Below are 60,948 nucleotides of genomic sequence, written 5' to 3' on the forward strand. Positions count from 1 at the left end.
ACTTATTTCCATATTTAACATGTTTCTCTCTCTTTAGGTCTGAGAGGGGCCACGCTCTTCACTCTGATTATTTTGCTGATCACTATCCTCATCTGTATCTCGTACACTTGTTTCGGCTGCTTCAAGCATCTGAGTCCAATGAATTACAAGGTGAGAGAATAATAATAATAATAATCTTTATTTATATAGCGCCATCAAATTCCGTAGCGCTTTACAGAGAACGTCCCCAATATCAATATCTAGTGATTCGGGTCAATTATCAGCACCAGCTTGTCAGAATACCAGAGAGTGTTATGTGCATAACCACGCCCCTTTCATAGACCACACCCCTTTGACCAATCAAGACATGACACTGCCCCTTTTAAATATTAATTAATTAATTAATTATAAATTCTTTTGATTGTTCTTATTTAAAAACAATTTATCTTTATTAATTGATTTGTAAAGCATTCCCCTATTTTTTTTTTTAACGACTTTTCCTGATCTTCTAACGAGTTTCCCCCCACGCACCGCCCCCCCCCCACCCCCCCCGATTTTCGAACAATTTTCCCCGATTTTCGGTAGGTGTGTTGGAGGCCCATATCTCCGAGAGGTCCTTCAGCTTGATGTTTTTCCTCCGGCTCCAGTTGTCTTGGTCCTCAAGAAGTGCCATCGTGTGGCTAAGCTGCTCATCTTTTTTGCCGAGCTTCTTACGGACCGCCTCTGCACACCCCACGAATTCTTCCTGGGCACATTCCAGGGCTTCAACCCTGTGTCCAAAATGGCGGACGCCCGCTTTAATCTTATTCAGCTCCTTCATCACTGGTTTCAGTGCTGAGGTGATAATGTCCTTGAGGACAGTCCTGGACATGCCTAGTACGTCCGTCTCCCCCATTACCCCCGAGTGCGTGTCCTCCTCGTCAGACTGATCTGCCACATCAGACTCTGGTGAGGCGGGCAGCGCCATCTTGGATCGCGGTGCCGTCGGTGAATGCGGGTCTGTTTTGTATCCGCGGGAGCCGGATTTGAGTCTAGCGGAGGTGAGCTCTGGTGGTTACTGCGGCTGCTGCCACCATACTGACCATGATCAGTGCTTACACCCCTGTAGCTGAGGAGTTCATCGGTGTCTGTGCACAAAGCTCTCGTTCTATGCTGCCATCTCGTGCAGTGGCAAGCTCCGCCCCCCGATTTTCAAACAAGTTTTTGAATGAGTTTCCCCCGATTTTGGAACTGGTTTCGACCGATTCCCCCCCCCCCCCCCCCGGATCTTCGAACGAGTTTTCCCCCTTCCCCCGGATCTTCGAACGAGTTTTCCCCCCTCCCCCGGATCTTCGAACGAGTTTTTCCCCCTCCCCCGGATCTTCAAACGAGTTTTTCCCCCTCCCCCGGATCTTCGAACGAGTTTTTCCCCCTCCCCCGGATCTTCGAACGAGGTTTTCCCCCCTCCCCCGGATCTTCGAACGAGTTTTCCCCCTGATTTGTAACCCGTTCCCAGGGGCGGCTATATTGAGTCATATTCTGTATTTCTTATGGTCTTACACATGTTATATCATATCTGATTTCTCTTCAGATACTTGAATCTTTTGGAGCGGACACAATAGCGGAGGGAGCCCCCTGGAAATCAACAGTAAGCTTATCTGTTATGTAAAATATCTTAAAGTCCCCCCAATATCTAGACTGGACGATCAAATCCCTCCAGTCAATTGTGCACTGCACTTAATCCGATATTTCTCATTGCAGATGTACGTCCCCAGCGTATTGATGACTCCGCCATCCGAGACCACCAAACTGGATAATGACCCCCAACCATCGTATGGAGCCATGGAGGAGACCGAGACACCAGACGAGGGCCGCCACGTAACATGGGACGTCCCAGAGTCCTAATCTATGCATATATCGCAGTCCCAGCGAAACAGCAGTGACCAAACAGAGCGGTGGATGGGAAGTAACACAATGATGGGAGTCATCCTTCTATAAGAGCTGCAATGATGCGAGTTTTGGACATTGCAAACAGAGCAGGCCCTCTAAAAGGGTTTGTCTCGTCCATGTGCTCTTTATGGCTCATGTACATCCTAAAATTTGCCCCTATATAGTAAAAGCACAAAGAAATGGGAATTGACTTTTCACCAGCAGAGGGCGACAATGTTTCCTGAGTGAGTCCTTAGTTTAAGAAGAATAACCCCTTTAAGTGCAACTACACTTCAAAATTCTAGAAATTTTTGTCCTTTTTTTTTTTTTTCTTTCACTTTTTTGATTCACAACCAGAAATGGTGGTCACTGAGGATACAAGGGATACGAAAATCACGGCACGCTGCGTAGTTTGATTTATAATGAAGGTAGTATTCAATAGAAGCACAGTCGTATGTCTCTGACATGGAGCACCAAATGGCGACACACATGTTCTGGGATATTACAGGGTCTTGGAACAAAGCAAGATGGCTAAACGTATGTTCTTGTAGAAATCTTATGCAAATGAGGAGGTCGGTGCACCATGGGTGTGGCCTCTAGATCCAGTGCACCGGACCTTGAGGCCACGCCCCCAGTGCACCATAATTCTCACTTACATATATATAAAAATCAAGATTTTCTTGTGCTGAAAACTCCCTCTCCAAGGTCATATGTAGTGTTTATGGGCACAGGGAGACTCTTAATAGGTGAAGCAATTAGGGTCTCCATAAGTGGAGCAACAATTTATCGACCTCCATATCCCCTAAAGCGCCGCAGCAGCCATAAGGGATCCTGATTTCATGTACCGATGCCAAAAACTTGTACATATACTACAGTCATATAGTAATATATGGATGTATATCGTTTTATAAATAAATGATTCGAAAAGAAAATTGTGTCATTGCCCGTGAACCATGAATGGCGCCGCGTCTCCTCAGTGGTCAGACTGTGTCACTGCAGCAATGACAGTGAATGGGGTTGTAGGTGCTGCTTCCAGATCCTACAGGGACCCCAAGCGATCGGACCTATACTAAGGGGGGGTCTACAGGATAGGGGCAGGTTGGTCTGTAGGTGGGTAATATTAATAATTCTTTATATAGCGCACACAGATTACGCTGCGCTGCACAGAACTTGTCATATCACTCCCTGTCCCCAATGGGGCTCACAATCTTATCACCCTACCAGTATGTTTTTTGGAGTGTGGGAGGAAACCGGAGGATCCAGAGGAAACCCACTCAAACACGGAGAGAACATACAAACTCTTTGCAGATGTTGACCCTGGGACTTGAACCCAGGACCCCAGCGCTGCAAGGCTGCAATGCTAACCACTGAGCCACCGTGAATATTATACCATCTGCACTCATACAGAGCAGCTGATCTTCATGGCGAGTAGATCCCCTCCAGGTAATAAAGCATATGGACACTCCCTTTAACTGATGCATCTAAGAATAAAAATTATTACGTCTAATTACAATCACACTTTATTTAAAGGGATGGAAAAATTTTAGACAATTCATCATAGACTACAACTATGCCCTACCGCTATGAATCATGGGAACAGTAATAATTACCAAACCGGACCGGGCGCTGCAAGACATATATGTGATGTTATTTGGCCTGTGACTCCCCATGATAAAGATGGATTAACCGTGAGATGACTGGATATTATAATAATTAGACATAACTCCTTGTATCCTCGGAATGGTGTCATATAATTCCCAGACGGATGTTATGATCCGGATGGTCTTCATTATTCATTATGGATATGGATATTTATTATTATACATTGCTCCCATAATGAATTGAGACCTCTATAATAAACAATAATATACGTTGTCCCTTTAATTGAGACCCCCATATATATTATTAATCATTATAGAGGGTCTCAATTTATTATTAGGACAATATATTAGTATATATTACAGTGGGCGCTATATAATAATAATTTTAGGGTGGGCAATATGTGGTTTATAATATCGATGATCAGGGAGTGTGATATATAATGATTACATTTGGGTCACTATATCATCAGTCTTTAGGGGGGAGGTCAAGATATATATATTTTTTAATTAGGGCTGAATCATTTTCTCAGTATAATAAATGAATGGGGGTTGTATCCAAATATTACAACTTATTTTGTCTCTATATCACAGGGGGAGATTTATCAGAAGTGCCTGAGAGCAAATTTGTTCTAGTTGTTCATGGCAACCAATTAGCTCAGCTTTTATTTTAAACCCTGCTGTGGGAAAACAAAGCTGAACTCTGATTGGTTGCAATGAGCAACTAGAACAGTTTTGCTCTCGGGCACTTCTGATAAATCTCCCCCGCAGTGTATATTTGAGATATTCATGGGGCGCGGTGTGGTCCATTGTAGTGTGAGGGTTATATATTATTTAGGAGCACAGCGGTCGTATTCAAAATACACTTTGATATTTTTAGTTGCACAGTGTGGAGATGTGCAGTATGGGGTGGTGAATATAGCAGTGATAAGTCACAGCTGGGAGAGTCCTCCGTGTACTTGATGGAGCAGATCATCACCTCTGAGTTACTAGATGATGTCTTTACCGGTGTCTGATCAGTAGTCACTGGGGCACATTTACTTACATGGTCCCGCAAAGTTCACGAATTGCGGAGTGTCCGAAGATTATTCACGCGATTCACTAAGATCGTGCGCCCGATATCCTGCATGTGTCGCTTTCCCGCTCAGGTCCCCGGAGTTCTCCTTCTTCCTGGTGCATGTAAGTGCATTGTCCGTGTATAATGCGCTGTGCGGGGAGTCACTAAGATCCTGCGCCCGATATCCTGCATGTGTCACTTCCCTGCTCAGGTCCCTGGAGTTCACCTTCTTCTTCCTGGTACATGTAAGTGCATTGTCCGTGTATAATGCGCTGTGCGGGGGGTCACTAAGATCGTGCGCCCGATATCCTGCATGTGTCGTTTCCCCGCTCAGGTCCTTGTAGTTCACCTTCTTCTTCCTGGTACATGTAAGTGCATTGTCCGTGTATAATGCGCTGTGCGGGGGGTCACTAAGATCGTGCGCCCGATATCCTGCATGTGTCGTTTCCCCGCTCAGGTCCTTGTAGTTCACCTTCTTCTTCCTGGTACATGTAAGTGCATTGTCCGTGTATAATGCGCTGTGCGGGGAGTCACTAAGATCGTGCCCCCGATATCCTGCATGTGTCGTTTCCCCGCTCAGGTCCCCGGAGTTCACCTTCTTCTTCCTGGTGCATGTAAGTGCATTGTCCGTGTATAATGCGCTGTGCGGGGAGTCACTAAGATCCTGCACCCGATATCCTGCATGTGTCGTTTCCCCGCTCAGGTCCCCGGAGTTCACCTTCTTCTTCCTGGAGCATGTAAGTGCATTGTCCTTGTATAATGCGCTGTGCGGGGAGTCACTAAGATCGTGCGCCCGATATCCTGCATGTGTTGCTTCCCCGCTCAGGTCCCCGGAGTTCACCTTCTTCTTCCTGGTGCATGTAAGTGCATTGTCCGTGTATAATGTGCTGTGCGGGGAGTCACTAAGGTCCTGCACCCGATATCCTGCATGTGTCGCTCCCCGCTCAGGTCCTTGGAGTTCTCCTTCTTCTTCCTGGTGCATGTAAGTGCATTGTCCCTGTATAATGCGCTGTGCGGGGAGTCACTAAGATCATGTGCCCGATATCCTGCATGTCTTGCTTCCCCGCTCAGGTCCCTGGAGTTCACCTTCTTCTTCCTGGTGCATGTAAGTGCATTGTCCGTGTATAATGCGCTGTGCGGGGAGTCACTAAGATCGTGCACCCAATATCCTGCATGTGTCACTTCCCCGCTCAGGTTCCCGGAGATCGCGGGCGACACAATCCCAGGGCAAACCCCTGTTAAATACCTGTCTTAGCGGCGCAAATCCCGAAAACCCTGAACAGTCCGACGAAAGTGAGATCCGCAACCCTTAGTAAATAAGCCCCACTGACTAGGTGGTTAAAGGCTAATTTGTAATCGTCATCAACTACACCTAAAACTATCAGAAAAATACCAGCGCTGCAACACAGGAACAAATCAAACAGAAAATTCAACACAATATTTTACATTTTGAAAAAATATTACAAAAAAAATAATCCAAATAGTCCTGGTTCTCAAGGGGTTAATAGAAACCTCTGGGTGACACCTTGCTGAAGCCGGCCCCTTATTCATCCAGTTTCTTACTCACCTGAAATGTTTTATTGGTATTAAATTCGTGACTTATGACTAAAAGAATCTTAATAATAAAATATGCATCGCCTGATGTCACTGGGGGGGGGAGGGAAATTAGGTGAAAAAAAAAAAAGCAGGAATTTCTGGCAGAAAAATGGGCATGAAAAAGTGTGATTTAAAGGGTCAGAACCACACACTGGTTACATACAGGGGTTGAAGCTCTGCACCAAATTTACTCAAAGTGGAATTTTCCAAAAGTGTTTTTTGGGGGTAATGGTCCACTTTGTATTTTGCTTTGGTGATTTTAGGGGTTAAATTATATTGCGGCACTGATATCACACTGCCAACTTGCAGTGGGGGTTGCAATCCATTAAAGAGTTAAATTTAGCCTGGCATAAAGGGCTGTTTGTTGGCTGCGTTGGATCAGTGGCCCAATATTATTTGACCCCTTAAGGGTGATGGCACGCGTGGCGTTTTGTAGTCCGTTTTTTAAGCATGAGTTTTGAATCCGTTTTTGACCGTTATTGTCCGTTTTCCCAATTATCCTAATAGATAAACAGGTTGTAAGCAGCCAAACGCTTGGTAAAAGGTCCAAAGCAGTCAAAAGCAGATGCGTTTTCAAAAACGGGTGCGCTTTGAAAACGGACTGAAACGCATGCTAAAAAACGGACTAAAAGCGCCACGTGTGCCATCACCCTAAAAACGCCAAAAGCATTCATTACCCACTTTGATACCAGCTTTCATACCCAGAACCACTGTGCCAGGCGAATCTGAACAATGATGGGGGACATCACCTTGTGTATGTTGTGCATTGTTGGATCAGTGGCCCAAAGTGACTTAACCCTTTACATTCACAAGTTTCTCCATAAGTTAAATAAGTGACCATGTTTTACGCCCAGAACCACTTTGAACGCTCATTCAAATTATTAAAATATCCGGTTTCCTGCTAAGATGCCAGTGTTTATGCCCGGAACCACCGAGTCAGGCTTAATTTAATACTGGGCATTCCCTTCGTATTTTGGCACGGTGGGAACGCTTGTTTAACCCTTTGTAAACAGCGGCTACTTCAATGAGAATTCCAGAGTGAAGTTTCCAGTACAGCCGGTGCGCACGCCCAGTGTGGTGTAACCTGAGCTTAGGTTTGTTTACCAGCTCCAGACCGGGCCAGGCCCAGACCCTGCCCTAGGCCGCAGCAGCTCCACCCCTGATACAACAGGTCTGTGCAGAGTTTTGTGAGTCACTGGCTGGCAGCAAGGTGCGGTCTCCCTCTTGTAAGAGGTCCTGCCTGTCCCCAGGACTCACTCGGAAGCAGGACGACTACGCGGAACCAACCTTTACCCCAACGCGTCCAAACTCAACGCCGGCAACATGTTCAAGTGCGGCATCGCCTATCCCCGCTGCAAATGGATCCTGCCTCTGCTGCTGCTCTGTGCCATCATCTTCGATATCATCGCTCTGGCCGGGAAGGGCTGGGTGGAGACCGAGTCTGGACGGGAGTACGCTTCTCTATGGGAGCGCTGCTTAGTTAACAACAATGCGTGCACTTCTCTTATGGACTACGGTGAGTCCTGGCCCCAGACACATGGGGTGCAGAAAATCTGCTGCGGATTACAGTAACTATTGTGCTCAATATGAATTTTCTTTTGTACTTCTGTAATTTTTCACAGTTGATTTTCTTCTCTTTCAATGCGAAAGGAGAGATCCGGATGAAAGTCTGCGGCAAATTCACACGTATTGCATGCAGATTGTCATGCGGATTTGTTGGACTCCTGAGATGCATATAATGTAGTTGTGAAACTACAACTCCCAGCGTGCACACCAGCTCACCAACGACCATAGATGGGATTAATGCATGCTGAGAGTTATAGTCTCACAATATCTGATGTAACAGACCCCTACCCTAAACGGTCAGGAGGATGAACTATATATTCACCAGTGAGATGGCTTCCGGTCAGTGTCCTATACCTTTATCCAGATGTAGCAGAGCTCTACATGTCAGTTTGCGTACCGCACATAGGTTCTCGTAGCATGACGGCTAATGTTATTTACTAATCCAGCTCTGCTACATCTGTTTTAGCTAAAGGCGCTCTCCTCACGGTCGGTCTGGTGGAGGCAATCCGTCTCAGGTTTACATTCTGTGCGGTGGCCCTTTTAGAGAGCAAAGATCAATGGTTTCTGGTATCAGCAGATTGTAAATACGGAACTGGAACCGATGACAACAAAACAGCCGGGGGCGTGCGATGTGCACAGATGACCTTGTAGCTTGAGGTTGGGACATGCTTTTTAGATATAGACGACTTAAGGTCAGTCTTAGACCATTTTCGGTACCGTATGTCAACAATATTTCAGTCTTAAAGGACATCAACCACCAGGATGAAGGATTGTAAACCAAGCACACTGATATACTGGTGTGTGCCCCCTCTGGCAGGATCTGCTCTTCTTTAAGATTCCTATGTTCTTGTTTTTAAGAAAAAAAATGCTTTAAAATTATGCAAATGACACCGAGGGGCTCCACAGTCCATTAACATCTATGGAGCCTGAAGCCCCTCAGACTGATTTGCATAATTTTAAAAAACCTTTTTTGAAAAAAACAAGGCATAAGAACCTAAAAGAAGAGCGGATCCTGCCAGAGGGGGCACACACCAGTATGCCAGTGTGCTTGGTTTACAATCCTACATCCTGGTGGTAGATTTCCTTTAAGGACTACTGACCATTATGAAATATGGTCCATGTTCATCAATAGGTGGCCCAACCAATTACTTTCTGTAGCGTGCTGTTAGGGATAGTTGATTTGTACGACCGTATTACACGTATATACATGGACGCTATTTAGGTCAAGTAAAAAAATGTTTCCATGACAATCACTTTACGTGACAGAAATTTATAAGAAAACATGTTGTCATCAAAATGTCTGAGTAGTGCGGCCTCAGGCTGGTGTACAGCACATTCATAGACATGTCGTATGGCTGCTGGTAGTGTAGTCTATGGGTCCCCGCACTATGGGCCTTTTTTACCTCATACATACATGTCCTTTATTTTAGGTTCTTTTGAGATATTTCTGGGTAAAACCAAAAATAGAAAGAGGCCTGAGCTCAGTTTACTGTGAACAGCTGCAAAAATACTTCATGATGGAAGAAACCTTTGTGGGGGACAGTAGAGCAGTTTTTTTGTCCTGGTCAGACGGCCATACTGGACCCAGACTGACTCTGTAATTTATAATCCAGTCATAACTCCGTGATTTTGGGCTTCCAGGTTCCTACACAGTATTGGGTTCATAAAATATGGCCGACATTTCACAGACGTGTCTTTTAACATTTGCCCCTGATGGTCATGATTTTTGTCAAATAATACAATGATATAGGCTCATTTACATCAAGCAAAGTATAGTGACATAGGCAGCCATGGTTGCTATGGTGATGATTCCCCCTCCATTAGCGGCGGCCATTTCTGTTTACACAGGGCAAAGTGGCACAGAAAATCCTGCCTAGGCCGGATTACGGCCATGTTTAGGTTGGTTGTACCATTGCTCCCCTTTCAAGCTAAGGAGAAGCTCCAGGGTCCTCCATGTAATCCCGTGGCCTCCTCCAGGTCACAGCCCTCTTACATTTTTGACATTCCTGGAGGCTGAGGATTTCTTCTTATGTCTGTCAGTGTGTCCAGGTCTCTTGTTAGGAACATAAATCTTCTAGAATGGACTGTAAAGAAAATTTTTTGGGTTCCTGCCCCCCAAGTTTATACATTTTCTTTCATATACCAAATCTGCTGCAGAAAATTAACTCGCCGACGATTATCAAATCTTCACCAAAAGTCCAGTGGTGCAACTAGTAGAGGTAGGGCCCCATAGCTAACTTCTGAATGGGGCCCACATACCTGGTAAAAAATATACAAACAGTGTATAAACACCATATACACAGGCACATTCACATTTAGAGCATATACACATCACAAATACACACATATCCCAGGTGCCGGGGGCCCCATGATACTGTGGGGCCCATAGCAGTTGCTATGGCTGCTTCCACTGTAGTTACGCCCCTGCACAAGTCAATGTGCAATTTAAAAAAAAATCTGTATTTGGGACTGAACACTTTGTGGGGACCTGGACTCCCAGCAGCATAGTCGCCTATCATAATGTCTGTCCCAGCTTAGAAGCCAAAGCTATGGCAATTCCTGGAGGGTGTCCCCGCTGCAAACAATCACTGTCCTGCACAGTTAGGCCCCTTCTACACTGGCGTTTTTCACGCGCGAGTTCTGCGCGTGCATTTGACGCTCAGAACTCGCATTGCACTCTGTCCCATTGTATTCAATGGGTCTTTCTCCATTTGCGTGGTTTTCAACGCGCGTGCTTGCGTTCGTTTGCACGCGCGTCAAAATCGCAGCATGCTCTATTTTTGCGAGTCACGCGCAATTTTCACGCACCATTCAAGTCTATGGAGATGCATCAAGAACGCATTGCACTCGCAATCATTGCAAGTGCAATGCGAGTGCAATGCGTTTTTAACGTAAGGGTTGCTAGGTGACCAGAATAACATTATTTCCCCTGCTCGCGAACGATCATTTAATTAATAAAACACAGTGAAGAACAGTGAAGAATAGAATAAAATCATTGTACACAGTGAACACAGTGACCACAGGATCATTTAAGATAAAAACACAGTGCAGAACACAGTGCAGAATAGATTACAGATGTTCGGCACATCTGCTTACTTGTCGGGAGATGCGCGCGGAGCGGTGCGAACAAAATAGCATGTGAAGAACAATATATATGTGTGAAGAAGACTTTGCAGATGTATGGAAACATCTGCAATGTGTTCTTTACACACATATATATTGTTCTTCACATGCTATTTTGTTCGCACCGCTCCGCGCGTATCTCCCGACAAGTAAGCAGATGTGCCGAACATCTGTAATCTATTCTGCACTGTGTTCTGCACTGTGTTTTTATCTTAAATGATCCTGTGGTCACTGTGTTCACTGTGTACAATGATTTTATTCTATTCTTCACTGTTCTTCACATCTGCTAAATTGTCGGGAGATAATATACGCGCGGAACAGTGAAGAATAGATCGCAGATGTTTGCAAATTATAAGAAGACATTATTTTTCAATTAAATAACACATTTTAATCCCAAACCATGGTCCCTTTGAAATATGCTCGAGTCTCCCATTGAATCGTGCGTCAAAAATGCGCCGAAAACGCAACAAAAACGCAAATTACTCTTTAGGAAAAATGGAACAAAAACGCAGCAAAAACGTCAGTTTTTCACGCATTGCACCCGCACGTGAAACGCAACGCTAGTGTGCAAGAGGCCTAAGGCCTCTTGCACACTAGCGTTGCGTTTCACGTCAGGGTGCAATGCGTGAAAAACTGACGTTTTGGCTGCGTTTTTGTTCCATTTTTCCTTGGAGTAATTTGCGTTTTTGCGTTTTTCACGCGCGTGTTGTTAGCGTTGTTTTTGCGTTTTCGGCGCATTTTTGACGCGCGTTTCAATGGGAGACTCGAGCAGTTTTCAAAGGGACCATGATTTGGGATTAAAATGTGTTATTTAATTGAAAAATAATGTCTTCTGATAATTTGCAAACATCTGCGATCTATTCTTCACTGTTCCGCGCGTATATTATCTCCCGACAATTTAGCAGATGTGAAGAACAGTGAAGAATAGAATAAAACCAGTGAACACAGTGAACACAGTGAACACAGGATCATTTAAGATAAAAACACAGTGCAGAACACAGTGCAGAATAGATTACAGATGTTCGGCACATCTGCTTACTTGTCGGGAGATACGCGCGGAGCGGTGCGAACAAAATAGCATGTGAAGAACAATATATATGTGTGTAAAGAACACATTGCAGATGTTTAAATACATCTGCAATGTGTTCTTCACACATATATAGTGTTCTTCACATGCTATTTTGTTCGCACCGCTCCGCGCGTATCTCCCGACAAGTAAGCAGATGTGCCGAACATCTGTAATCTATTCTGCACTGTGTTCTGCACTGTGTTTTTATCTTAAATGATCCTGTGTTCACTGTGTTCACTGGTTTTATTCTATTCTTCACTGTTCTTCATTGTGTTTTTTTAATTAAATGATCGTTCGCGAGCAGGGGAAATACTGTTATACTGGTCACCTAGCAACCCTTACGTTTAAAACGCATTGCACTCGCATTGCACTTGCAATGTTTGCGAGTGCAATGCGTTTTTGATACGTCCCCATAGACTTGAATGGGGCGTGAAAAATGCGCGTGAATCGCAAAAATAGAGCATGCTGCGATTTTGACGCGCGTGCAAACGAACGCAAGCACGCGCGTTGAAAACCACGCAAATGGAGAAAGACCCATTGAATACAATGGGACAGAGTGCAATGCGAGTTCTGCGCGTCAAATGCACGCGCAGAACTCGCGCGTGAAAAACGCCAGTGTAGAAGGGGCCTAAGTGACTGCGTTCCTAAAAATTTACATTCCATACATGGCAGAAGTCATGCTACATGGCTCAGCCATATAAAGCCAGTGACACACTGTAACGCAGGCATCAGCACAATAAGCAGGTGATTCACGCCGCAGCCACCCACATGTAATGTCCCAGTTCCACCATGTCATTAGGGTGGAGACCAAGCCTGCTGCAGGGCTGGGTGTAGCGTGGAGATTTTATCAACGTCTTGTAAAAATCTTGGTAGTCAATCTGGTTTTCCTTCACCTCAAACATTTTTGTATAATAGGTCTATAGGGTCCAGGTTATATCTAGTATTGCAAAACAGCCTAGTCAATTGAATTGCACTAAGAGGCAGTACCCAACTCAACCTGAAGACTGGAGTGGTGTTGTTTTGTAAGTGAACAGCCATTATTTTCCATGATTTGAACAGCCCCTTTAAATTGAAATTGACAACTAGGTGTGGAGTTCATATAGATCTTCCTGAAGCATAAACAGGCAATGTAAATAGTCACAGAAAGTGTCACAGTATAAGGGGCACAACTGTAAATAATAATAATAATTCTTTATATAGCGCACACAGATTACTCAATGCTGCACAGAGCATGACAAATTGGTCCCTGTCCCTATGGGTTTCACAATCTAAACAACCTACCAGTATGTTTTGGAGTGTGGGAGGAAACTGGAGGACCCGGAGGAAACCCACGCAGACATGGAGAGAACATACAAACTCTTTGCAGATGTTGACCTGGGTGGGACTTGAACCCAGGACTCCAGTGTTGGTCAATTTATTCATATATTTTCTGGAAGAATAACAGAGGATCAGCACAATTTAGAGTAGAATTGTATGAAAATGATGTTTGTATGCAAATGCAATCATTATTTTTTACAGAATTTTCCGGACATGATTCGGCTTTCTCTCGCAGTCTGCTTATTGACGAGCAAGCTGCTCGTATGTTCTGATAAAGGGTCAATAACCTTTCAATAAATTTGGCAGAAATCAACATTACAGGTGAAACCAACTTCCCAGCAGGACAGATAGAAATCCATTGAGGTTTCAGATTGCATGGAAGTTCTATGGAGAGGGGAGGGGGGTGAGTCACAGCAGATGATGATCCTCAGAAGTAAAACTCATTTCATTAAAGATTGGTGACAGTTCTGATACGCTTCATGTCAATTTATCAGTTTTCATGTCCTCTTTTTTTTTTTCCAGCCTGGGGTAAAGCGACTGCTGCTCTAATGATCATCGGCATCATCATCCTCATCCTCTGCTTCATCCTCTCCTTTGTCGGCCTGTGTGTACCTCGTCTGTCTCTGCTCAGAGTCATCGGGGCTCTTCTCTTTTTGGCTGGTAAGTTTAGTCCATTCTTCTATACATACATGTAATATTCTTGTGTTGCGTTGGGCACTATTGGGCTGATTTGAGATGTCTGGGTCCTGGGGACCCTGACATATACTCATCCATTATCACTACTCACTGGGGCACATTTACTTACCCGGTCCCGTCGCGATCCCCGATCTGGACTGTCCGACGAAGATTAAGTCCGGCGCAATTAACCAAGATCGTGCGCCCGATATCCTGCATGTGTCGCTTCCCTGCTGAGGTCTGCCGGACTTCACCTTCTTCTTCCTGGTGCATGTAAGTGCTGATCTTGCGACACAATTTGAATTTTAAATCACGCGCTTAGTCCTAATCAGTTGGGTTGTCCGATGGCTACGCCCCCTGATTTGGGTCACTTGAAAGCACCAAAATCCGTGTGCCAAAAACCCCTGTTAAATGTGGCGCAAATCAGAAATAGTCGGAAAACCCGACGGAAATGCGGTGTGCGGACCCTTAGTAGATGTGCCCCAATATCTCCTTGTTGACCCACTGTTTCATACTATATCCAGTCCGGTACCATAGTCCCGGGGGAGGCAGTGGTCACAGAGTCATTGGTGAGCCTAGACGACTATCCTGCTGTAAGTCAAAGTCGCCATAAAATGTACAGTCCAGGAAATTCGGTAGAAACACAAATCGAGTTTGTTGGACTGAATTTGTCTTATGGTATGTCCTTCAAGATTGTAGATGCCCGCACTGCCTTAGGGAGTCCATAAGGTGCACAGATTTTGCATTAACCCGTATACCTCTGGCAGTATGGACTATTATCTTCAGCCCATTTAATCGATCTGGATACTGACGCTTCTGCTCTTCTCAGTTGCCCTGCAGGTGTGCGCTCTGGTCATCTACCCCGTGAGGTTCACCTCCGACGTGGCTACCAATTTGGAGAGCTACCTGTACAGCTGGACCTATGGCTTCGGTTGGGGCAGTACCATCATCATGTTCGGCTGTGGAATCTTCTTCTGCTGTCTCCCCAACTTTGAGGATGAACTCCTGGGCAACGTCAAGACCAAATACTTCTATACATCCTCCTAAACTTCAAGACTTTTCTCTTGTTTTCTGGAACCTTTGGAAAGAGACTGTGTCAGATTTTTGAGCGATCGGGTTTATAAATTTGTACATTTGACCAGACAAAAACGTCATCGCCCGATGAGATGTGTATATTTTTTTCTACCGCTAATATTTGTACTTGACTAGAATTTTCTATTGGCTTTGTCATGTTGCTTATAAGATCTCATCTTTAGTTTAGCATTTAGAGGTCCCGTCCAACATCACGTGCAAAAAATGTAACCAATTTTTTGGATCTACTCCACTAAACTGGTTACATTTTTGGCAGATTTAGGACCCAGACAATGGGGAGTCTGCTGCACTACCAAAGGGAGGATCCCCTGATTTTGTTGCTACTTTATCCAGTTGACATTAGCGCTAGATATCGGAGGTGGTTTATGACCAAGTGTAGGCCACAATCTGGTGGGGTCTTTGCACATCAATGCAGTTGAGCGAGGTTTAAGGGGACAGAACCATGGACCAAGTTTGGTGGACTAACTTTTATACAACTGCATAGATGAGTGTTTGGGTGACACCTACCCCCCACACTTGGCTCAGCTGTTCCCTTTAAGAACCTGAGATCTGGGCATGTTGAAATCCAACACCATCATCTCAACACCAGCTGTCAGGAAACCTCATTAGATGGTCCACAGGGTTGTCCGACGTTAATGTATTTGTCCGGCTTTAGTGTCCACCTCTTGGGTATCGTATGATATTGTGATATTTTGTTGGGTGCTTTGGTATTGGCAAGATGCTTAACATAATAAAAATTGACACCTTATTCATTTGTGAGGTTTAATGTAGCAAATAAACCAGGATCCCTTTTAACGAGGGCCTTTCATCACATTCACCCCATTATGGGTTCTGTTCCACCGATTCCGGCACAGTTGGAATTTTTTCTCTAGCTCCTACCATTCCTGAGTAAATGGTGCCATTAAGTATGGCATCCAAAATGCTAATTTGGCTCTCTACTGTCAGGTGGGATGTATGAACTTGCTTAGAACCGCCCACTTGACAGTAGAGAGTCAAAAACTAACAACTGTGATTGTTCTGGAATGGTGGGGGCTAGAGAAAAAATTCCAACTGTGCCGGAATCAGTGGGACAACCCCTAAATACAGATGTACCGTATAGCATTGGTTAAAGGTCCTCCTTAAATGGGTTTTCTGGCTTGGGGAGCAGTGAAAAGGCTTAGTAGAGACATAAGGACTTCATCTCACTAGATATTAGACCTAACTGGGAAAGCCTGTTCACCAGTCCTGAGGTTTTATGGTGTAAAGTGATTGTAGTGTTTTACATATTTTTTCCGATACCTGAATGTTTCTTTGTTTTTTTTTTTACATTTGTGTTTTAGTAATATTAGGTTTTGCTTGTAAGGGTGGAAGGGATTAAAAAACAGAAAACTAAAAGTTGCTTTGCCGTAGTTTGAACCAAATGTTGTCTCGTCCTTCTTTAGTACATGATATTTATTCTACATTGTCTTATATGTTTGGTAATAATTATGCAAATCAGAGCCTGCCCCTGATGCACATGTGACTTTAGGCAAATCAGGCTCCACCTCTGGTGCACAAAAAAGAAAAGGAGCTTTTCATCGTTATCGGTCACAGCAAGGAGGTAAGTGCCCCTACCATCCAGGGTTTTCATGTGATGAGCACATTGCGAGTCACTGCAGTAGATACTCTGAAAAGTTTGAGGGCGGATGATTTTCATTAGAGCAATAATCCAGGACAGAAGCTGAGCTCACCGCATCGTGCGGCAGGAGAGGAGACGCCCGTCTGTCAGCAGCTTGTAAATTGTGATGACAAGTCATTATTCACTAAGACATCATCAGAAGTTATTATACAGATGAATCCATAACTGAGTGACTTCTAACCTTGTGCTGCCTATGGTGTCACTCCTTGGGCATTGTAGGATTTATTGAACACCTATCCTTAGGTCATTAAAGGAGTTGTACATTCCTTTACAGAAGTTGCCCACGTGCCTTTACTGCCCTGTAGATAATTTCTGAATGTTCATCAGGTGTCTCAGCAGTCCTGCAACTTACTTTTGTACTGCGTGTAGACTCTCTGTGATTCTTTGTTTGCATTTCGGAGCTCTGATGAATAGGGGGAGCTGCAGCAGGAGATTAAGACTAATCTCTTCCTGTCTCTGAGGACAGACTGTGATAAAAAAAAGGTATAGTGGGAGACGCCATGAGGATGGACTGAAGGAATAAGAGTGAGGAAGCTGTTTATATAGGCAGAGGGCAGCATGGTGAGAACAGGCTGAAGCTTTCAGATGAGGCTAAGACACAGGTATATATATTAGCAGAGACTTTATTGAAAAGTGGCCAATTCCTTTAATATATTAGTAGGTGTCCACCACCTTGCACCTTGTGAATTAGTTGTTTGAAGCGGCAAGTGATGCGACATCCATCAGTCACAAAGCCTGGTTGCAGCTCAGTCCTTACCAGTGAGTAGGGTTTAGCTGCAATGCCAAGCTCTGCCACTAAACATTGTAGACAATTGCAGTCAATGGGGTCACATTGAGATCCCAAGGGTGTAACAACTGTGACTTGAGTTCCAAAAACGTGAGCAGTTTCATATAAGTCCTTTGGTGGGTCAGTGTCTCCTAGCAGCATAGACGACTATAGACGACTGTGCTGCTGTGAGTACAGGTCCCCACACACCGACCACATGTGGCTTTGTCTGCCAAATATCTGAGACAATCTGGGTTTCAGGCGAGGCGTGACTCAAAGGCAGAAGTTCTTGGGAACATCACTCACCTGTATGTGAATGCAGGGAGTGGTGACCTAACCATCACATATCATTAGTGCTAGGGTGAGGCATGTGGTGACTACCTGACAGCTTTCCAAAGCCTCTTTCATTGAGAGACTTCAGCTTGTTGCATATTCTTTTTGCATTTTTATATGGTGAAACATGAGACTTGTCATTTCTGGAAAGGATTGCATGTACCTCTAATTACCAAGGAACAGTGATGGCGAACCCATGGCACAGGGGCTCTCTGAGCCCTCTCTATGGGCACCCGCGACATCACCCCAGCGCAGAGTTCACCACACAGGACTCAAGGCCACTTGCAGTCCCAGGATCCTGGAAGGAAGCTACAATGATGATCCAAACTACTTCTTCTTTCTACTGTATTGGTGTCCTCAGGTGCCGATACGATTTATACCTGTGACAGACCAGGGAGTAATGCTCAAAATTACTGCTTAAATTGTCAGTTTGTGAAAAATATGTGGGTTTTGGTTGTAGTTTAGGTCCTAACTATAACAGTCATAACTATACGGCACACATTAATATATATATAAGCCATGAATATATCATAGATGTAAGTATACACTAGTCATAACTATTACTCATACATAAATATATACAATCAGTGACTGTAAAATACAGCTAAATATACCAGCAGTGACTATACAATACAGATAAATAGGTAAAAGGTGGACAGATGGAGTGGCACGGTGGTAATGAAGGTTAAAACCCAAAGTTGGTTGCAGGCCTCAAACACCCTGCTCACTGGTGGTTGGGTAAGACCTCCAAATAATGCAGTTGAGGCAGCGCTCCTTGTGAAAAAAAATTGTTTTATTCACAAGGAGTGCTGCCTGCATTATTTGTAAGCAATACAGATAAATATATACCAGCAGTGAGTATACACATGTAAATACATACTAGCAATGAGTGTAAAGCACACAAGAATGTATATCACCAAAGAATAAATAGCCCAGAAATATATAGCGGCTATTACTTTACTACATACATGAATATATATACCATCAATGAAGGTACTGCACTCATAAATATTTACCTGCAATTACTATACCATACATATAAATATATATCATCTGTGAAGCAATAAATTTACTGCACATCTAAATATATTCTAGCAATTAATATACTTCACACACATTGGGGCACATTTACTAAGAACAGTGCAGTGTGCAGTTACCTGTGTATTGCGCATTGGGCATCAGATTCAGGATTTCTGGTGCCTGTTCTTCATGAATTTCGCACTCAAAGTCCGCATTCTGTCGGACTTTGTATGATAAATCTGGTGCGCGATCCTACTGAGCACCGGAATGCACCCTAATATGTGTCACATGACCAGTGCAGCCGCTCCACAAAAGGGTCACATGTGACACAAAGGTGCCTAATATTTGTGAAAGCAGTTTGCATGTTCGTTTAGGTGCAAAGTCTGACAGAAAACTGGCGCAGGCCCTTAATATATGTGCCCCATTGTATATACCAGCAATGAGTATACTGCACACATAAATATATATCAGCAGTGAGTGTAACGGACATGGGCAGATTAAAGGGTGGGAACCCCGGGCATCCACCCCCATAGTATCCCTGACTGAAGAGGAAATAGGGACCTACACTAGAACTGCAGGTGTTGCTTGGAAACCTACCATGATATATGTACCTATTAAGGTAGATCTGATGGTAGGTTGCCATCTACATTCTAAACCCTAATCTAGACTACTATCTACACTAAACTAGTTTCTGGAGAGGTTACTGGGCCGTGGAGTAGACTCTCCATAGAGAGGGAGCAAAGGCTACTCCCCGCCCCAGTAGCCTCTCCAGAAATTTGCATATTAGTAAGATAAGCTATAGTTTAGTGTAGATAGTAGTCTAGTATTAGCTAAGGATAGATTAGGGTTTAGAATGTAGATGCATAGCTCCCAACCGTCCCGATTTTGCCGGGAAAGTCCCGTTTTTCTTACCTCTGCCCCGCGTCACGGCCAGCAATGAGATTGTCACGGATTTTCCCCCCAGGTCCCGCTGTGTCCGCATAGTAAATACTTTGAAAGCCAGAACTCACAGTACAGAATGGCTACACGTGCCGCCATTTTGTCCCTCTTTCCCTTTCACAAATGTTGGGAGGTATGTAGATGACAACCGACCATCAGCTCTACTTTAATAGTTACACATCTGATGTAGGTTTCCTGTAATGTTCCTGTCTCACCTGCAGGAGGCAGAGGCTAAAATAAGGTCTTATACAGCAGAACAGATTGCAGCCTGCTCTGTCCTGCTATACAGGAGTTGGGGGAAAGGAGCAGCTATATTTATCCCCCTCTGTTTGGGAGGAGAGATAATGATTGTGTCCATTAGGTGGCAGCACCGCATTGTGATGTTATCTCCTGCTAGGACAGGGTAAGCCGACTACATGGAGGAGCTGGACGGAGAGGAAGAGGAGGAGGGTGGAGGGAAATCAGATGCCTGGAATTACAGAGGTGGCAGTGACTGCATCATAAGGTCAGTCCCTGGGTGTGTGGGAGGTCGTCATAGAAGGCCACAGAAGCCACAATAAAATGACCTTAATTTTTATCTCCCTCCTTATTCAGGTACATAACCCCCCCCCCCCCACCACCACCACCACCACCACCAATCCTCTCAGCTCACCTCCTGTACCCCATTCATCTATATGCATCCTATCAATGATCATCATTTCTCCAGAGCCACAGGCCACGTACTCTCCCCATCTACTTCTTTTTTGCTATATACATGTTTTCCTATATTTCCTCTGACTGTCCCTTCCCCACATTTTTCCCTGGAGGTGAGATGGGGGTGTCTGGTCGTTAGCATATCCAGGGGCTCTGGGTGCACTTCCTCCTCCAGTTGTATCAACAGATGGCCCCATCACAGTGCAAAGCTGCCCCCTACTGGACACAGTAATTATCTCTCCTATAACAGGACTCTGCTACACATCTGTATGAGCCTGGATGTTATATGCCGCCTCCAATCTGGGGTCACCTCACTGGGGGTCAGTGCTGAGCAGTGTCTGAATAAAACGGAAGAATTTAGTGAGACAAAGATTGTTCACCAGGTGGCAGTGTTCACCAAACCATTGCAACAACATATACATTTCCATTTAACCCCTTATTGCATTTGGACATTCCTGAACATCCTGATGTGGTAGGGGGAGTATGAAGAGGGCTCTCGGGCTGAACCCCCTTCATAATCACTGGGTGTTTGCTGCAGAATGCAGGTGTTAACCATTTAAATGTCTCTGGCAAAGGTTCCGGGGACATATAGATGTCATTTAAACGCCATCCATTCGGATCAGCGAGCCCCGATGATGTCATGGGGCATGAACGATTGGTAGCCAAGACAGCCGGGTGTTTATGTGAAACTCCCAGACCTGTCTTTAGGCAGCATCTGTAATGGTAGTATTGCAGTATATGGTGGGAGATCAGACACCCTAGGGTCTAAAAATACATGAAAAAAAATTACAAAAACAACTAAAAGTTTAAATCTCACCCATTTCCCTAGAACTTATATAAAAATAAAAAAAACGTAAAATCATAATCATGTTAAGTACCGTATTTTCCGGACTATAAGGCGCACATAAAAGCCTTGGATTTCCTTGGAAATCCAAAGTGCGCCTTATAGTCCGGTGCGCCCTATACAGGGCCGATTCTAGCATATTTGCTGCCTGAGGCGAATATTAAAATGCTGCCCCCCCCCCCCGCTCCCTGTTAAGTAAATGCTGAAAACTTTACTAACAATTAACAACCCTACAGACAGCTCCCTGACACTGCGTGACTGACTACAGGTTCTGGGAGTTATTAGTGACATCTAGTACCTTATAGATGACAATCTCTTCCATCAGGGGGACTTTATTCCGGGTTCTCCAATCCATGACGTATCACTGCTGAATTCACGGCCAGATATCTTCAGCTCCGTGCAGCATCTCCACCCGGCGTCCCTAAAAATACCACAGTCACCTACAGTATAAAGTCTCCTGGATAACACACTGTGCTCCTGAATAATATATACTCCTCACAACACAACTGACCGCACTCTCCACACATATAAAACATCCCGTCATTATATATATATATTCTACTGGAATTATAGCATGCACAGCAGCAATCAATATACAACACCCCCAATTTATTAATACAGACCCCCCCTAACATTTAGTTTAAATTATGCAAAGTAATCTACTGTATCCTATAACTAATATATCCCACCCTGTTATTATGTTACATGTGATTTTATATTCAGTGCTACCCTGATTAATGTAAATATATAGCACCCCCTAATATACAGACCCCCCAGCTTAGTAATATACAGTATCGCAAATACAGTTCCCCCGCTCAGTAATATACTGTATCCCATATACAGCCCCCCCCCCCCCCAGCTTAGTAATATACTGTATCCCATATACAGCCCCCCCCCCCAGCTTAGTAATATACTGTTTACCCCCCAGCTGAAATCTGGCCCCATATAAATAAATATATCAAACCCCCCCGACAGTATAAAACAGTTATGGCCCCATATAATATATCAAACCTCCCCCCCCCCCACAATATAAAACAATTATGGCCCCATATAATATATTAACCCCCCCCCACACACACACACACACAGTTTAAAACAATTGTGGCCACATATAATATATCAACCCCCCCCCCCCAGTATAAAACAATTATGGCCACATATAATGTAAACAGCACCCCCCCAGTATATGACAATTATGGCCCCATATAATATATACCCCCCACACAGTATAAAACAATTATGGCCACATATAATGTAAACAGCACCCCCCCAGTATATGACAATTATGGCCCCATATACTATATACCCCCCACACAGTATAAAACAATTATGGCCACATATAATGTAAACAGCACCCCCCCAGTATATGACAATTATGGCCCCATATAATATATACCCCCCACACAGTATAAAACAATTATGGCCACATATAATGTAAACAGCACCCCCCCAGTATATGACAATTATGGCCCCATATAATATATACCCCCCACACAGTATAAAACAAATATGGCCACATATAATGCATACAGCACCCCCTAGTATATGACAATTATGCCCCCCCCCCCACCCCCCACACACACACAGTATAAAACAAGTATGGCCACGTATGCCCCCCCCCCCCCCCCCCCCCCACACACACACACACACACACAGCATATGACAATTTTGGCCCCCATTCCCCCTTATCAGCCAGATTAGAATTAATGAAAGTGCATGAAAAATAATAAAATCCTACTCACCTGCAGGCAGCTGCTCCCTCGGCGCGCGGCTCCGGTCTTCACGCGGCTCTCCTGTGAGCCGCGGCTCCGCGCAGTGACACAGGCGTCGTGACGTCGTGACGTCATGACGCCTGTGTCACTGATTAGAACGGAGCGACGCAGCAGCCGGAAAGGCGCTGCGTCGCTCCGCATATAAATCGCGCCTGTGTCTTAAAGAGACAGGCGCGATTTATTTAGCTGGTGGACGATTCGGGCGTTAATGGACGCCCGAATCGCCCACTTTAGAGCGGCGAATTTCGCCGCCCTGTACAGGGACCCGCAATCTGCCGCCTGAGGCGAGATTTTCATCTCGCCTCATGGCAGATGCGGCCCTGGCCCTATAGGAGGGCAGCTGACCCTACTTACATAGGTCCCCGCTACAGGAGGCTGCAGATCTCCAGCGGGAACTGCAGACCACGCGGCACGAACAACTTCTGCTGCGTCGTCTGCAGTTCCCGCTGGACATCTGCTGTCTCCGGTAGCGGGGACCTATGTAAGTATTCTATTCTTTACCTCCCCCTCACCTTCCCCGCTCACCTTCCACGCGTTCCGCGTCTCGTCTCGTCCCGTCGGGTCTCCGCTCCGCCCCGGACCTCCGCCACGCCCCCGGACCCTGCGCCTTATAGTCCGATGCGCCTTATATATGGAATTATTACATATATAAGGCGCATCGGACTGATGCGCCTTATATTCCGGTGCGCCTAATGGCCCGGAAAATACGGTATTGCCGAGTCCCAAAATCAGATCTATCAAAATATAAAAATGGTTATTCCCGTTGGTGAACCCCATAATGGAAAATAGCGCTCACATGTCAGAATTGACACTTTTTTTGCCATTTTGCATCATATAAAATTTTGATTAAAAGGTCCTACAGTCCCCAAAATGACAGCAATGAAAACGTCATCTTGTCTTGCAAAAGAACGACACTTTACATTACTCTGTACATCAAAATATTTCAAAGTTATTAGTGTCAGTATTGGCCGAAATCAAGATTTTTTTTTTTTTTACAAAAGGTTTTAATTTTTAAAAAATCTATTAAAACCTAATAGAACCTATATAAATTTGGTATCACTGTGATCGCACCGAACCAAAGAATACATTTGAGGTGTCATTTGGAGCGCACAGTGAAAGCTGTAAAAACTGAGCCCACAAGAAAATGACACAAATGTGTTTTTTTTTGCCAGTTTCACCACATTTGGAATTTTTTGCCAGTTTTACAGTGCACGGGATGGAATATTAAATATCGTCACAAGGAAGGGCAATTTTTTGCATAGAGACAAGCTCTTATACAACTCGGAAAAAATCAAAAGTTATGGATTTTTGAGGGTGGGGAGCCCAAAATGGAAACCAACTAAAGAAAAATGCCAGGAGTGGTAAGGGGTTAATAGTGACAGTCACATGGCAGCTCTAGTCTCTAGGTGATTGGCCGGATGAGGACAATAATGTGGTGTTCTGATGATAATGAATTAGAGGGGGTGTAACACTAGATGTGGTACTATAACAAGGATGGAAAATTTGAAAAGAATCCATAGTAATTCCAAAATCATCCACATGGTGGCAGCATTCAACAACCGACAGCAAAGGATCACATGTGTCCAAATAACAGGAGCTGATCTGCAGTAACCTGGTCTGACCACTACACAGAGGACGGCGCTGTCTGCTTCCTCTACCATTCTGATCTGTGGGGTTTCTAGGTGCTGAGTCCCCACCAATCTGATATTGAGAAGCTCTTCTGTTGGTATGTTATTAATATTTCTATCCTGAAAAATATAAGTTAAACCATAGGGCATGTGGTACCCCCATGTAGATGAGGTTCTGCAGCAGCTGAGTTGTGTACTATGAAGTTATGTAGAAGCTGAAGAATATATTATGCCGTTCTGCATCAGCTGAGGTGTGTATTATGAGATTTTACATCAGGTAACGTTTGTATTTTGAGGTTCTGCAGCAGCTGAGGTGTGTATTATGCGGTTCTGCAGCAGCTAAAGTGTGTGCATGATGGGATTCTGTAGAAGCTGAAGACTGTATGATGATGTTCTGCTGCAGCTGAAGTTAATTTGAAGAGGTACTGACATAGGTGAGGTGTGTATTATAAGGTTCTGCAGCAGCTGAAGTGTGTATGATGATGTTCTGCAGCAGCTGAAGTGTGTATGATGATGTTCTGCAGCAGCTGAAGTGTGTATGATGATGTTCTGCTGCAGCTGAAGTTGATTTGAAGAGGTTCTGCCGCAGTTGAGGAGTGTATTATGAGTCTCTGCAGCAGCTGAGATGTGTATGATGATGTTCTGCAGCAGCTGAGGTCAATATAAAGAGGTTCTGCAGTAGCTGAGGTCAATATAAAGAGGTTCTGCAGCAGCGGAATTATGTTTTATGATGTTCTGCAGCCGCTGAGGTGTGTATAATGGGGTTCGGTAGCAGATGAAGTGTGTATGATGATGTTCTGCTGCAGCTGAGGTTGATATAAAGAGGTTCTGGCGCAGCTGAGGCATGTGATCATGTGACATAATTGCTCCCGTATGTAGTTGGGGCGGCAGATGTGACACGTGATGTGTAGTCCTTTCCTAGTCTGTCCATGGCCTGGGGCTGGAGCTCCTCTCGGTCAGTAGCTGCTGGGATGTAATGTGAAGCAGTTCGGGTGGAAGTGACATAACACCTGCATAGAGGGAGAGCAGCCCATTGAGCGGGCACACCCTGCAGCTGATCTGCGAGGAGGGGCCGATGCTCTGCAGCTCAGCGCTATCAGTGCGGGGACAGTGCAGGCAGCTCTATCCCCTGTAGTGCTCTCCTATAGTGCTCCCCTATAGTGCATGCGTTCCCTGGATCCGTCCTATTACTGCAGGGATGATTGGGTCGGCTGCCAAGGTGGCCTATGACCGGGCTGTTGCCAATGGTTATGGCACTAATGAGAAGGCACTGAAATACCTGAACCAGGACTACGAGGCGCTGAGGACCGAGTGCCTGCAGGCGGGAACCCTCTTTAAGGACACTTACTTCCCGGCTATCCATTCTTCCTTAGGACATGATGAGCTGGGGCAGCACTCGTCCAAGGTCCAGGGAGTGGTGTGGAAGAGACCCACGGTAAGTCACACAGGGGTGAACATGGTGGAGGAACTACAAGTCACAGCATGCCGACATACATGAGATATTGTGTGTATGGTGACTACCTACTACTAAATTCAGGTTCAGTGGAGACATGTAGGTTTCATCTCTATGCTAGTATACATAGGGTAACTGTGCGGTACTACATGTATGATTAATGTGCGGTACTACATGTATGATTAATGTGCGGTACTACATGTATGATTAATGTGCGGTACTACATGTATGATTAATGTGCGGTACTACATGTATGATTAATGTGCGGTACTACATGTATGATTAATGTGCGGTACTACATGTATGATTAATGTGCGGTACTACATGTATGATTAATGTGCGGTACTACATGTATGATTAATGTGCGGTACTACATGTATGATTAATGTGCGGTACTACATGTATGATTACTGTGCGGTACTACATGTATGATTACTGTGCGGTACTACATGTATGATTACTGTGCGGTACTACATGTATGATTACTGTGCGGTACTACATGTATGATTACTGTGCGGTACTACATGTATGATTACTGTGCGGTACTACATGTATGATTACTGTGCGGTACTATATGTATGATTACTGTGCGGTACTACATGTATGATTACTGTGCGGTACTATATGTATGATTACTGTGCGGTACTATATGTATGATTACTGTGCGGTACTATATGTATGATTACTGTGCGGTACTATATGTATGATTACTGTGCGGTACTATATGTATGATTACTGTGCGGTACTATATGTATGATTACTGTGCGGTACTTTATGTATGATTACTGTGCGGTACTATATGTATGATTACTGTGCGGTACTTTATGTATGATTACTGTGCGGTACTATATGTATGATTACTGTGCGGTACTTTATGTATGATTACTGTGCGGTACTTTATGTAACTATACGTGTGGTCACTGTATGGCAGTATACATATGATTACTGTGCATTACTATATGTATGTTTACTGTGTGGCACTATACATAGAATCACTATGTGCTACAATATATATAATCAGTGCCCAGTACTATATCTATGAGAACAGTATGTATTGTCACTGAATGGCACTATATGTGTGGGCACTATACAGACGCCCAATGTGTGGCACTAAATGTGTGGGCACTGCATGGTACTATACATAGGATCACTGTGCGTCACTATATGCATGATCACTGTATGGCCTTATACATAGGAGTATTGTACGGCACTATATGTATGATCACTGTGTGTCTCTATATGTATTATCACTGTGCGGCACTATACATAGGAGTATAGTATATGTATGATCACTGTGCGGCACTATACATAGGAGTATAGTATATGTATGATCACTGTGCGGCACTATACATAGGAGTATAGTATATGTATGATCACTGTGCGGCACTATACATAGGAGTATAGTATATGTATGATCACTGTGCGGCACTATACATAGGAGTATAGTAGATGTATGATCCCTGTGCGGCACTATACATAGGAGTATAGTAGATGTATGATCCCTGTGCGGCACTATACATAGGAGTATAGTAGATGTATGATCACTGTGCGGCACTATACATAGGAGTATAGTAGATGTATGATCACTGTGCGGCACTATACATAGGAGTATAGTAGATGTATGATCACTGTGCGGCACTATACATGGGAGTATAGTAGATGTATGATCACTGTGCGGCACTATACATGGGAGTATAGTAGATGTATGATCACTGTGCGGCACTATACATGGGAGTATAGTAGATGTATGATCACTGTGCGGCACTATACATGGGAGTATAGTAGATGTATGATCACTGTGCGGCACTATACATGGGAGTATAGTAGATGTATGATCCCTGTGCGGCACTATACATGGGAGTATAGTAGATGTATGATCCCTGTGCGGCACTATACATGGGAGTATAGTAGATGTATGATCCCTGTGCGGCACTATACATGGGAGTATAGTAGATGTATGATCACTGTGCGGCACTATACATGGGAGTATAGTAGATGTATGATCACTGTGCGGCACTATACATGGGAGTATAGTAGATGTATGATCACTGTGCGAACAAATGGATCAGGCATATTGATATCCAGCAGCCCAATCCTGATAAGTGTCGCTGCATTGAACTTTGGCTCTGAGCGTTCCAGAAAATGGGACTTCCCCCAAAGTTCCCCATAAAGAAGCGTATGTGCGACCAGTGCTGCAACTCCTATGGGATTTCTGGACCAGCTTACATGTTGTGTTGTCTCTGGTCTTTTTAGGTGCTGGATTATGGCTCCATACAACACCTTTTACTATCAACTAAACTAATGCGATCAGAGACCTGGACTCGCGTTATGCCGCACCAGGTCCATCCCCATAAAATATAGTCTGAGGTAAAATCTCACTGCAGAGCGTTTACCTAGAAGGTGACTACACGGGAAGGTTAAAGACTTAATCTGGATCCTGTATCTGGATGGTGTAAGACGCCCCCCAGGGACACCATCTATGAAGTTACCATAGAGACATAATGGAGTCACCTCTTCACATATCATTAGTCTATTCATGACTCTGGCACCTGCTCCTCTATAGCCGCTCGGGGACTCCCCGCCGCTCGCCTGGCGAAGGACACAGGGTGGGGGTCACACCCGGCTTTGTTCCTGTCATTTAAGGTAATTCTCTTTGTACAATACAGAGATAAATGAGCAAAATAATATTATAGAGCCTTTCCAGATGTATCCCGTCCATTATATAGGATGAAAACCAGATCCTGTCAGTAATTATTCCCTCAGACCGATGTCTCTGTAATTAATAATTACAGCCATAATGAATTATACACCCTGTGTACTAGGAACTCTCCAATATGGCCGCCCTGTCGCCCAGCAACAGGTCTGGGATGACAACACTGGAGTAAAGCGATGTTTCCTCACACCTGAAGGTGGTGAATCCACAGTGTACCCCCAAACATAGCACCGGACACAAAATTGTTATAGTACTGTGGGGTCTAGTACTAGTGGCTATGGGGGAAATGTGCAGAATGGCCCCAAAGTCCAAAAGGGGTTTTCTGCATTGTTACAATGGGGATTTGTCAAAATGTGGAACCCCTTATGTAAAGCTTGAAAGGGTTATATGTTAGACTGGTGGGGGTAAGGGGATACCCTCACCCCTCTCAGCCTCACAAACAAGGAGCAGTTTGTAGCAAGAAGGCAGACATCTTGATGTCCATAGCCATATGTGTACAAGGACTGACCCTCTTCCTGGTCATTAAATGATTGGCCATAAGATAAAATACACAATTTCTTACTATCCCGATCTTCCAGGGTGCTCCAGGTTCCCTCGACTCCCTACATCACCTGGAGAGTGTATCCATAATGACTGCAGCTGATGTCCTCAACACTTCCAGTCCAACCATGATGTGTAGTAGAGAGATTGGGGACCCCCTTGAAGTTGGGCAGCCTTTCACCCAGTTTAATATTGTAGCATAGCTCATCATGATCCTGCTGTTCTGCTCCTGACCTTGGACAGTGACTATCATCAGGATACTATTTGCTCATCTTAAAGGGATGTTCCAGAAGTAGTGGATTATAACATAGGCAGTTTGGGCGGTAGCACGGGGGCCCAAGTCTTCTAGGGGGCCTATGACCACCCAAACCACCCACCAAATTTGTTACTGGAAAGGACCTAAATTCATGAAATCCTCCTACGTCTGTCCCTGCTCTCAATACATGCAGGGGATCGGGGAGAGACGGGTGACCCTTTATTATAATAATGGGCCTATGTGGAGTCTACACAACATCCGTGTTCAGTCTGTTTTTCATAGATGCTCAAACTCGGACAAAAACTGATGGCATTTGGATAGATTGAAAAAAAAAATCTGAGTAATTTCTGCTGTACCATCGCCTGTTTTCTGCTGACTGTACTCAGCCGAAAAGTTTTCCATCTATTAAGATAAACTTGGGAAAACCCTGCAGACCCAGACTGAGAATTACTGAAGACATCATCAGAGTAGACACAATAATCGCCGCTAAAAGCCTAGAAGTGCCGCATCAGCAGTCGTCCATTAGCGGGATCAATTAATGGACGGACCTACAGAGCAGGAAGCGGCGGAGATTGTATATATGTGTATATATAGGGTATATGGTAGTAATGCACAGGGACGCAAATTGTCCTCTCTCATTCCACTCTGGGGGATTGTCGGAAATGGGATTTATTCACCTTCTTGTTTTTTACATAATATCTCCTATATATAATATATCCAATATTGTTTCTGACTTTCTGACAAGAGGCCTTGTCCGTTGTATTCCACATATATCTGCATATTATATTATATCTATAACTATATCTATAGAGTCATATAGACTCTATACATTCTGGAGATGTGGTACATGTAATGAAGCTTTATTGTTAATCCTGGTTCTTATGACAATTCAACATTTTTAAAATCCAATTATCACAGAGACCAAAAAAATTTTGTCTGGCGTTACAATTATAAAATATACAGTTCCGACTTACATACAGTCCAGGTAAATAATACTGTACAAGACCCATATGAAAAATCCTACAGACAATCCATTTAATACCATACAGTGGTCATATGAATAGTCCCGCAGATTTCCCATATTATAGTGCCATTAAATAGCCGTATAAATAATACCGCACAGTGTTGATATGAATAGTCCACATATAAATAATACCGTGCAGCACCCATAAGGATTGTGTGAAATGATAAGTAGGTAAAGCCCTAGAACGTGTTATTCTGGTTTCACATCTGCTCGGCTTTACCTTTAATCACTTCACCTTTGACCCCAATTATCTAAACAAAAAAAGGTCCCAACATCTCTGATGGTTGAACTATGAGCTGAATCTTAGCCGCCATACTAAGCTCATCAGTATCTGTATTCCAGGAGCTGTGTTCTGACCCAAAATTCATCACTGGAGGAGCCACACGGACTGATATATGCCAAGGAGCTCTGGGTAAGTCTGTCAGATCCAGATCTGTTACATTACTACCATTACACTGAGCTGCAGTACCTGACACAACCTGTGGGTTAGTGTGGCGCTGTTTCTAAAAGTAAGCAGCCATGTTTTAAAAATCCTGGACATGTGCTGTAATTGTGGTGCAGTTGCAAACTCTTGACTCTAGAGGGGCAGCCCTCATGTTGCTACCCCCATATACCCCACCCCCATCAGGGGGAAACATCCGGAAGTGCAGACTAAACCATCGTTCTGCACGCAGAATCACAAGTCACGGAGAACATTGGAGAGCTTGTTACTCCCATAGTGATGCAAATAATCAAATTATGTCCCGGTCATGGAAATTCTATGTGTATATATGTACAGTGTGTACATCCCATAATCCTTCCACATTATACTCAGGTATGGGTGTGAGTGGTGATTTGCATTGACTTTGTACTTCTATGGCACCTAGGTGTTTGCAACTTTTTTGTCAACGTTTTAGTGCATCAAAAGTAACAAAAAATGTTTCATTCTATGTGTGAAACTTTTGTCTCCATGGTAACAGACTACAAACAAACTCTGTGTAGTCTGATCCTCCATCTCATCTACTTCCTTTTGTACTGTCAATGTCTTATTAATAAAAAAAAAAAAAGGTACCGGAAAGAGTGGAGTAACACGTGGCGGCCGGGGATGTCTGCAGTGTAATAATATCAAATGTTATGGATGATACATGGTACAGGGTAAGGAGGGGCTGGGATGTCTGCAGTGTAATAATATCACATGTTATGGATGATACATGGTACAGGGTCAGGAGGGGCCAGGATGTCTGCAGTGTAATAATATCAAATGTTATGGATGATACATGGTACAGGGTCAGGAGGGGCTGGGATGTCTGCAGTGTAATAATATCACATGTTATGGAGAATACATAGTACAGGGTAAGGAGGGGCTGGGATGTCTGCAGTGTAATAATATCACATGTTATGGATGATACATGGTACAGGGTCAGGAGGGGCCAGGATGTCTGCAGTGTAATAATATCAAATGTTATGGATGATACATGGTACAGGGTCAGGAGGGTCCGGGATGTCTGCAGTGTAATAATATCACATGTTATGGATGATACATGGTACAGGGTCAGGAGGGGCTGGGATGTCTGCAGTGTAATAATATCACATGTTATGGATGATACATGGTACAGGGTCAGGAGGGGCCAGGATGTCTGCAGTGTAATAATATCAAATGTTATGGATGATACATGGTACAGGGTCAGGAGGGGCTGGGATGTCTGCAGTGTAATAATATCACATGTTATGGAGAATACATAGTACAGGGTAAGGAGGGGCTGGGATGTCTGCAGTGTAATAATATCACATGTTATGGATGATACATGGTACAGGGTCAGGAGGGGCCAGGATGTCTGCAGTGTAATAATATCACATGTTATGGATGATACATGGTACAGGGTCAGGAGGGGCCGGGATGTCTGCAGTGTAATAATATCACATGTTATGGATGATACATGGTACAGGGTCAGGAGGGGCACGGGATGTCTGCAGTGTAATAATATCACATGTTATGGATGATACACGGTACAGGGTCAGGAGGGGCCGGGATGTCTGCAGTGTAATAATATCACATGTTATTGATGATACACGGTACAGGGTCAGGAGGGGCCGGGATGTCTGCAGTGTAATAATATCACATGTTATGGATGATACATGGTACAGGGTCAGGAGGGGCTGGGATGTCTGCAGTGTAATAATATCACATGTTATGGGTGATACATGGTACAGGGTCAGGAGGGGCCGGGATGTCTGCAGTGTAATAATATCACATGTTATGGATGATACATGGTACAGGGTCAGGAGGGGCCGGGATGTCTGCAGTGTAATAATATCACATGTTATGGATGATACATGGTACAGGGTCAGGAGGGGCCGTGATGTCTGCAGTGTAATAATATCACATGTTATGGATGATACATGGTACAGGGTCAGGAGGGGCCGGGATGTCTGCAGTGTAATAATATCACATGTTATGGGTGATACATGGTGCAGGGTCAGGAGGGGCCGGGATGTCTGCAGTGTAATAATATCACATGTTATGGATGATACATGGTACAGGGTCAGGAGGGGCCGAGATGTCTGCAGTGTAATAATATCACATGTTATGGATGATACATGGTACAGGGTCAGGAGGGGCCGGGATGTCTGCAGTGTAATAATATCACATGTTATGGATGATACATGGTACAGGGTCAGGAGGGGCCGGGATGTCTGCAGTGTAATAATATCACATATTATGGATGATACATGGTACAGGGTCAGGAGGGGCTGGGATGTCTGCAATGTAATAATATCACATGTTATGGATGGTACAGGGTCAGGAGGGGCAGGATGTCTGCAGTGTAATAATATCACATGTTATGGATGATGCATGGTGCAGGGTCAGGAAGGGCTGGGATGTCTGCAATGTAATAATATCACATGTTATGGATGATACATGGTACAGGGTCAGGAGGGGCCGGGATGTCTGCAGTGTAATAATATCACATATTATGGATGATACATGGTACAGGGTCAGGAGGGGCTGGGATGTCTGCAATGTAATAATATCACATGTTATGGATGGTACAGGGTCAGGAGGGGCAGGATGTCTGCAGTGTAATAATATCACATGTTATGGATGATGCATGGTGCAGGGTCAGGAAGGGCTGGGATGTCTGCAGTGTAATAATATCACATGTTATGGATGATACATGGTACAGGGTCAGGAGGGGCTGGGATGTCTGCAGTGTAATAATATCACATGTTATGGGTGATACATGGTACAGGGTCAGGAGGGGCAGGATGTCTGCAGTGTAATAATATCACATGTTATGGATGATGCATGGTGCAGGGTCAGGAAGGGCTGGGATGTCTGCAGTGTAATAATATCACATGTTATGGATGATACATGGTACAGGGTCAGGAGGGGCAGGATGTCTGCAGTGTAATAATATCACATGTTATGGATGATGCATGGTGCAGGGTCAGGAGGGGCAGGATGTCTGCAGTGTAATAATATCACATGTTATGGATGATACATGGTACTGGGTCAGGAGGGGCAGGATGTCTGCAGTGTAATAATATCACATGTTATGGATGATGCATGGTGCAGGGTCAGGAAGGGCTGGGATGTCTGTAGTGTAATAATATCACATGTTATGGAGAATACACGGTACAGGGTCAGGAGGGGCTGGGATGTCTGCAGTGTAATAATATCACATGTTATGGATGATACATGGTACAGGGTCAGGAGGGGCCGGGATGTCTGCAGTGTAATAATATCACATGTTATGGATGATACATGGTACAGGGTCAGGAGGGTCCGGGATGTCTGCAGTGTAATAATATCACATGTTATGGATGATACATGGTACAGGGTCAGGAGGGGCCGGGATGTCTGCAGTGTAATAATATCACATGTTATGGATGATACATGGTACATGGTCAGGAGGGGCCGGGATGTCTGCAGTGTAATAATATCACATGTTATGGATGATACATGGTACAGGGTCAGGAGGACATGTTATGGATGATACATGGTACAGGGCCAGGAGGGGCCGGGATGTCTGCAGTGTAATAATATCACATGTTATGGATGATACATGGTACAGGGTCAGGAGGGGCCGGGATGTCTGCAGTGTAATAATATCACATGTTATGGATAATACATGGTACAGGGTCAGGAGGGGCCAGGATCTCTGCAGTGTAATAATATCACATGTTATGGATGATACATGGTACAGGGTCAGGAGGGGCCAGGATGTCTGCAGTGTAATAATATCACATGTTATGGATGATACATGGTACGGGGTCAGGAGGGGCCGGGATGTCTGCAGTGTAATAATATCACATGTTATGGATGATACATGGTGCAGGGTCAGGAGGGGCCGGGATGTCTGCAGTGTAATAATATCACATGTTATGGATGATACATGGTACAGGGTCAGGAGGGGCTGGGATGTCTGCAGTGTAATAATATCACATGTTATGGGTGATACATGGTACAGGGTCAGGAGGGGCCGGGATGTCTGCAGTGTAATAATATCACATGTTATGGATGATACATGGTACAGGGTCAGGAGGGGCTGGGATGTCTGCAGTGTAATAATATCACATGTTATGGAGGATACATGGTACAGGGTCAGGAGGGGCCGGGATATTTTGCTATTCCAAAAAATATGTATTTTTAATGCTGCCTCATCTCCCTGTAGGATTGTGGGAGGATATTTTATGGTTTCTTGCTATAACACTTATTTCTTAACTTGTTTGTTCTTCACATTACAAAATCTGTTTAACCTGTTTATTAATGATGAGGGCGTGATAGATCCTCTCACACCCAACACTCCGGGAACTCCGAGTCACAGTGACCGGCATCTACATTGTGAGTCCAGACACTTGTAGAACATGAAACCCTAAGGCAGAAGACATTCTTATGTTGCAGTGACTACACCAGCAGTAGAATAGTGAGTGCAGCTCCTCTTTATAGATAAGAGGCTGATCTGTTGTGTACATAACATTACACCAAGTACAAAGACAGGACAAAGCCTGACAGCGCCAGTATATAGGAGCGGAGGACAGGGGAAACTATAGATCCTGAATCTATCTGCAGAATAGTGAGTGCAGCTCTGGGGTATAATACAGGATGTAACTCAGGATCAGTACAGGATAAGTAATGTCATGTATGTACACAGTGACTGTACCAGCAGCAGAATAGTGAGTGCAGCTCTGGGGTATAATACAGGATGTAACTCAGGATCAGTACAGGATAAGTAATGTCATGCATGTACACAGTGACTGCACCAGCAGCAGAATAGTGACTGCAGCTCTGAAGTATAATACAGGATGTAACTCAGGATCAGTACAGGATAAGTAATGTCATGTATGTACACAGTGACTGCACCAGCAGCAGAATAATGATTGCAGCTCTGGGGTATATTACAGGATGTAACTCAGGATCAGTACAGGATAAGTATAGCCATGTATGTACACAGTGACTGCACCAGCAGCAGAATAGTGAGTGCAGCTCTGGGGTATAATACAGGATATAACTCAGGATCAGTACAGGATAAGTAATGTCATGTATGTACACAGTGACTGCACCAGCAGCAGAATAGTGAGTGCAGCTCTGGAGTATAATACAGGATGTAACTCAGGATCAGTACAGGATAAGTAATGTCATGTATGTACACAGTGACTGCACCAGCAGCAGAATAGTGAGTGCAGCTCTGGGGTATAATACAGGATATAACTCAGGATCAGTACAGGATAAGTAATGTCATGTATGTACACAGTGACTGCACCAGCAGCAGAATAGTGAGTGCAGCTCTGGAGTATAATACAGGATGTAACTCAGGATCAGTACAGGATAAGTATAGCCATGTATGTACACAGTGACTGCACCAGCAGCAGAATAGTGAGTGCAGCTCTGGGGTATAATACAGGATATAACTCAGGATCAGTACAGGATAAGTAATGTCATGTATGTACACAGTGACTGCACCAGCAGCAGAATAGTGAGTGCAGCTCTGGAGTATAATACAGGATGTAACTCAGGATCAGTACAGGATAAGTAATGTCATGTATGTACACAGTGACTGCACCAGCAGCAGAATAGTGAGTGCAGCTCTGGGGTATAATACAGGATATAACTCAGGATCAGTACAGGATAAGTAATGTCATGTATGTACACAGTGACTGCACCAGCAGCAGAATAGTGAGTGCAGCTCTGGAGTATAATACAGGATGTAACTCAGGATCAGTACAGGATAAGTAATGTCATGTATGTACACAGTGACTGCACCAGCAGCAGAATAGTGAGTGCAGCTCTGGGGTATAATACAGGATGTAACTCAGGACCAGTACAGGATAAGTAATGTCATGTATGTACACAGTGACTGCACCAGCAGCAGAATAGTGAGTGCAGCTCTGGGGTATAATACAGGATGTAACTCAGGATCAGTACAGGATAAGTAATGTCATGTATGTTCACAGTGACTGCACCAGCAGCAGAATAGTGAGTGCAGCTCTGGAGTATAATACAGGATGTAACTCAGGATCAGTACAGGATAAGTAATGTCATGTATGTACACAGTGACTACACCAGCAGCAGAATAGTGAGTGCAGCTCTGGAATAAGTCACACTCTATCATACTGGTCTTGGGAAGTATTTATTGTTTTCCCAAAACTTTCTAGTTATACTATAATAAAAGGCAGCAGATAGAAGGTTGTGGAGATAAGTTGTGGTGGGTATAAGTATTTTGTGAATATTTTGCAGGTTGTCATAACAATCACAATGTGGTTTCCTTTTTCCTGGTGTTTCTCGCTGTGAGTCAGGCTGTGAGTCACTGCTGTAGCTGAGCCCCTGGAGATGCTGTTATGTCTTCATGTCACTGCTGCCTTTTCTGTGATCACGTCTTCCTGACATCACACCCAGCGTATAGCAGACGTTAGCAGCAGAGCCAGAAATGTCATAGCCTGGAGCTCAGCCTCTACATAGCACTGGCTAGTCTAGTTACAACTGTAACAAACCCCCTGCTCTGAGAAATAATAAGAACTTGCTGTAACTCCCGGCTCCGGATAGTAATTAACTGCTCTTGGCTACAACAAAATAGAATGGGTTAACAAAAAATATTTATATGTATCTATTGACTCTCAGACGGTTTCAGTCACTGTTTCAGTGACTGTCTGTCTGTGGCCGGCAGTCTCTTTCAGTGACTGTCTGTCTGTGGCCGGCAGTCTCTTTCAGTGACTGTCTGTCTGTGGCCGGCAGTCTCTTTCAGTGACTGTCTGTCTGTGGCCGGCAGTCTCTTTCAGTGACTGTCTGTCTGTGGCCGGCAGTCTCTTTCAGTGACTGTCTGTCTGTGGCCGGCAGTCTCTTTCAGTGACTGTCTGTCTGTTCAGACACAGCTCGGAGCTCATATTAACGACCTGTGGCAGAGCAGCAGCCAATCACGGCTCAGCTTCCAACTGCCAGAGCGACATCAGCAGACAATGTCTCCTGCATATGGTGGGTAATAAGTGGGTTTTGGAAGGCCCGGGGTAAAAATTTTGGCTCAAAACCTGGTCTAACACATTCCCTAGGTCACAGGCAACAACTGTGCAAAAATTGGTGACTGTAAACGCGACGGTGCAGATTCCTTTAGCGGACATATACATACATACATACATACATACATACATACATACATACATATACACACACACATACATACATACACACATCATATACATACATACATATACACACATACATACATACATACACACATACACACATACACACATACACACATCATATACATACATACATACACACATACACACACACATATGGTACATCGGCTTTATATATTAGATATACAGTGTTGCTACCAGAGCAGTATAAGCAGTGATCTTATTTTTAACCCTTGTTTCCCCCATCTTGCAATGTCTCTATTGGGCAGTGCAGGTCGGAGGACCTTTGGTGCCCGGGGGCCTGTACGGGCTGAGCGATGAGGGTGTGTACAGGGTTGGTCTTCTATTCACCTACACGGGAGTTTCCTGCTGTGTTCTGGGCCTGCGGGAGGACGTGGCTGGAGTTTCCATCGGGTCTGGAATGTGGATGTGTCATGCGAGTTCTGCAGAGAGCACAGAGCTCCTCTTCATGAGATCCGGCCCGCAGAATCACAGGACTGTAGGACCCGGCATTGGCATTTGGGTCACGTATTCTCTGCAACGTACAAAATATTATATCCTACAATATTGTGTTCTATAGCTAACGACACAATGACTGTAATGACACAATGACTGTAATGATACAAGTAACTGTATCATTACACAATAGTTGTAACTATACGACTGTATAATGACTCTATGACTATAATGATACAATGACTGTATAATGACTCTATGACTATAATGATACAATGACTGTATAATGACTCTATGACTATAATGATACAATGACTGTATAATGACTCTATGACTATAATGATACAATGACTGTGTAATGTCACTATGACTATAATGATACAATGACTGTGTAATGTCACTATGACTATAATGATACAATGACTGTATAATGTCACTATGACTATAATGATACAATGACTGTATAATGTCACTATGACTATAATGATACAATGACTGTATAATGTCACTATGACTATAATGATACAATGACTGTATAATGTCACTATGACTATAATGATACAATGACTGTATAATGTCACTATGACTATAATGATACAATGACTGTATAATGTCACTATGACTGTAATGATACAATGACTGTGTAATGTCACTATGACTATAATGATACAATGACTGTGTAATGTCACTATGACTATAATGATACAATGACTGTATAATGTCACTATGACTATAATGATACAATGACTGTATAATGTCACTATGACTATAATGATACAATGACTGTGTAATGACTCTATGACTATAATGATACAATGACTGTGTAATGTCACTATGACTATAATGATACAATGACTGTATAATGTCACTATGACTATAATGATACCATGACTGTATAATGTCACTATGACTGTAATGATACAATGACTGTATAATGTCACTATGACTGTAATGATACAATGACTGTATAATGTCACTATGACTGTAATGATACAATGACTGTATAATGTCACTATGACTGTAATGATACAATGACTGTGTAATGTCACTATGACTATAATGATACAATGACTGTGTAATGTCACTATGACTATAATGATACAATGACTGTGTAATGTCACTATGACTATAATGATACAATGACTGTGTAATGTCACTATGACTATAATGATACAATGACTGTGTAATGTCACTATGACTATAATGATAAAATGACTGTGTAATGACTCTATGACTATAATGATACAATGACTGTGTAATGTCACTATGACTATAATGATACAATGACTGTGTAATGTCACTATGACTGTAATGATACAATGACTGTGTATTATGAAACATTTTATACCACACAGAAGATATTACATAAAACAATCACAATTCTTGGAGCAAATAAACCCAGGTTCATTTCCAGGGGCTTAAAAAATTAGGGAACCGTTCGCAATGATCTGTTTTCACCCTGAATCCCTGAAGGATTTACACTGCTTAAATTCTGAGGTTTCAACCTTATACAGAGTACAACCATGAAGTCTGTAGTTACACCACTGACAGTAGGCTATGGCTGCAGCTGCATCTCCCTCTCCTCCCCCTTCCCTCCGCTGTATTTGTATGTGTAATGATATCACCTATGGCTGCAGCTGCATCTCCCTCTCCTCCCCCTTCCCTCTATTCTCCGCTGTATTTGTATGTGTAATGATATCACCTATGGCTGCAGCTGCATCTCCCTCTCCTCCCCCTTCCCTCTATTCTCCGCTGTATTTGTATGTGTAATGATATCACCTATGGCTGCAGCTGCATCTCCCTCTCCTCCCCCTTCCCTCCACTGTATTTGTATGTGTAATGATATCACCTATGGCTGCAGCTGCATCTCCCTCTCCTCCCCCTTCCCTCTATTCTCCGCTGTATTTGTATGTGTAATGATATCACCTATGGCTGCAGCTGCATCTCCCTCTCCTCCCCCTTCCCTCCGCTGTATTTGTATGTGTAATGATATCACCTATGGCTGCAGCTGCATCTCCCTCTCCTCCCCCTTCCCTCCGCTGTATTTGTATGTGTAATGATATCACCTATGGCTGCAGCTGCATCTCCCTCTCCTCCCCCTTCCCTCCGCTGTATTTGTATGTGTAATGATATCACCTATGGCTGCAGCTGCATCTCCCACTCCTCCCCCTTCCCTCCGCTGTATTTGTATGTGTAATGATATCACCTATGGCTGCAGCTGCATCTCCCTCTCCTCCCCCTTCCCTCCACTGTATTTGTATGTGTAATGATATCACCTATGGCTGCAGCTGCATCTCCCTCTCCTCCCCCTTCCCTCTTCTCTCCACTGTATTTGTATGTGTAATGATATCACCTATGGCTGCAGCTGCATCTCCCTCTCCTCCCCCTTCCCTCCGCTGTATTTGTATGTGTAATGATATCACCTATGGCTGCAGCTGCATCTCCCTCTCCTCCCCCTTCCCTCCGCTGTATTTGTATGTGTAATGATATCACCTATGGCTGCAGCTGCATCTCCCTCTCCTCCCCCTTCCCTCTATTCTCCGCTGTATTTGTATGTGTAATGATATCACCTATGGCTGCAGCTGCATCTCCCTCTCCTCCCCCTTCCCTCCTCTGTATTTGTATGTGTAATGATATCACCTATGGCTGCAGCTGCATCTCCCTCTCCTCCCCCTTCCCTCTATTTTCCGCTGTATTTGTATGTGTAATGATATCACCTATGGCTGCAGCTGCATCTCCCTCTCCTCCCCCTTCCCTCCACTGTATTTGTATGTGTAATGATATCACCTATGGCTGCAGCTGCATCTCCCTCTCCTCCCCCTTCCCTCTTCTCTCCACTGTATTTGTATGTGTAATGATATCACCTATGGCTGCAGCTGCATCTCCCTCTCCTCCCCCTTCCCTCCGCTGTATTTGTATGTGTAATGATATCACCTATGGCTGCAGCTGCATCTCCCTCTCCTCCCCCTTCCCTCTTCTCTCCACTGTATTTGTATGTGTAATGATATCACCTATGGCTGCAGCTGCATCTCCCTCTCCTCCCCCTTCCCTCTTCTCTCCGCTGTATTTGTATGTGTAATGATATCACCTATGGCTGCAGCTGCATCTTCCTCTCCTCCCTCTATTCTCCGCTGTATTTGTATGTGTAATGATATCACCTATGGCTGCAGCTGCATCTCCCTCTCCTCCCCCTTCCCTCCGCTGTATTTGTATGTGTAATGATATCACCTATGGCTGCAGCTGCATCTCCCTCTCCTCCCCCTTCCCTCTTCTCTCCGCTGTATTTGTATGTGTAATGATATCACCTATGGCTGCAGCTGCATCTCCCTCTCCTCCCCCTTCCCTCTTCTCTCCGCTGTATTTGTATGTGTAATGATATCACCTATGGCTGCAGCTGCATCTCCCTCTCCTCCCCCTTCCCTCCGCTGTATTTGTATGTGTAATGATATCACCTATGGCTGCAGCTGCATCTCCCTCTCCTCCCCCTTCCCTCCGCTGTATTTGTATGTGTAATGATATCACCTATGGCTGCAGCTGCATCTCCCTCTTCTCCCCCTTCCCTCTTCTCTCTGCTGTATTTGTATGTGTAATGATATCACCTATGGCTGCAGCTGCATCTCCCTCTCCTCCCCCTTCCCTCTTCTCTCTGCTGTATTTGTATGTGTAATGATATCACCTATGGCTGCAGCTGCATCTCCCTCTCCTCCCCCTTCCCTCCGCTGTATTTGTATGTGTAATGATATCACCTATGGCTATAGTGATCTATAACTGATATCCTAGTAATAACCAGTGTGTCCATCCTCCTGCAGGTGACTGCTGGCTTCTGGCCGCCATCGCTTCCCTCACACTGAATGAGCAGGTCCTGTCTCGTGTCGTCCCCTTAGACCAGAGCTTCCAGGAGAATTATGCCGGAATTTTCCATTTCCAGGTATTTCTTAAGTAAATATCTTCTTATTCTTGATCCGGACGAGTTTTTTCGGTGATTGTTTCCGTTCACAGGCTGAAGGCAGAGATCTTTAAAAAAAAGTAAGAAATGATGTTTTGCACAAAAAAAACTTTATTGTGATTTTTTTTTTTCCCCTCCCCTTGTGTCCTAGTTCTGGCAGTTTGGAGAATGGGTGGACGTGGTGATAGACGATCGGCTGCCAACCAAAAACGGTGAGCTGGTCTTTGTACATTCGGCCGAGGGGACTGAGTTTTGGAGCGCGCTGCTGGAGAAGGCCTACGCCAAGTAAGTGCATAGACCCTCATAGACCCTCATAGACCCTCATAGACCCTCATAGACCCTCATAGACCCTCATAGACCCTCATAGCATTCACCCACCCATCCATTAGAAGATCAGGTGTCTCCATAGACTAGAGATCAAACTACACACAGCGGCCACTACAGGTGAAATGGAGCATTACACGTTGGCCACATGGACGCAATGGTCTCCACCCTCTGATGTTATTTGGTCTGTCTGTCCGAGTGAGACCTAAAAGGGAGACGTCTGTCTGTTATGTCCTTATGACCTAATAGTAAAACGGTAAAAAGTGATGTCACTCAAATTCAGATGTGCATCTTCCAATGCAGGTTGAATGGATCTTATGAAGCTTTGTCCGGTGGGGCCACCACTGAGGGCTTTGAAGACTTCACCGGTGGTCTGGCCGAGTGGTACGACCTCAAGAAGGCTCCAGACAATCTCTACAAGATCATACAGAAGGCACTCAAGACCGGCTCCCTGCTGGGCTGCTCCATTGATGTGAGTCTGGAAGGATCTAGGTGGGAATTTTTGGAAGCCTAGGAGCTTCTCTGTGTCGCCACCTACTGGAGGAGGCAGAAGGAAAACATTAAGATTGGTCCATCCTGGCATGGTTCTACCTAAACTCCCTGCTGATTGAGGCGAGCTATAGAATGGCGCCCCCTATCTGTCCCATCCAATAGCAATGAATTACTGTATTTTTTAGTACGTCGGTTCTCCACACCCATTAGGTGAGAAGAAACATCCCTGCTTTGTAGGATCCTGCCCCCTATCTTGTTGCAGGTGGCGCTGCCTGAGGTAAGAGGCTCAGCTCTCCTTATGGAGGGTCCTGGGGTTGAACTGCAGAAGTTCTGGTTTCTTCTGGATGTGGTTATGAAGGAATGTTATGATGATTTTCCCTAAATACATTTTAGGGTTTGGGTTTAGTGGGAGGGGTTATGGTTTCCTGCGTCCCAGCAGATTGTACCCTTAAGGAGATTGTCCTGTATTTGTATGTTTCAGATCACAAGTGCCGCCGAGACGGAAGCGATCACCCACCAGAAGCTGGTGAAGGGTCACGCCTACTCGGTGACCGCCGCCGAAGAGGTGGAGGATCCGCTTCATTTTTTTAGCTTATTTTACAGTATATTTCTTTGTGTCGGTCCTAATACCCCTGTGTTACTCTACCAGGTGCACTACAGGGGCAGCCAGGAAAGACTCATCAGAATCCGCAATCCATGGGGAGAGGTGGAATGGACCGGCGCCTGGAGTGATAAGTGAGCACAGTGGTGATTTACCATAGCTTCATGGTTACAGGGAACCTGTCAGCAGGTGTGACCATGCAGACTGTGAGCAGCATTATGTATTGTCCCTGAATAGCAGTGTGATCTTATCTTTGTGTATGCTGTTATTAGCAGCAGGACTGTAAAATATGGATTTACTGTATATTACAGGATTGTAGCTTCTCCAAGTGCACTGGCGGCGTATCCTCACACTGCTGTGCGCTCTGCTGCCACTTTTAGATTTGGTCTATGGAGAGGTTGACAATCATACCTTTGTGTTTGTTGTTAGTGTCAGCAGGACTGTGAAAAATGGATTTATGTCCCATGATTGTAGTGAGAGTTTGTCCTCACACTGCTGTGCTCTTAACTCACTGCAGTGGATTTATGTCCCATGATTGTAGTGTGGGTTTGTCCTCACACTGCTGTTCTCTCTGCTGCCACTTTTAGATTTGGTCTATGAAGAAATTGGCAATCCATACCTTTGTGTTTGTTGTTAGTAGCAGCAGGACTGTGAAAAATGGATTTATGTCCCATGATTGTAGCGAGAGTTTGTCCTCACACTGCTGTGCTCTTAGCTCACTGCATTAAACTGCTCCACAACCCCTACCCTTGTGACTGTTGTATAATTTAACCAGAAACATGCTAGCACTTTTACTCGCAGAAGAGCACAGTGTAGAGAGCACAGAGCACAGCAGTGTAAGGATACTTGGAGAAGCTACAACCCTGGAATATAAATCCGTATGCTGCTAGTAACAGCCCATCACAAAGGTGATAATTACTCCTCTCACCAGGGACTATAACTATTTTGCTTCTGATGACAGATGCCTATTCTGACGCCCTATATCTTTATACTCTAGTTACATCCAGAGCTGCAATGACTGTACGTGAAGTTTCCATCTGGAAATCCTCAGTACTTTGTTGATGGACACTCCCTGCCATATTTCATTCTAGCATGAGACTTGGGTTATAACACTCCATGTCCTACTGTGCGCGCAGCAGCTCAGGCTTTAGGATAATCCATCCGCAGTATTATGAATGCAGCTCTGGAGGGGACTAGAGCCTGTACCGCTAGTGTTGTACCTATGTGTCTGGAATAGGCAGATGAGATCCAGACATGGTGTGGGGCTGAGGAGGGCACCGTCTGCAGGATAAATGACACATTTTTCTATGTAAAGTATAATTTCTGATGATTTTACCCCATTTTTGTCCTCTCTAGTTCTAACGAATGGAATAACGTGGACCCAAGTGAAAGAGACCGACTGATAAAACGCTGCGACGATGGAGAGTTCTGGTAGGTCGTCGTGTCCTATCCCTTTATTTAGTTGATTGCTTTTACTATATGACATAAAAGCTACAAGAGAACTACAACTCCCAGCATGTTCTGCCAAAAGAGCAACAGGTAGGAGATCACTCTAATGGAAAACTATCAGAAGTTATGACCCTACAGCCAGTGTTAGGTATTGTCCCTGGAGAGATGTGTAATCAGACCTTTGTGTATGTTGTTAGTAGCAGCAGGACTGTGATATATGGATTTATATTCCATGATTGTACTGGGAGTCATGTCCTCACACTGCTGTGCCCTGTGCTCTCTGCAGTCAGTGTGTAATGTAATTATTGTTGGAGAGCTGTTAAATCAAACCTATGTGTATGTTATATCTATTTTTAGGACTGTGAAATATGGATTAATATTCCAGAATTGTGCTGGGGGTGTGTCCTCACACTGCTGTGCTCTTTGCTGCCTGCATTGTGCTGTGCTGCCACTGCCCCCTGAGTGACTGCTGTAGCAAGCTTCTGTAGAAATACTTCACAAATCGCTCAGAGCAGTGTGGAGAGTCTGTAGAACTGTTCAAAGCAGAGAACACAGAACACAGCAGTGTGAGGAGATGCTCCAAGTGCACTTGGAGGAGCCACCATTCAGAAATATAAATCCATATATCACAGTCCTGCTGCTACCTACATACATAGAGGTCTGATTACACATCTCTCCAGGGACAATACCTGACAATAGCTGCAGAGAGCACAGAGCACAGCAGTGTCAGGACACGCTCCCAGTACAATCCTGGAATATAAATCCATATATCACAGTCCTGCTGCTACTAATAACATACACAAAGGTCTGATTACACATCCCTCTAGGGATAATACCTAACACTGGCTGCAGTCTACATGGTCACACCTGCTGACAGGTTCCCTTTAGGTTGCAGTTACATTCTCCTGCTGTAATTCTAGTTTTTTACTAAATGAAATGTCAAGTGAGACAAATGACGTCTGTGTAAGATAATCGGGTCCGGTTTACTCAGTGCTGCTCCCAGCTCCAGTTACTATTCAGCCTCACACGTTATTGTAGAGTCCTGAACACGGTGAATAGCGGCGCCCCCCGGGGGCGACTCCTCTAATGTTTCATATAAATAGAAAACATAAAAGCATCAGAGCTGAGTCAGCGCCGCGCCCTCCGCAGCAGGAAATACCTGGTGTAGTGCGGGGGCCAGAAAGTACAATCAATACTGGATCAAGGGGTAATAGTCATCATTAGGAGCCGCTCCGGCCCGCCTTAAAGGGATAGTCTACCGAAATATAAATATATATTCCCTTAGGGCTCCAGTGCTGCGGCTCCTGCCCGCCTTAAAGGGATAGTCTAACGAAATATAAATATATCCCCAAATAAATTCCCCTAGTGGTCCAGCGCTGCGGCTCCTGCCCGCCTTAAAGGGATAGTCTAACGAAATATAAATATATATTCCCCTAGGGCTCCAGCGCTGCGGCTGCTGCGGCGCCCCGTTCTCTGTTATCAGGTTTCCTCCCCCCTATTGTCTGTGAATAGTGTAGAGACCTGGGGTTGAATGTGACCTGGGTCTCCTCTAGGTTCTGGCCCAATATGTGTATATGCAGTACCCCTGACTATCAGATCCTTTATCCATTTCCCCCTTATTTTCAGGATGTCCTATAATGATTTCCTGCGACATTATTCAAGACTAGAGATCTGCAACCTCACCCCCGACACCCTGTCCTCCGACAAGTACAAGAAGTGGAGTCTGGTCAAGATGGACGGGATGTGGAGGCGAGGCTCGACCGCCGGAGGCTGCCGCAACTATCCAGGTGACCCGCAACGGCCGGACCCCCAGCACATGTCTGTATGGCCATAGCAGAGACAGCGGAGGTGCCCTCATAACGGTGACAGCCAGTGTGTCCCCATAAGAGTGATAACCACAGTGCCCCAATAAGTGTGACAGTCACAGTGTCCCCATAACAGTGACTGAACCGGTGCCCCCATAACAGTGACACCATCAGTGCCCAATAACACTGACAGTCACAGTGTCCCCATATCAGCGACACCCTCAGTGCCCTCATAACAAAGGCAGTCACAGTGCCCCCATAACAATGCTGGCCATAGTGCCCAATAACACTGACAGTCACAAAGGCCCCATAGCAGTGACATCCACAGTGCCCTATAATAGTGATAACCACATGGCCCTTATGATAGTGGCAGCTCCAGTTCCCAAAGAAGTCATAATCACAGTGCCCCCATAAGAGTGATAACCAAAGTGCTGAGCACATAGCCCCCATAATTCAAAGTAGACCCCTTAACACCATGTCAATGCACCCCAGGTCATAGTGCCCCCACCATAGTGGCAGTCACTGTTGGGAGAGTGTGGGGGTATGACATGGGGCCTGTAGTAGATCTCCCCCCTACCCCCCCCCCCTCCATGTTATAATAACACTGTCCACTTCTATGAGAATAAAGACAATCCTGTACTGGGACGGTACTACAGCAGCACAGAGTATTTCAGGAGTGAGTGACCTCTGCACTATGTACAGGTATAACGCCATGAGGGGTCAGAGGTCACAGATGAGGCGCAGGCTCCCCCACACTATACGACCACATGGACTCAGCTGCCCCCTTGTTTCTTCATGCAGACACGTTCTGGATGAACCCGCAGTACATGATAAAGCTGGACGAGGCGGACGACGACCCCGATGATGGGGAGGACGGCTGCACCTTCATCGTGGGCCTGATCCAGAAGAACCGCAGGAAGGCCAGGAAGATGGGCGAGGACATGCACACCATTGGATTTGCAATCTATGAGGCAGGTCCAATCACCCCAGACAGACTTAATAACCCCAAATCCCCGGCCGCCCTGCAATACCACATCAGCCCAGCAGTGGCCGCCAGTCATAGACTACCGTTACTGAGTACTGACCATCGCCCTTTAAACTTTTCACCCCAAAACTTTAGGCCCTGATATAATGCATCCTATTGGGGTATAACACCCTGTATTTGTGGGGTTCCCTGCTTTCTATTCGATACACCATTGATGTTTATGGTGGAGTGCCCCTTTAATTAAAATATAAAATATTGAGGACTGTGCAGATATATCAGTGGCTTGTGAGGTTTGTTAACCTGATCTTCTTCTGCCCACAGGTCCCCCCACAGGTATGTACATTGTGTGACACTTACCTTATGATCACATTTATTATAAAAGAAGGTAAGTAGATGTCACTGCTGACTGCAGATCCCTGTGTGCGGTGGGTACAGATGTAAAATAAGGAAACAAAAATGTAGCAGTAGGTAATATTTTTATTAAAATATTATTATTACTAATGGTTCACATTCTATGAACCTTATTTCATAAGATAGAACTGGTTACAATCCATTGATAAATTCTGTTTATTATAAAACTGTTCGCCTCGGTCACCACTAGGGGGAGCTCAGTGCATAGGAATGAATACAGTATCAACTGAACTCTGCATAGTGGTGGCTACCAAATAGTCTGTCTGCGACTCTGCTGACCCCCGTCGGCGACTCTGCTGACCCCCGTCGGCGACTCTGCTGACCCCCGTCGGCGACTCTGCTGACCCCCGTCGGCGACTCTGCTGACCCCCGTCGGCGACTCTGCTGACCCCCGTCGGCGTCTCTGGTGACCCCCGTCGGCGTCTCTGGTGACCCCCGTCGGCGTCTCTGGTGACCCCCGTCGGCGTGTCTGGTGACCCCCGTCGGCGTGTCTGGTGACCCCCGTCGGCGTGTCTGGTGACCCCCGTCGGCGTGTCTGGTGACCCCCGTCGGCGTGTCTGGTGACCCCCGTCGGCGTGTCTGGTGACCCCCGTCGGCGTGTCTGGTGACCCCCGTCGGCGTCTCTGGTGACCCCCGTCGGCGTCTCTGGTGACCCCCGTCGGCGTCTCTGGTGATCCTCTTCCTCCATTGGATAAAAAGGTCACCTGATTGTTGTCACATGATATCACACTGGACACCATGCGCTGTACGCGAAGGTTTACAGGGTCAGTAACAGGTTAACCCCTCCGAAATGTTCTTTTTTTATCCCTTAGCTTCAAGGTCAGACCAACGTCCACCTGAGCAGAGATTTCTTCCTGAGGAACAAGGCGCGGGATCGCTCGGACACGTTCATCAATCTGCGGGAAGTCCTGAACCGCTTCCGCCTCTCCCCGGGGGAGTACATCATCGTCCCGTCCACTTTTGAGCCAAACAAAATCGGAGACTTCTGCCTCCGCGTCTTCTCCGAGAAGAACGCCGAGTCTCAGTAAGTGCTGACAGCTATTCCTTCCCGACCTCTGAACCACATGCATGCTTGAACCTGTGTGTTTCAATGGGGAGAGGGGAGAAGTGGCTTTATCTCCGTTGAAAACAAAGGGATCAGACATGTTGCATTTGGACATGCCTGATCCAACTTTCCTCTGGCTTCTTCCACTTGGGTAGAGTCAACTCCAAATGCGTCCTCAGGCTTTACTATGTAGTATTATTGGGTAGTCGGTGCTTTACCCTATAGGGGTGACCTATAGGCTACTAGCTGCAGTCTGATGATATAATATTATATAATATTCTGTTCTGTTCCCAGGGTGGTGGATGATGACATTGAGGCCAATGTTGATGAGGTAAGTCCCTGGATATATACATTGCACTGACTAAAGACATGATATAGGTAACTGGTGCCATCTATATCCTGCCACATGTCGCCTTAAAGGGTCACAAAAAGCTTTCCCCTATCCAAAGAATAATACTCTAGAAAACTTTTTATGTCCAGATTATCCCTTTAAATAGGATGTATCATAAATCCATCCCCATGACCCAGACCCTCCCTTCCCCTATAGTGACTTTACATCGTCCTATATAGTCAATCCTTTCTGTAAATTAGGACCCACAGTGGTCAGGTGATCACCAGGTCCTGAACTCTGCAGATCTACTGTCACCTCTGGTGACCCCTAGAGGACAGGGTTGGTATTACACGGCCCCGTTATACTGAATGCATTGTGGGCCCTGCTGCTGCTCGTCACTTTTGCAGGCGGCAGCAATGGCCACTCCAACCCAAACCCCAGGCAGAGCCGCCGGCGTCACCAGACGCCATCATTCATCCGTGCAAAACACTAGATGGCGATTATTCTGGACTGAATTTTGCAACAATTTTAATTGACATTTTTGTTTGTAGCCCGACCTCGATGAAGATCATATAGATCCCAATTTCAGAAGACTCTTCCTGCAGCTGGCTGGAGATGTGAGTATCTGCCGCCTCGTCCTGGTGTAGGAGGATGTAGGGTGTCCGACTGGTGAGGAAAAGTAGTAGTAGTTGTAGTCATAGTAGATGTCGTGATAGTAATAACTAGTTGTAGTAATAATAGTAGAAGTTTTGTAGTAATAGTGGTGGTAATAGTAGTAGTAGGATGTAGGGTGTCAGGCCTAGGCTTAAAAGTAGTAGTGATAGTAATTGTAATAGCAGAAGTAGGAGTAGTGGTAGTAGTAGTGATAATTGAAGTAGTAATAATAGTTGTAGTTGCTGTAATAGCAGTGGTAATAGTATGAGAGAAGTTCTAGTAGTAGTAGTAGTAGTAGAGATAGAAGTAGGAGAAGTGATTGCAGGTAGTAGTAGTAGTAGAGATAGAAGTAGTGCTAATTTGAAGTAGTAATAATAGTTGTAGTAATAGTAGTTGTAATAGAAGTCGGAGAAGTTATTGCAGTAGTGATAGTAGTAGTAGTAATAGGAGTAGTGATAGTAGTAGTGATAATTGACGTAGTAATAATAGTTGAAGTAATAGTAGTTGTAATAGTAGAAAAGTAGGAGAAGTGCTGGTACTAGTGATACTTGAAGTAGCAATAATAGTTGTAGTTGCTGTAATAGCAGTTGTAATAGTAGGAGAAGTAATAGTAGTAGTAATAGTAGAAGTAGGAGAAGTGATTGCAGGTAGTAGTAGTAATAGAAGGAGTAGTGATAATTGAAGTAGTAATAATAGTTACAGTAATAATAGTTGTAATGGTAGAGGTAGGAGAAGTGATGGTAGTATTCATAATTGAAGTAGTAATAATAGTTGTAATAGTAGAAGTAGTAGAAGTGATAGCGGTAGTAGTAATGGTAGGAGTAGTGATAGAATAAGTAGTAGTAAAGGTAGGAGTGGGGATAGTAGAAGTAGTAGTAATGGTAGGAGTAGTGATAGAATAAGTAGGAGTAAAGGTAGGAGTGGGGATAGTAGAAGTAGTAGTAATGGTAGGAGTAGTGATAGAATAAGTAGGAGTAAAGGTAGGAGTGGGGATAGTAGAAGTAGTAGTAATGGTAGGAGTAGTGATAGAATAAGTAGGAGTAAAGGTAGGAGTAGTGGTGGTAGAAGTAGTAGTAATGGTAGGAGTAGTGGTAGTAGATTGAGTAGTGATGGTAGAAGTAGGAGAAGTGATAGCAGCAGTGATAGTAGTAGAAGTAGTAGTAATAGTAGGAGTAGTGATAGTAGAAGTAGTACTAATGGTAGGAGTAGTGATGGTAGAAGTAGTAGTAATGGTAGGAGTAGTGATGGTAGAAGTAGTAGTAATGGTAGGAGTAGTGGTAGTAGAAGTAGTAGTAATGGTAGGAGTAGTGGTAGTAGAAGTAGTAGTAATGGTAGGAGTAGTGGTAGTAAAAGTAGGAGAAGTGATAGTAGTAGAAGTAGTAGTAATGGTAGGAGTAGTGATGGTAGGAGTAGTAATGGTAGGAGAAGTGATAGCAGTAGTGATAGTAGTAGAAGTAGTAGTAATGGTAGGAGTAGTGGTAGTAGAAGTAGTAGTAATGGTAGGAGTAGTGATAGTTTTATTAGTAATAGAAGAAGTAGGCATAGTGGCAATAGTTATAGTGGTAGCAGTAATAGTTGAAGTAGTAATAGGATTAGTAATAGTAGTAGTAATAGTATAATTGGTAGGAAAGTACTTTTAATGTGGTTCTTCCTGATTCTGGATGCTCCTGTATCCTGGTGTCTGCAGGGTGTAATCCTCCACATACACATCATACAGCGGGGATCCCCTTTATCCGTCATGTCATCTTCTTGAATAAAAGGGAATATATCTATGAGGAATATCCTCTCGTTTTGTGTATACAGCTCCGGTGCAGACCTTTAAAGGGGTTCCCTGATTATATCCATAGTAATTACAATGTGATCTCTGTATAATGACACAATCTAATATCCTTTCAGACTGAAAATCCTCACTTTTCATATTTCTCACAGCTGAGGGTTTGTTACAGTTGGATCCAGTCAAGGAAAAAGTCTTTGAAGTAAAAGAGCAGGATGTGAGGATAGCCTGGACTGGGAGCAAGTGTAGCAAAGCAGCAGCTGTGACAAGTAATAAGTCATAGCAGGTCTTTTAGGCATCTAATGGAAATAAAATGGTTCTATTCAGAGACAGCAAGCAGAGATCCGGAAAACGTAGAGGAATTGAAAGCCGAGGCTATTAGATCTGTCCATTATACATTGTGTGTGCTCGTCATGAATGTTTATAGTCCGTAATCCAGATCATTCTGCGACTAACCTCATCCTTCTGGATTTATCTTGCATTCGGCCTAGACCCCGGCGGAGGTATGATTAACCCTGTGTGCAGACCCCGGCCTCTGCCCTCCTACCTCTGCTGCTTCTCCTCCGGAGGTTGAAAAATATGGCTTCTTAATTCCAAAAACAGCGCCATACCTGACCATGGCCAGTGCTGGTATTGCAGCTCGGCTGCATAGCCATAAATGGAACCCAGTTGCAATACCAGGCGCCACCCATGGTCAGGAGAGGCGCTGTTGTTGTTGGAAGAAAGCAGCAATGTTATTTAACCTCTGGACAATCCCTTTAAGCTTCCAACATTCTGATAAAGTGCTGTACTAAGCTGTTCTGGCCAATAGAGGGGGCTGTAATGATTAAAGGACCTCTTGCTGTTATTATAATCCTATGACGTTCTCATAGGGAAACCATCAGTAGGTGTGAGCATGTAGTACTACAGACAGTGTAAAGTATTGATTCAGCGTAATCAGACCTTTGTGTATGTTGTTAGTAGCAGCAGGACTGTGTAATATGGATTTATATTTCAGGATTGTACTGTATACTCACACTGCTGTGCTCTGTGCTCTCTGCAGCCAGTGTTGGGTATTGTCACTGGAGAGAGATGTGCAATCAGACCTTTGTGTATGTTATTAGTAGCAGCAGGACTGTGATATATGGTTTTGTATTCCAGGAATGTACTTTAGGCATGTGCTCTGTGTCCTCTTTTGGTCTCTGGACCTGATAAGTGCACAGAGCACAGCAGTGTGAGGACAATGCCCTTAGTACAATCCTGGAATATTAATCCATATTACACATTTCTGATGCTACTAATGACGTATGCAGAGGTCTGATTCCACAGCTTTCCTGGAACAATGCATTACACTGGCTGCAGAGAGCACAGAACACAGCAGTGTCAGGACATAGTACAAATATAAATCCATATATCACAGTCCTGCTGCTACTAACAACATACACAAAGGTCTGATTACACATCCTTCCACAGAATACCTTACACTGGCTGCAGTCTGTATGTCACTCCTGCTGATGGTTTCCCTTTGATCCTCATCTATGACATGAAGTATGTGACGTGCCTTGCATGTGTCGTGTGTGATGATGTAGCATGCCTGCTGCTCTGGCTGCAATGTGACCCCCATGACTTTTATAAGGGTCAAACATTGCAGGATATTTACAGCCATTGACTGATGACATTGTAAATATCCTCCATGTGCTGCGCCGTATACAATGACTGATGCAGCGTATAGGCTCTTATCCTATAGGCGTCCTGTATATTCACACTCAGAACTCTTAACCCTCTGCTTGCCTTCATACTATCGTAGTTATATGAGTTATTTGTGGTCGCCACTAGGGGGAGCTCACTATAAAGCTATCTGGAACTGGATGAATCTGTATGCAGCAGGCTCCCCCTGGTGGTGGCTGTGGGAATTCTAATTATCAATCCACATGATGTACATATAAATCTTGAAATTTTGGTTACCCCAAAAAGTTTGAATATATTTGCAGACCCTGTTTTGATGCACTGGTTACACTGAGCTGTTATGTAATGGGGTGGTCTGCTACTTGTGACCCCATGGGATTTTGTGCCTTATATATGCCCCTGTTGTGTCTATTTGTATGTCACCTGCTTTGGAGATGGCCCCCATGGGATGGGCGCTGCTGTCCTGCTAGTAAAACCATCAATTCCTCAGTTTCCACATTTAAAGGGATTATCACAGGGTTACACCATTAGAATATGACATGGGACAGGAGAATCTCCTGGTAGACGACTGATTGTTTACCACATCTGCGTGACTCCTTTAAAGGGAACCTGTCAGCAGGTGTGACCATAGAGACTGCAGCCAGTGTTAGGTACTGTCCCTGGAGAGATGTGTAATCAGATATTTGTGCATGCAATTAGTAGCAGCAGGACTGTGATATGGTTTTATATTCCAGGATTTTAGCTTACCTAAGTGCACTAGGGGCATGTCCTCACACTGCTGTGCTCTGTGCTCTCTGCAGGCAGTGTTATGTACTGTCCCTGGAGAGATGTGTAATCAGACCTCACACTGCTGTGCTCTGTGCTCTCTGCAGCCAGTGTTATGTATTGTCCCTGGAGAGATGTGTAATCAGACCTCACACTGCTGTGCTCTGTGCTCTCTGCAGCCAGTGTTATGTATTGTCCCTGGAGAGATGTGTAATCAGACCTCACACTGCTGTGCTCTGTGCTCTCTACAGCCAGTGTTTATGTATTGTCCCTGGAGAGATATGTAATCAGACCTCACACTGCTGTGCTCTGTGCTCTCTACAGCCAGTGTTTATGTATTGTCCCTGGAGAGATGTGTAATCAGACCTCACACTGTTGTGCTCTGTGCTCTCTACAGCCAGTGTTTATGTATTGTCCCTGGGGCGCTGTGTAATCAGACCTTTGTGTATGTTGTTAGTAGCAGCAGGACTGTGATATACTGAATTATATTCCAGGATTGTAGCTACTCCAAGTGCATTGGAGGGGGGGGGGGGGGGGGTTGTCCTCACACTGCTGTGCTCTGTACTCTCGGCAGCCAGTGTTATATATTGTCTCTAGAGAGATGTCCTCACACTGCTGTGTTCTGTACTCTCGGCAGCCAGTGTTATATATTGTCCCTAGAGAGATGTCCTCACACTGCTGTGCTCTGTACTCTCGGCAGCCAGTGTTATATATTGTCCCTAGAGAGATGTCCTCACACTGCTGTGTTCTGTACTTTTGAACTGCTCCAAAATCGGGGAAAAAACCCAAAGCACAGCTGATTTATAGAGCGGGCACTGGTACATTGCGACGAGTCCTTCACCTGTGTTCTATTTTAAAATAGGACATTTTCACTTTATCATTCACTGAGAGGAAGCAGAGGTCCTGACTATGGGATGGATTGAAATTCATAATAAATTAGGATATTTGATTAGACTGGTCCTGGTATCTCCCTACACAAGGGCCACACGGGCCCCGGGATCCAGCCTCTAACGTGTCGTCTTCCCTCCCCCAGGACGCGGAGATCTCGGCCTTTGAACTTTATAACATCCTGAAGAAAGTCATCTCTAAACGTAAGAAATCTCTAACTATAAGAACATCATTGTTACTCACCGCAACCAACCAGGGCGCAGCTTTCATGTACCCAGAGCAGGTAAAGAAATGAAAGCTGAGTTCTTATTGGTTGCAAGGGGCAAAGGTCACTTTTGTTAAATCTTTATCCTCTGTATATTGCCATATATTCTGCTATTTTGCCCCATTTGCACAGTCCAAATGCCCGTTTCCCTGTGGTACAATATGGCTGCCCCATAGATATTGTGCTTAAAGGGGATGTTCACTTTCAATAAATACAATTTAACGTTTAACAAAAAAATTCTTAAATTTTCCAATATACTTTCTGTATCAATTCCCCACTGTTTGCTAGATCTCTGCTTGCTGTCATTCTGTAGGAAGCTTCATTGTTTATTTCCTGTTGATAAACACTGGTCATGTGATATCACACAGGTGCACGGTGCACAGGGAAATAACGAGCCGTGCACCTGTGTGACATTACAGGACCAGGGGTATAACGAGCCGTGCACCTGTGTGACATCACATGACCAGGAGTATAACGAGCCGTGCACCTGTGTGACATCACATGACCAGGAGTATAACGAGCCGTGCACCTGTCTGACATCACATGATCAGTTATATAACGAGCCCTGCACCTGTGTGACATCACATGTCCAGGGATATAATCAGCCGTGCACCTGTGTGACATCACATGACCAGGGATATAACGAGCCGTGCACCTGTGTGACATCACATGACCAGGGATATAGCGAGCCGTGCACCTGTGTGACATCACATGACCAGGAATATAATGAGCCGTGCACCTGTGTGACATCACATGACCAGGGATATAGCGAGCCGTGCACCTGTGTGACATCACATGACCGGGTTTATAACGAGCCGTGCACCTGTGTGACATCACATGACCAGGGATATAGCGAGCCGTGCACCTGTGTGACATCACATGACCAGGGATATAATGAGCCGTGCACCTGTGTGACATCACATGACCAGGGACCAGTGTCTATCCACAGGTAATAAACAATGAAGTTTCCTATAAAATGACAGCAAGCAGAGAAACTGCTAAGAATTGATACATAAAGTATATTGGAAAATTGTAGAACTTTTCTTACACAAAGCATATCGGTTATTTGCTGAAAGTGGACGACCCCTTTAATCGGTCCTGGCAGAGCGGGCATCGGGGCAGAGCGGGCATCGGGGCAGAGCGGGCATCGGGGCAGAGCGGGTATCGGGGCAGAGCGGGCATCGTCTCATGTTCTTACTCTTCTCCTTTGTGTCTCTTTAGAGGTCGACATCAAATCTGACGGCTTCAGTCTAGAAACCTGCCGGACCATTGTGGATCTGCTGGACGTATCCTCTCATCATAGTATAATTTATCACATGGATCTAGGACCCCCGGGGAGACTGCAGCCCCCCAGACCCCCTATAGCTACACCCCTGACTGCACAATGTCATTGTCTGGTACATGTGACCCCATTACCCCCCAATAGAGACCTCCATCATGTCCTAAAGGAGGGGACTACCTAAAAGCCTAATCATGGGGCAGGAGCAGGTGACCCCTAAGAGCCAAGTGACCCCATTTATCCATATGGGATTGTCCTGCTCAGAAGCCATTAAAGGGGCGCTGCAGCAGGTATAACACACCTGTACATTATACAATGTATATGGGATATATATATATATTTTATGTTTTATTTCTTTAACCTGCGCCATTTCTCTAGTCTGATGGAAGCGGCAAACTGGGACTGAAAGAATTTAATATATTATGGTCCAAACTAACTAAATACCAGGTAAGTGGATTGTAGGTTACCCTATAGATACATCAAGGAAGCCAATCATAGGATTGTCCAGGAATAGCAAAAACGTGGATGAAACGGCCACGAATCTGTCCATGGGGTTATTCATATTCACACTGCAATACCTGACACTACCTCATGGACCGGGGGGGAGCTGTTTCTGAAAATCTCTATTATACATACAGTACTATATTTGTTATTATGCTGCCATCTAGTGGCTTCTTCTAGAACTTACATCTTCATTTATTTCCGTACTAGAAAATCTATCGGGCCATCGATACGGATCGCTCCGGGACAATGAACTCCTACGAGATGAGGAAGGCTCTGGAGGCAGCGGGTCAGTGATATTAGATTTATATAAGGGGGAGGCGCTTGTACTGTTATTTACGAAGACTTGTCGGTAAGATAACACGTTTTTGGCGGTTTTAGAGCGGACCTGCGTAGTTCCCTCCTTCCGTTTTGTGTACGCAGCTCCGCCCAGACCCACGTGACTCTATGGTTCCCCTTGTATTTGCAGGATTTAAGCTGAACTCCCAGTTGCATCAGCTGCTGGTGGCGCGCTTCGCGGACGACAATCTCACCATCGACTTTGATAACTTTGTGCGCTGCCTCCTGCGGCTGGAGATTATGTTCAGTAAGTGTCGGCTCCTGGTCAGGTGATGTAGTACTACAAGTCCCAGCACAACCCCATCTATACCCATGTACCATACAGCCACTAGGGGGCAGCGGTGTCTGTATACTGGCCCCTTAGTGTCATATGGCCCCAGCCCTTGTGGGGGGGGGGGGGGTCACATTGGGTCATCGCCATTTACTGATTTGGGTTTTGCTTTTCCTCTGCAGAAATCTTCAAGCAGCTGGACACAGAGCGCAGCGGCGTGGTGCCCCTGACCATGGAGTCGGTGAGTGGACTTACCTGTACTACAGCCCCTCTGCTAGGTCACACATACTAGGACCCCCGATCACGACTGAGTGATGGCGTTTAGGGCTCCGTTCTCATTTGTGTTTTAAAGGGGTTGTCCAAAAGTGACAATCCAAAGTCTTGGACATGATCCCCCATGGACCGTGGATACGGCGATATTTGATCCAGAGATTGGACCACTAGGTAGTGATGGACCCCATTATAAATTAGCGGGGGTAAACCTGAAGATAGTAGTGAACACTGCCGTACGGAGCACTGTTCTGACAGGTTCCCATACGCCCTAGTTACTGACTGACACCGTTCTTATAGCTAAATATTGTTTCCCTCACATCCCCATAAAATCAACTTTGTTATCTTACTTTTGCATCAGCAGCGAGTCAGGGGGCGTGTCCAGCTTTGCCCAGTCTAGTAGCTCCTCCCCTTGTCTCATGCCTCCTTGCCATTCAGTACTGTAAATGACATCACCTTGGTCACATGACATAAAGTCTTTAACCCACATGGGCTAGAATTTGTTAATGTCAGTGATTTCATGTGAACAGATACATACATGGGGTAGAATTTGTTAATAAAAACCCTGGTCACGTGATGTAAAGTGCTGAATGGTGAGGAGGCATGGTACAAGGGGAGGAGCAACTGGACTCTGAAGCAGACCCCCCCCCCCCTTCGCCTGACAAGCTGCTAGATCTGGCTGGATGCCAGGTAAGGATAAAGTTGATTTTATGGGGATGTGGGGGAAACAATTTTTAGCTAAAAGAAGGGCAAGCATTTAGTTAATAGGGCACTATGGGAACCTGTCACCTAAATGTATTTGTGAAACATTTGGCAAGAGGTTCCCTTTAAGAGTGGTCAGGGCTGCAGAAAATTGTACTGAGAGGTCTCTGTAATGGTTCTGCAACTTTAGGAGTTACTACTGATGATCAGACGGACTCCTATCACACAGGTGATGTAGAAGATAACTGTGCAGCCTCCCTGACTGTATACTTAGGGAATAGAGAGCGTGAGATAATCACACTGTCCTCCCAGCAGGCAGAGCTTGTACAGCCTCTATCAGTGTGGAGACATCATGGGATTGATAACAGCACATAGATAATAGAATAATAACCCTTTTATCATCTGTCTTTCCCAGTGGATGACGGTCACTGTGATGTGAAGTGTCCGGAGCAGCGGCCGTGCACGAGGACTGTAACCGCGAATGCAAGAAATATGCAACCGATTTATGTCATGTGACCTGTAACAGCTGATTCGCTTTCACCAAAAAGTTTTGGAGAAAATTCTATTGTTTTGGGTCCTGGCAGATTTCACTTATATTCTAGTTTTTATAAGTCTTGAGAGTTAGAAAGAGAAAACTTTTAGGTGCCTTTTGGGGAAAATAATGTCTGAAAAAAATCTTCCTACTGTTAAAGGGATTGTACTTCTTGCAGAAACAGCGCCACCCCTGTCCACTGGCTGCGCCTGGTAGTGCAGCTTATGCTTATTACATTAAAATCTGCAATACCGGATGCAGCCATAAACAAATGGTGGCGCTGTTTCCGTAAGACACTTTCGTCTTATAGCAGACTATATATATTGCGGCCTTTCAGAGGGAGACGAGTGATGCTGGGATTCAGGTCAGTCACCTCAGAGCTGCAGTGTCGTTACTATAGCACTTGATTGCCTGCTACCAAAATGCCTTCTAGTACATTCTCTGCAAGGACCAGACACTGTGCTCCCACACATGAAGATCCTGGAGGAGACTCCATCCCCTGTGCTGTACACTGCGGCTGCACTCATCAGACATGAAGAATGTATATGGGAAAACACGGACAACCCGAAAAATCAGGGATTTACCTCTACAGGATCTATGCAAACCCAGAAGTCGCCATCTTTATATTTATAGGATTTGGGATTGTTGTGTTTTTTGGGAGATTTTTGTCAATTAATTATCAGTTAATAAAGAGATTATATCAGGAGGAGATCCGATCATTTATATTACATGATGTAGGGAATTGTCATGAATGATGGGGGGTCCCGGCAGCCCCCGCAGTGGTGCACATGCTCAGCAAGCTCTGTATTATCTCAGAAATCAAAGGTGCGCCTTATATATGAACCGTACTTACAGACAACAGCTGCCTTGAACTGTGCACAGGTCTGCCACCTGCTGGTCATTCACCCTTATAATCAGGTGCGCCTTATAGTCCGAAAAATACCTATTAAACAAAAAACCCTC

At 44.8% G+C, this 60,948-nt stretch overlaps 3 protein-coding genes across 4 annotated transcripts in view; all 3 read left to right on the plus strand.

Annotated features, from left to right (window-relative positions):
• Window positions 1-2,819, plus strand: part of TMEM63A (transmembrane protein 63A) — a 60,500-nt gene extending 57,681 nt beyond the window's left edge. Inside the window, 3 exon segments of the mRNA XM_072140024.1 lie at window positions 38-150; window positions 1,550-1,606; window positions 1,720-2,819. Of these exon segments, the coding sequence (XP_071996125.1) occupies window positions 38-150; window positions 1,550-1,606; window positions 1,720-1,863 (314 nt within the window). The 3' untranslated portion in view covers window positions 1,864-2,819.
• A 4,479-nt stretch (window positions 2,820-7,298) lies between these two features.
• On the plus strand, window positions 7,299-16,380 carry LOC140120959 (p53 apoptosis effector related to PMP-22-like). The gene is made up of 3 exons (XM_072140025.1): window positions 7,299-7,654; window positions 13,736-13,873; window positions 14,718-16,380. The coding sequence occupies exons 1-3, from the start codon at window positions 7,462-7,464 to the stop codon at window positions 14,933-14,935; spliced, it is 549 nt and encodes a 182-aa protein (XP_071996126.1). The 5' UTR covers window positions 7,299-7,461; the 3' UTR covers window positions 14,936-16,380.
• Window positions 16,381-25,526: 9,146 nt separating this feature from the next.
• On the plus strand, window positions 25,527-60,694 carry CAPN2 (calpain 2). 2 transcript variants are annotated; one of them, XM_072140034.1, is made up of 21 exons: window positions 25,527-26,067; window positions 30,961-31,030; window positions 42,501-42,619; window positions 42,789-42,922; window positions 43,265-43,433; window positions 43,935-44,018; window positions 44,103-44,188; window positions 45,411-45,485; window positions 47,130-47,290; window positions 48,110-48,279; window positions 48,615-48,626; window positions 49,517-49,728; window positions 50,044-50,080; window positions 50,632-50,697; window positions 55,972-56,029; window positions 57,313-57,377; window positions 57,749-57,817; window positions 58,082-58,160; window positions 58,341-58,457; window positions 58,664-58,722; window positions 59,869-60,694. In XM_072140034.1, the coding sequence occupies exons 1-21, from the start codon at window positions 25,831-25,833 to the stop codon at window positions 59,890-59,892; spliced, it is 2,103 nt and encodes a 700-aa protein (XP_071996135.1). In that variant the 5' UTR covers window positions 25,527-25,830; the 3' UTR covers window positions 59,893-60,694. The 2 variants fall into 2 exon arrangements, with proteins under 2 accessions (XP_071996135.1, XP_071996136.1); XM_072140035.1 differs by lacking the exons at window positions 25,527-26,067; window positions 30,961-31,030 and adding an exon at window positions 38,027-38,068.
• Window positions 60,695-60,948: the final 254 nt, after the last annotated feature.

This window comes from Engystomops pustulosus, chromosome 3, assembly GCF_040894005.1.
Source record: "Engystomops pustulosus chromosome 3, aEngPut4.maternal, whole genome shotgun sequence".
Lineage (NCBI taxonomy): Eukaryota > Metazoa > Chordata > Amphibia > Anura > Leptodactylidae > Engystomops > Engystomops pustulosus.

Bases quoted from the DNA above. Each gene is read 5' to 3' on its own strand.
- CAPN2 (XM_072140034.1), top strand. From the start codon at position 25,831: ATGATTGGGTCGGCTGCCAAGGTGGCCTATGACCGGGCTGTTGCCAAT. The intron at 31,031-42,500 runs GTAAGTCTGTCA...ATCCTCCTGCAG, and splicing joins TATATGCCAAGGAGCTCTGG to GTGACTGCTGGCTTCTGGCC. The intron at 49,729-50,043 runs GTAAGTGCTGAC...TTCTGTTCCCAG, and splicing joins GAGAAGAACGCCGAGTCTCA to GGTGGTGGATGATGACATTG.
- LOC140120959 (XM_072140025.1), top strand. From the start codon at position 7,462: ATGTTCAAGTGCGGCATCGCCTATCCCCGCTGCAAATGGATCCTGCCT. The intron at 7,655-13,735 runs GTGAGTCCTGGC...TTTTTTTTCCAG, and splicing joins CACTTCTCTTATGGACTACG to CCTGGGGTAAAGCGACTGCT. The intron at 13,874-14,717 runs GTAAGTTTAGTC...TGCTCTTCTCAG, and splicing joins GGCTCTTCTCTTTTTGGCTG to TTGCCCTGCAGGTGTGCGCT.